Source organism: Durio zibethinus, chromosome 22, assembly GCF_047325235.1.
Source record: "Durio zibethinus cultivar Kanyao isolate XHJ-2024 chromosome 22, ASM4732523v1, whole genome shotgun sequence".
Lineage (NCBI taxonomy): Eukaryota > Viridiplantae > Streptophyta > Magnoliopsida > Malvales > Malvaceae > Durio > Durio zibethinus.
In genome coordinates this window covers 3940128-4011354 of record NC_143183.1, presented here as the reverse complement: position 1 = coordinate 4011354, position 71227 = coordinate 3940128, and the positions used below count along the sequence as shown (strand labels likewise).

At 31.0% G+C, this 71227-nt stretch overlaps 5 protein-coding genes and 1 pseudogene across 18 annotated transcripts; 4 read left to right on the top strand and 2 right to left on the bottom strand.

The window, feature by feature from the left end:
- Positions 1-16084: 16084 nt before the first annotated feature.
- LOC111307796 (ATPase family AAA domain-containing protein At1g05910) lies at positions 16085-26215 on the top strand. Of its 3 annotated transcripts, XM_089751374.1 has the most exons (12): positions 16085-16169; positions 16829-17194; positions 17828-18110; positions 19310-19411; positions 19545-21365; positions 21452-21640; positions 21823-21965; positions 22450-22695; positions 23527-23713; positions 24425-24490; positions 24589-24817; positions 25670-26215. In XM_089751374.1, the coding sequence occupies exons 3-12, from the start codon at positions 17886-17888 to the stop codon at positions 26050-26052; spliced, it is 3591 nt and encodes a 1196-aa protein (XP_089607500.1). In that variant the 5' UTR covers positions 16085-16169; positions 16829-17194; positions 17828-17885; the 3' UTR covers positions 26053-26215. The 3 variants fall into 3 exon arrangements, with proteins under 3 accessions (XP_089607500.1, XP_022761770.2, XP_022761764.2); XM_022906035.2 differs by lacking the exon at positions 16829-17194; XM_022906029.2 differs by lacking the exon at positions 16829-17194 and having other exon boundaries at positions 25667-26215.
- A 445-nt stretch (positions 26216-26660) lies between these two features.
- Positions 26661-31013, top strand: LOC111307798 (ATP-dependent Clp protease adapter protein CLPS2, chloroplastic-like). The gene is made up of 4 exons (XM_022906038.2): positions 26661-27047; positions 28065-28163; positions 28398-28507; positions 30190-31013. Exons 1-4 carry the CDS (start codon positions 26804-26806, stop codon positions 30268-30270), a joined length of 534 nt encoding a protein of 177 aa, XP_022761773.2. The 5' UTR covers positions 26661-26803; the 3' UTR covers positions 30271-31013.
- LOC149512493 (NAC domain-containing protein 72-like) lies at positions 30674-33757 on the bottom strand (annotated as a pseudogene).
- A 7384-nt stretch (positions 33758-41141) lies between these two features.
- LOC149512492 (ATPase family AAA domain-containing protein At1g05910-like) lies at positions 41142-51461 on the top strand. Of its 11 annotated transcripts, XM_089751367.1 has the most exons (12): positions 41142-41344; positions 42364-42501; positions 42589-43277; positions 44416-44517; positions 44640-46463; positions 46549-46737; positions 46897-47039; positions 47536-47781; positions 48612-48798; positions 49525-49590; positions 49689-49935; positions 50949-51461. In XM_089751367.1, the coding sequence occupies exons 3-12, from the start codon at positions 43053-43055 to the stop codon at positions 51332-51334; spliced, it is 3615 nt and encodes a 1204-aa protein (XP_089607493.1). In that variant the 5' UTR covers positions 41142-41344; positions 42364-42501; positions 42589-43052; the 3' UTR covers positions 51335-51461. The 11 variants fall into 11 exon arrangements, with proteins under 11 accessions (XP_089607493.1, XP_089607499.1, XP_089607495.1 ...); XM_089751373.1 differs by lacking the exon at positions 42364-42501 and having other exon boundaries at positions 41142-41258; positions 43001-43277; positions 50952-51461; XM_089751369.1 differs by lacking the exon at positions 42364-42501 and having other exon boundaries at positions 41142-41258; positions 43001-43277.
- A 573-nt stretch (positions 51462-52034) lies between these two features.
- On the top strand, positions 52035-56207 carry LOC111307797 (ATP-dependent Clp protease adapter protein CLPS2, chloroplastic-like). 2 transcript variants are annotated; one of them, XM_089751375.1, is made up of 4 exons: positions 52035-52393; positions 53383-53481; positions 53751-53860; positions 55693-55763. In XM_089751375.1, exons 1-4 carry the CDS (start codon positions 52147-52149, stop codon positions 55732-55734), a joined length of 498 nt encoding a protein of 165 aa, XP_089607501.1. In that variant the 5' UTR covers positions 52035-52146; the 3' UTR covers positions 55735-55763. The 2 variants fall into 2 exon arrangements, with proteins under 2 accessions (XP_089607501.1, XP_022761772.2); XM_022906037.2 differs by lacking the exon at positions 55693-55763 and adding an exon at positions 55927-56207 and having other exon boundaries at positions 52044-52393.
- Positions 56208-57227: 1020 nt separating this feature from the next.
- Positions 57228-59599, bottom strand: LOC111307258 (NAC domain-containing protein 92-like). Its single transcript, XM_022905276.2, has 3 exons — positions 59078-59599; positions 58712-58965; positions 57228-57831 (listed from the first exon to the last, which is right to left on the bottom strand). The coding sequence occupies exons 1-3, from the start codon at positions 59223-59225 to the stop codon at positions 57424-57426; spliced, it is 810 nt and encodes a 269-aa protein (XP_022761011.1). The 5' UTR covers positions 59226-59599; the 3' UTR covers positions 57228-57423.
- Positions 59600-71227: the final 11628 nt, after the last annotated feature.

The window sequence follows — 71227 nt, the reverse complement described above, 5'->3', positions numbered from 1 at the left end:
TAGAGACATAGCTTTATTGTTTCAAGTGGATGTAGACAATAATATGATCAGAGCCATCCTTTAGTTTTGGGATTTTTTTTATAGGTGTTTCATCTTCAGTGAAGCAAATATGATAGAAGAGTACATGGTCCTACTCAGCTTTGATTTGCCAAACTAGACAAGATTTATTGTCCAAATAAGGTGAGTTATCGTAAGAAGCATGTGCAAATGCTTGAACTTAGCTTGCCTTAAGTTGATGCATGTGTTAAAACAAAAGGTGAAAGTAAGGTTATCCCATAGAGTTTTTTTTTAGACTTCATTTAGGGGCATTTGAATGATGATCAGGGGACGATGGCAATGGTTATAGCTCTATATAGATTGGTGATTTTCTCAAAAGTCATTGGACATGTTGATGTCACAATGATAGACTTTGTTAATCAATTAGCATACAAAGTCAATGCAGCACCAACCATTTTAGCAGAAACCATTTGTTCCTTAAATTTTTATCGCATAAATGGTTAAGGTCAATTTAATTGGTGCTTACAATTGCTTTATGTATGGATGAAGAGTCATATTAAGTGTGAAGAAAGCCAGTTTCGTAAACCATACCTTCACTCTAGTATTTCAATCAAGAAATTTTATTGTAGCACATGGCCTAAGGCATAGTCGAAAGAGGAATGGGTTCATATTTTCATACGCTGGATAGTTAAAGGATAATTTGGAGAGCATATTAGATACGTTATGATACAATGTTATATTATTGTGGGAATCAACCTCGGGTGTTCTTATTGGGCCTATGAGGTGCCGTTACTGATGCCGTAACTTTGATAAGAAGACAATCCAGTTAAGCAATTTATTCCATAAACCTATGGGCTTAACTAGTGAAAATTTTTTCACTGAAAAAGTGGCATATGAAATGATCGAAATGATAAAAAAGGCATGGAAACAAACTATCAAGGTTAGCCAAGAAAGGCTTACTTATGATGTCACTCTGAAATATATTATATGGCATATATGAAGGGGTAAAGATATTGTGCTTCCTCGAGAACAGATATTTGACCATTCTCTAAAACTGATTCCTCAAAATCCCTTGCTTAAAATGGAAATAACAAAAAAAAATGCCAAGATGAGAAGATGAGCTGAAGCAAGAAACTAAATGATTAAAGGTAGAAATGAGAGAAATGTTGAAGCTATAAGAATAAAAAGTCCAGACCCTCACCGAGTAAAAGATCAGTGGAAAGCCTTATTCCATTATTTAAACAAAACACATTCATCAGTTACACCAAGCTTGTCGAACTTTTTAAAAAAATGAATTATTGAAAACAAGGGTCGAAGAAGGATAAAAGGCTACTGCAAGGGCGTACAGACATAGCCAAATGCTATAAGAGATAGTGGATCAGTGCATAGCATAGGTAGAAGCCTTAACTAATGAACGTAAGAAACATGCTAAATAGAGTGAGCTATGAAAGGACATGTGCTTGGAAAAACAAAAACATCTAAAGCACCTATTCGATCGACTATGCACTATTACAGATAAGGCATCATAAATGAAAAAAAAAAGTGAAAGATTTGAAGGCCGTGGTGTAACTAGTATGAGCTCATGGGCGATGATTGCTTGACTTCCTAAATAAGGCACAAGATCATTACCAGCAAGCTAGGAAATTTATAAGGAGACATTATAGTAATGATGATGTTTAGGACTTTAGAATATTGCTTTGGCTTTATTAGGATGTAGTTTTGAAATTTTATTAAATAAAGTTTTGAATTGAGATTTCTTTTATCAATGATAGTTATGTGGCAAATATTAGTACATTCCATCCATTAACATATCAAACATGAAACATAGCATTTCTGATAATGTAATTGTGGTACTTAAAGTTCAAGGATAGCTCCACCAAACAAGAACCCAATTCATCGATACAATACAAGAGCTCGAGCTAGACAAATAGAATAAGAAAATTCCAATCATCTTGAGAGGATAGAGAAAGCTCAAGAGAAACTTGAATGAGAGTTGAGTAAGATTCTTGATGTTTTGAACAAGTTAAATACGAGGAAGGGGATAGAGAAAAATACTAGCTAACAGGACTATCCATCACAAGAGGTGATTGATCCTCTATATCTTATTGGTTTTGGCTTGTAGTAAGCCCAGTCCACTCAGGTTGCACTACCACAATAGTTCACATACCCTATAGGGTATACATACCCTAAAATGTCATTAGCTTTAAATCCACCACATTACCATAGCTATGTGAATCCTGTCTTTAATGAAAAGGTAATGGAACCAATCCAGGTCCCTGATTTCAATGATCCAAAAGAGAATGAGAAATTAAAACCAAAAGGGAACAAGTCACTAGGGGACTCAATAGCTGATAAAAAGATAAGTATGTTGGAGGAAATGGTTGTGAGCAATAGAGGAAGTTGGTTTTTATGGTTCCATAAATGCTGCTAGGTTCTATTTAGTCCCGAATGTTATTATTTCTTTGAAGTTCAAAGTACTGAAGTTTGAGAAGTATGATGGTACAAAGTGCCCAAAAACTCACATTACTATGTACTTTCGAAAGATGGCTACCTATGCTAATAATGAAAAGTTATTAATGCATGTGTTTTAAGATAGCTTTACTAGTTTTGCTGTTATGTGGTATGTCCAGTTGAATAGGACCTGCATTCATTTTTAGAGTGATATGGCCCATGATTTCATTAGCCAATATTGACATATTATATATTTAGCTCCCGATTATTTGTCTTTGCAAAATATGAAAAAAAAAAGTAAATGAACCATTCAAGAAGTATGCTTAGAGGTGAAGCAACATAGCCATTCAAGTGTAACCTCTACTAACTGAGAAAGAGACCGTAGTGTTATTTGTCAGTACTTTAAAATCTTCATATTATGAAAAAATGATAGAAAATGCAACAAAAAACTTTGATGACATGGTGATCTCAAGCGAAATTATTAAGAATGTCAATAAGAATGGCAAGTTAGAATGAGAGAAGGTTTCCACCAAGAAGGCAATAAAGAAAAAAAAGACTGAAGCACAAGCTGTGAGTTTTGATAGACAACAGTTCTAGGGTTATCAACCTTATTCGCCACAACCTTACTCCTTATATTATCCTGCAGTAAATAATACCTCACCCTACCCATATCAGCCTATCCCACAATCATTTTATCCACCAACATATCAGCCCACTTTCAAACCTTAAACTATCATTCGTCCTATTAGCCCAACAAGTAGTTTACGAGATCAATGAATTACTTGAGAAAAACTCATATTTGATTGAATTCCCATGACATATATGGAGTTATATCGAAAGCTCTACAATAACCACTTGATTGCTCCTAGCTAATTAGAGCTACTTAAGCCATCTTACCCCAAGTGGTATGATCCTATAGCTTATTATGACTATCACTTTGGAATTACTGGTCATTCCATTAAAAATTGTATTGCTCTAAAACATAAAGTGCAATAATTGATCAAAGATGGAATGATAAACTTTGACACAAGAGGGATAACAACACTTAATGTTAGTGTCAATCTATTGCCCAATCTCAATGTTAATGTTTGAGTAAAGATCAAAGGCAAGTTTGATCAGAAAAGGCTTGATGAGCTTTAAAGAATCAAGGGGTCAAATGATAATAAAAGCCCTTCTTTTGATCACATGGGGGGATAATTTTAAGAAGGATGTTAAGGCTAATTAAAAATGGCTTGTCATTTTAAGATTTTTTTTAGAGCAATATTAAGATTTCTTTTATATAATAGGATTTCATTTGTTATCATTTTAATAAAAGGTAAGTTGATGTATTTTATTACATTTTCTCTTTCATCCCAATCATTATTCCATACTTTGTTATTTTTCATATCTGTTCATTCTCATTCTCAAATTTCAGATGGTGAATATTCAAACAATGATAACAATACTTTTAGAATTTAATTTTGAAAACTCATTCACATTGATAAAGTTCAATATATGAAAACTATTTGAGCAAAAGAAGAAGCTGCTGACAGATATGAAATATATATATCTTGAAGATATATAGTCCTTTATAAAAACCCATGAGTTTTTTTTTTTTTGTTAAATAGATAATTTTCAAGGAAAGCATTCACATTTGAGATGAAAAATGACCACATTTCTTTTACCATTTGAAAAACCATCCAATGCTACCTTTTTTAAACCTATTATAATTTTTTTTTCTAAAGAACCCTAACCAAGGATCACTCTCCATACTAGAGGGTAAATTTTGAGAAAAACATGCCTGAAAATGGAAAGAGGTAAAAGATTACAAAAAATCTTGAAAATAGAATTTAGAAAAAAAGAAAAGAAAAACTTTTTTACAAAAAAAAAAAAAAGAAAGAATGCCATAGATGAGTTAGGGCAAAGTAATGAGACTCTCTTTGTGAGGAATAAGATGAGTAAAAAAAGAAAAGTAGCGAAAAGATATGAAATGGAGGCAAAATGCCAAGTTGTATCAAATGATGAGAAATGATGCTTTAGTTTTGAACCCTTTAAACATGTGTTTTGAGCCTATCTTATCCATTTTTTTCATGACTCTTTCACCATAGCCTATACTACAACCTTTAAAAGTTCATTTTGATCAAATATGAATGTTCATATTGAATGATCATATGTTGAGCTAAGGCATGCTTATGATGAAATAACATAATTATGCTACGTTGTTCTAAAGATTGATGTATGAGAGATATCAATAATAGATGAAAAAAATGAAAAAATAAAAAAATAAAAAATGAAAAAAGAGAGAAAAGAAATACTCAAATTGAAAACTCGAAAAAGCAATTTAGGAAGAAAAATATCTGAGCTAAAAATTACATAGACAATTCGAATATATAAAAGATCAAAGTATCTGAAGATCTTTCAAAGCTAGGGCAAAGTTCAATGCATTTAATATGATTTTAAAAGTCAATGGAATAAGTTTTTGAAAAAAAAAATTCTAGATTAATGTTAAGAATTATCTAAGTATGCATTGTTTAGACATTGTTGTACCATTCAATACCATCTCTAATGACATTTTTTTTTTCATTTATTTTTGTATCGGACTCGCTCTTCATTGATTATGTTTTTTCTAATTCATCTTATGCTCTCTTATTTTTGCATCCTAGAATAAATCAAAAAAATGTACGATTGCATTATATTTGTTAAGAATTGAAATGATAATAAATTAATGATAATGTTCATAAAAGATCATGTATTCCTTTGAAAAAAATCTAAGATAATAGAGGAAAAAATGAATGAAGAGATGGCAAAAACCTGAAAAGATAATTTGGAAGGACATATAATCTGACCAAGTAATGAATATGGTAATGGATTGGTCGATATAACTTATGGGTCGTGATCAAATTATGAAAATAATTTGGATTAATTGATGAAATTTGTTCTGAAATTGATAATGCTGAGAAGCATGTGAGTTATGAGTAAATAATGGAGATAATGTGGATCAGTGGATGAAATTTATTCTAAAATTGCTAGTGGTGACAAGGTTATGAGTTATGATCAAATGATGAAAATAATGTAGATCAATGAACGAAATTTATTTTGAAATTACTAGTGCTGAGAAGCTTGAGGGTTATAATCAAGTGATAAAAATAATGAGGATCAATTGATGAAAGTTGTTCTAAAATTGCTGGTGATGATAAGCTAAAAATGGGAAAATGGGAAATAATGGGATCTTAAGAACCATGTTACGACAATTAATTAGAATTTCATGACATTCATGTTAGTGTCATCTGTATTACATGTATGCAATTTGGTTTGACTATGCACTTATATCATGTAATGAACATTTGAGTCATGATTTAAAACATGACATTTGTAGTATTATGAAAATCTAAATTATTGCATTTGCATCATTATCATGATATTTTTTTCAAAATTTTAACTTTGATGAAAGATTGAGTATTTTTATAACAAGAGATTTTGAACTTTTGGAAGAAAGCTTGACATTTGCATAGCATGCATTACATTTCTAAATGTTTAGTGCATAGCATACATTCCTTGTGAGAATGTCCAGTGTATGAAGTAGGGATATTTCAAGATTCCCCATGGAGAAGATAAATATGAAAACTTTCCAATAAAAAAATTTTAACTTTTCATTTGAAAAAAAAAAGACCTCTAAGGTAAGATTCTGATCCTTGAAAAAGGATATTTCTTAATATTATGAATAATTTGTAAGACCTCTAGGCATAATCTCTTAAAATTTCTTCAGACACGATCTATGACTTCTCTGGACATGATTGTCAAAGATTTACTTATTTTTAAAAGTCATTCAGCCTTTGTTTAGATAAGCCTTATTTATTTTTCAAAGTTGTTGAGCCTTTGAAGAGCCTTATTTATTTTTACTTTATTTATTTTTTTCAAAATCGTTGAGTCTCTATTTAGATGAGCCTTATTTATTTTTCAAAGTTATTAAGCCTCTGTTTAAATGAGTCTTATTTAAAGGAGCCTTATTTATTTTTCAAAGTTATTGAGCCTCTATTTAAATGAACCTTATTTATTTTTTTCAAAGTTGTTAAGCCTTTGCTTAAAGAAGCCTTTTTTATTTCTTCAAAGTCATTGAGCCTCTGTTTAGAGGAGTCTTATTTATTTTTCAAAGTTGTTGAGCCTCTGTTTAGAGGAGCCTTATTTATTTTTCAAAAGTCGTTAAGTCTCTACTTATAGGAGCTTATTTACTTTTTCAAAGTCTTTGAACCTCTATTTAGAGGAACCTTGTTTATTTTTTAGAAGTTGTGGAGCCTCTGTTTAGAGGAGTTTTATGTTATTCAAGGAGTCTGAGTAAAAAAAACTAAAAAAAGAAACAAAAAATGTATCAAGTTGATTATGTTGTTTACGTATTTGCATAATTTCTATTTCACAAAAAATATGCAAAGAGGGGCAGCTGTAGATACCCCAATCTGTTTAGGGGTCTATTTATTTTTGTTAATTAAAAATAAATAAAAATAAAAAATAGGTGATTGAATTTGTGTTGGATTTAAGGTTAGAAGTAAGAATCTAAAGGGAATCACAATCTTTTTCGGATTAAGGATTTCTAGATTTTTAACCCTATAAATACAGATATTAATCAAGCCTTAGAAGACAACAAATTAGAGAGACAGAGATCACATAGAAAAACATAAAGCAGTTAAAAAAAATTTTTTAAAGATTTTTTAGGTTTTTAGAAAAAAAGAGATTTTTTTCTTTTCTAGAAAAATTTGGAAAATTTCCAAATTTCGGTAATTTTTTTCAGTTTCTAGTGAATTTTTTAGTAGGCTTTCCAAAATCTAGTTGAAGATTCTGACTAAGTTTGATTTTTTTTTTGTGAATTTTCAGTGAACCAACTTAGATTCCAACAAAATTTTTTAAAATTTGACGAAGATTCCACTAGAGTTCTTTGGGTTTAGAGAGAAAATGAGAGAAAAGGGAAAATGAATGAAAGATGGGAAGGAAATTTTGAGTAAAAAAAAAGAATTTAGCCTTTTATACTATTGTCAAACGACGTCGTTTTGGACATTTAAGAAACCTAGGATTTGTGCATTTTCACCCGGGCCAACCTTACCCGAGCATAACTCATTTTGCTGACCCGTTTCCTAACCAAACTCTTCATCTGAGCTGAGCTGAGCTGAGCCGAGCCTCCGAACCAAGTCTCCGAGCCACTTTCTGTACTTGAAGCTAAGTCCCGCTGAGCCACTCCAACCAAGCCATTTTTTTTATTATTATTTTTTTTATTTTTAAGGGTATTTTTACATGATTAAATTTTAGGAAAAATATAAAACAAAATAAAATATCTTTTTAAGAATAAATACTAATTATCCAATGATGAAATTTATAGAAATTTCAAATAATAAATTTCTATAAAATTTTTAAAAGAGAAATTTTTTCTAAATTTATCCCAAATGGTGGAATAATTTAGATAAAGTTTCAATAACAATAATTAATATTTATTTTCATACAAAAAAAGAAAAAAGAGAAAAAATAATAATAAGTTAAAATAAAAAATTTTGGTTGAAAATATTTAATAATTATCCAATGATAAGATTTTTAGAAATTTCAAATGATAAATTCCTAAGAAATCTCTATGTGAGAAATTTTTTTAAATTTATCCCAAATGATAGAAAATTTTAAATGAAATTTTAATAAAACATAATTGTCATATTATTTTCTTTCCAAAGATTAAAAAAAATTATAAATAGGCCCAAATGGTGAAAAAATTAGAAATTAAAAACAAAAAAAGAAAAATAGAAGATATTTCTAATTTGGCCCAAATGGTGAAATAATTAGATATATTTTCAACAAAAACCAAAATATAAAAAATATAAAAAAAATTTTGAAGATGAAGCCTTTTCAAAAAAACAAATAGAATTCTTAAATATTCTTAAGGTGAAGATATAATTTTTAAGAAATCTACTAGATTGAAGGAGAATCTTAAGAATCATTTTCAATATTCAACATTAAAAACTAAGACTATTAGAATCAATACATTATGATAATTTAAAATAAAATGGTACCATCCTTTAGATGGGTATGTAGGGGTGCTATAACCTTCCTCATATGTAACTAAACTCTCGAACTCAGTTTTGATTAGTAGATCTGAACCTATTTTTTTAGGGGCCCTTAATCAAACTTAGGAGCTCCTTAAAAAGATAGATTCCTTAGGTGGCTAATCACACCTAGCTAAAAAGATTAGTGGGGACTCCTTTTGTTAAGTCTAGCTATAGATTTATGGATCTATATGTTATGACAAATGAACAATTGATAGAAAACATGTGTAAATTAAGGTTTTCTATTCCTCTGTTTTCTTTTTGGCCTAGCTAGTATTCTTTTCTTGGTTAATTTTATGTACTACAACTGTCAGTGTAACTTTTTTTTTGTACCACCAAGTTTTAATTTACTTGATTTTGACTTTGTTACTTATATATTAACTATTGTGACTTGTGATTCTAGTAATTTTAAATTAATTGTTTTGCTATTTGCTAGATTTTATGATGCTCATAAACTATTCCAACCAGTAGACAAAACTTTAAAGACAATGGCAATTGAATTTACATAATGCCAGGTAAACTTCTAAAGTAATTTCTTTTTCTATTAGTTCACCATGATTCATATATAATTTAAAAATTCTGCCTATGTTTCTCAAGGCATTTAGGTGTTAGTACAAATAACTTATATGGGCAAATTTTTTGTGTTTCAACATGTTTTAGGTATGTATGGAAGTATTTATCTTACCCAGACTTGTTGAGGATTACCACAGCTTTAAAATCACTTGTTAGGAAAAAACATCTATCCAATCAAACCAATGAAAGCATAATCAAAAAATTAATCAATCACATAAGAGACAACAATTTAACGTGATTCAGTCTAACTGAACTATGTCCATGAATGAGAAACAAGATTTATTAATTATAGAGAATTACAATCATACAAATCATATCAACCTCACTCAACGATCAATACCCATAGGCCCTTTCAATCACCTCTAGTCTTATAAAATATTATTAACCTAAACAAATACATACCCTTATACACCCATGCATCATACCTATGTGGACCTTTTCAATCTTTTCTAGTCCACTCACAAGCATTCAAACATACATACTCATAAAACGTAAATTTTCAGTAGTCTTATAGGGTATTTATCCCATAAAACCTTTCAACTCTCTTATATCTTTTTCTCATACCTAACCCTATAGAGACTTTACCTATTTATAAGCATACAAACTTATCTATTAAAAATCAATTTTCTCTTAGAATTTTTTCTTTTGTAAATTAAACTTGCCTATTAATAATCTATTTTTTTTTTAGAATTCTTTTTCTGCAAGTCTTTTGTGCATTAAGTAATAGTTAACCAATCCTAAATAAATTTGTTATTAAATTTAAGTTACTGTTCCAAACAAAACTAGCGTAGATATTGCTTCCATCTCTGTCATCGTAGGAACTTCAGGAGGGCAATTATTGTTGAATGTCTGATTCTTATATTATGTTGTCTGGATAGTATGGTGCAAGCTATTGGCTCTTGTATTGGAGCTTGTGAGATCTTTTGTCTCTCAAATAAAAAATGTAAGATGTATTGGAAAAATTATTATAATCAAGAAAATCAGGACTGGGAAGTGTGATAATTAACTTTAATGTTGCTTGCTTTTCTTTTGAGTTTTTGGTTCCTTTTATATATGTACATCTATTTGTTTAGGTGATCCATTTCCCGTCCATTGAAAACTTTCAAGCATTTAGATAAATAATGATTTCATTTTAAGATGGAAAACTTCATTTGGTTTAGAAAAAGAGAATTTATCTGATTTTAAAGAGAAAGACTGAATTGACGGTGAAGAAAAAAAATTAAAAATGATAAAAATAACAATTTTGGATAAAAATATAATAAAATAAATCATAAAATAATTGTCATTTTTAAATTTTAATGACACTTTCAGTCCATCCTTAATCACATGTTATTTTTATGAAGTTTATAAAAAAAAAAGTGTAATCTTCATCATTTTATTCCAAACATTTCAAAATCAATGATTATCAACCAACTCAGTAAAATAAATCTCTCTTACAAAAGGCATAAAAAGAGAAAGAGTAAATTTCAACATTATCTAGTGAATTTTGACTAGAATCTCATTTTAGTCACTAAACTTTAATTTCTTTCAATAACATAATTAAACTTTATAAACTATATCGAATCTAATCATCATAACCGATTTCATTTAAAAATTGACCAAAAAAAAAAAGCAAGGTAGACACCTAAGGTGCCACATCATTTTTTTTTTTTGTGCATACCACATCATCATATCTCAAAAAAAAAAAAAAAACAAGTTTTTACCTAGTTTTAGATTATCAATATTCTTAAATACTTAGTTCTTATAATAAGTGAACGGAAAAATTGAAAAATAATGAGAAACTATATGTTCGATTTGAATTAATTTTTTTATTCGATTCAAATTAAATTTGATATTAAATGTTGTTGATAGATTCAAATTGAATTTCGAATCCAAAAATAAAAAAAAATCGAATATATTCGAATTGAATCCAATTATATATTTTTCTTAATTTTTATATATATTTTAAATTTTTATAAAATAAAACTAATTATTTTATATTTAAATATATTCAAAATTATATTAGAATAATATACAAATTTTCAAAAACGATGAACCGAATAGAATTAGTAAAATTCGGATGATTTCAAAGGAAGATAAGTTCAGATCCAAATAGAATTTTTAAAATCCATCATTTTTCTATTAATTTTTAGTTGAAATCTATAACAATATTTAATAACAATCCCCAATTGTCTATTAGGGGACATCTCAGCCATATAACTTAAGTTGATTGGGGGTGACATTTAGGAAAACATGGGGTTTTTTTTATAATTTCTATGAAATTAGGGTAGATCAAACACTAAAAGTTCTGGATTTTTCCAAACAAATGATAAAAAAGAAAAGAAAACAAAGAGGAAAGGGAAAGGGAAGGGAAGAATAGATAAAAGGAAAATGAGCAATTGAAGAGGAGAGAAAGGAAGAAAGGTTGTCAATAGACCAACCTTTCCACCACTATTGCCTCTTGATCTTTCTAAAGTCTTAATCTCCTCCTCTTCATCCTTCCTTAATTCCTTTTTTTTTGTTTTTTATTTTCCTATTTTGAAACTTTTCTCATTGTTCACTTTTGTCTTCAATTTTTCAATTTTTAAGGTCTTTTTGCTTGTTATTTAATTTGCTTGATCAAAGTTTTTTTTTCAATTTTTTATTATTCTTCTAACATTAGAGTTTTCATTATTAAGCCATTCAATTTTCAATCAAAATTGCTCTCAATTTTTTTCATTAAAAAATTAGGGTTTTTTTTAGCGGTGAAGAAACATATATAATATAAAAGAGATGATGAGTTTTAAAGGATTAAGTGGTCCGTCACCATATTTAGCCGCACCAATGATGCATGATAGTGTAACAAAGCCGATATGAATGATAAATCATGATTTGGAAAAGTTATATATTTGGAAATATTATATATATTTGGAAATATTATATATATTTTTAGTATTATTGATTTATTTATTTATTGAAAATTATTGACAGATTTTGGCAAAAGCTGGGCTTTATGAAAGAAAAGAAGAAGTTGTAAAGAGAGGGGAAGTTCTCTAACGAATGCAAGAGGCAATTGCATGTGGTATTTTTGGAAAAATTCATTTTTTTATGAAATGTTCAAACCTAAATATATGATTTGATACTCCATTCTATGAAAGTTTCACTAAGTTTTTAGCATGTTATTCTATGATTTGTTGTCTAACCATTTTTTACTAGAACTTAGAATTTCAAAAGAATGCATGTTCAGTTGGGAAATTTATGTAACTTGGCATTTTTTTTTTTTTGTGAGAATGGTTATTGGATATTAAGAATCTATTTAGAGCATAGTGATTAGAATTGAATCGGACATTAAATCGTTTAAGATTTTAGGTTACCGGGTTAATTGTTCAACCACTGAGAGTCAATTATTGGTTTAATAAAAAATATTATAAAAATATAAATATTTTTAAAATTCAAAATTCAAACTTTTAACTCAAGTTATAGTTTAATAATTCAACCATAAAACTATAAATTTTAATGTGTATCATAAACTACAAATTTTAAAATATAAAATTCATAGAACAATTAATTATTAGTTAGAAATAAAATTACTTAATATTTTATATTTAAATAGATAGAAATAATATTTATATTTTAATAAATATTATTAATAATTATAAATAATTATTATTATTATTTATATCTATTAAAATTAAATATTATTTATTAATATATAATAATTAATCTTTATGTAATAAAAAAGAAATATCTATATATAAAATTAATAAAAAATAAATGTTTATAGTTATACGAAAATTAGTAAAAAGGAAATTAAAATTATTTTTTATATTTTTTATATGAATGTAAATTTTTTTATTAATTTTACATATATACATTTTCTTTTATTAATTATTTTTTATCATGGTTAAATAATTTATCATTTTTATTAACATTTTATTTTTTATTAATTTTATATATTATTTTTTTAATTATTTTTAATTGTAGTATCAATTAATAAATTTTTTTGTTAGATCATCTTTTTTTGAAAAGTACTTATTTTTATACATGTGTAAGTTTTTTTGCATTATCTACATGTCTCAAAATATGTTAATATATTATTAATATAAGGATATAAGGGTTTTAATAGTAGAAAATAAGCGTTGAGGGATTTATTTAGATGAAATAGTAATATAAGGACTTAATTAGATTATTTTGAATACTTGAAGAGCTTTTTTCATATTTTACCTAACCTGATTAGTTGGTATTGAATTAATTCTATTTTAAAAAAATAGTTCGATTTACTGGTTTATTATATAAATCGCCAGTTCATAACAGTTTAAAGTAATTTAATTATGAAACTAATCTAATTACATAATTGAATCGGTTTTAACACTGATCTATTAGTTCTATTGATCGAACTAACGATCCAGTCCGATACTGATAACTATAATTTAAAGCTATGTTTTATTCCATACCCCATTATTCCTTTGAGAATTGTAAAAATAAATTACATTAATTAATAATTTTAAGGACAGCTCATGATTATACAAAAAAATTTGTAAGATATGAAACTGAAACTATGCTATTAGCAATATTGTGACCTTGTGGTTCCATTCATAGTGGAAGAACACCAAAATTGGTAAATTCTATTTACAGTTATCTTTTATATTGAGATGTAAATATCAAATTTATTCATTGAAAAGCTCAAAATATTAAATGAGGTTTTGATTAAAAAATTTGAAATAATTGTGGAACACATGTACGACTGCAATCATCACACAATCATTATGTTACCTTAATTAAGTTTTAACCACTAATGATCAATCAATCTTTCTTTGGCATCAGTGTATTAGCTATTCAATCTTCCATTCTAGGTAAGCAAGCCGCGGAAGCAATGCCCTCCTGTCTTTCCTTCCCAGAAAGTAGGTAACTTTTTTCCTCTTTTCAGATCTTGCTACTGGCATTTCATGATAGCTTTAATCTTAGCTCATCTTCCAAAATTATCTTTCGAATTATATCAAATACCAAAGCTAATTTGGTTTTAAATTGAAAGGTAGGGAAGATTGTAGATTAAACACTCTGATTTATATGTCAATATTAGATTTGCATACCATAAACTTTCTTTATTTGGCTCCTTCCTCTGGCTGTGCTAGTAGATGGGAGACAGAAAGAGGGATAGACAATATCCATACATCATGTTTTTATATGTTCTTAAAAGAAAAAAAAAAGAGTAAATGATAGAAATCAAAGTTATGAATTATAATTGACTGAAAAAATGAATGAATGCCTAGAATGTAATATAATTCTGGTATAATTATTCTATATGAAAGTAAAGTCATGCGTATTTTGCTTCAAAAGAATTAAACTATTGTTTGTTTTTGCATCCAAACATTTTGCCTTTTTCTTAAGAAACCAAAAGCAAGCAATAAAAGTAATAACAAAATGGTTTCTTAATGTTTTAGAGGGTCTTTCATTTCTTCATTAGATATTTTTAAGAAACCAATGAGTTGGGAATTTCGTTGTCTTTGCTAATGCACATGACAAAATTCATCAAATTTTGCAACTTGAAATTGCTGCTGCTTGCAAAATCATAGTCTTTTAAGTTATTTTCTGTTTTCCTTCTGAACTTGATTATCTAAATTCTAAATTTGTTGTTGTAGGTTTTATATAGAGCCCTTAAGATTTGGATTTGTAATGGTGTTGGTTGGATGCTGCCCTTTGTAATTGCTTATTGCCGTGTGATGAGTGTTCTTGAAATGTTCAAAAGTGCATCAAATGATGTAAATATTCAAGTAATACATCCGTTGTAAAATTCTTTGTACGTACTCATTTAGGATAGTACGTCAAGAAAGAGAAATCCAGCCGATTATGCATTATGGAAGACAAGTTTCATGAGATATGACATACGTATTTCATGCACGCATAATATACTATAATCACAAGTAGAAAATATGTTCTGAGTATCACTTGTTGTGCCTGATTCTTACTAAGACTAAGATTGTAGTTTCACTTTATTATTCGCAGTACTGCAACCAGGCATGCATCAATTGTTAACTTTCGACGATTGAGCCTCAGCTCCAGTCGTTAAAGAGTGAGACGGATCAAGCAGCACATTAATCTTCCTTTTCCAACAGAAGTGAATGGTTAGTCTTTTTTTTCTTCCTTATACAGGTTTGAAGAGAAGTGGGAAGAGTTGCAAGCTAATGTGGATGAATTACCTAAACCCCAACGTGAAGAAAGGCGATTTCTCTGAGGAAGAAGAAGACATTATAATTAGACATCATAAGCTTCTTGGAAACAAGTGGTCTTTGATTGCTAAAAGGGTGCTAAGACAAACTGATGATGCCATACCTCACTGATGTATGGAAGCTTAATTTCACGCCTGGTGCTGTCATTGTCAATATTTTGACGGGTCTGATGGCCATGCTGCTAGCTTGCATGTTATTTCTTGCTGATACAGTGATGGGCAAGTTTTGGATGCTCTTGATATCCAGCGTAGCTTGTAGTGCAGTAAGATTCTTCTCAACATAAATGTTTATATTTGGATATGAATACTTCCTTAATTTTATATCTTTTTCATTTTCCCTTCTACTTCAAATAATTTTTTAATTAAATAAAAATTTATATATTTCAAAATTTTAATTTATGCTAAATAAAAAAAACCTGTACATTAGTGAATATTAAAGTGATTATATTTTGTATAATTAACAAAATATAATGGCATAATTGGAATAAATTATAATTTTTTACTCAAATAAGATTTTAAATAAAATTTAATGACTAATGATGAATATTTTTTTTTACAATGAGTCCTATTGATGAAATTTAATTTAAAAAACTCATTTTGCTTAAGTGGTTAATATTGTTACAATTTCACAACTTTTTTATCCAATTGTCAACATGGACCCACTATTTAACGGGGCCTTTTAGAAAAAAGAGAAGATAAAACATACGTGTGAGTCGGGCAGTAGACTCAGTGAGTCAAGTAACTCAAGAGAGAACTCGTTCTTCTTTTGCTCTCTCTTTCTAGGTTTTTGGTTTATAAAACTTTTGAGCTCTCTTTCAAAGGCCTTGAGGTTTTAACCCCTCTCTTTTTCTCGCACTTTTTTTTCTCTCCTCTGTTCGAAGCTTTATCTCCTCAGCTAGATCTCTGCTTAGGTAAAAAAAAAAAAAAGGCAAAATCTCTGCCTTCAAATTATTTTTCTCTCCGTTGTTGAAAATTATAGTGTTTTTATGTTTCATTTCAAAGAAAAAAGTGTCAAATATATCGTTTTGTTTAGTAAATTTGGTGATTTTTTGTTGTATGTTATTTGATTTAGTTAAACTTCATTTTTTTAGGATTTTGCATTTACTTGCATTTTCTCTCTGTTTCCTGCTGCTCTGTTTTTTTTTTCTTTTTATTTGTGCAACTGTATGTGCATGTCTTGTTGGTTTGTTTGTCTGTGATTAATTTGTTAGATTTCACGGTTCAATGTGATTATTTTCCAAGGAGGAGCTTGAATAATTGGAATCACCTGGAATGTTTGCTTTGTTTTATTTAATCGTTTCTTCGTTGTGCCAAATTTTAATTTCAATTTGCAATTATTGAAGGATTTCTTTTTTTCTAGGTTTAGATTTTGACCTTTTCTCCCTCTGTATGCGCTAGGGAGAAGCGAACACTGAAGATATTATAGGCGAAGTTTTTAATTTAATTGACTGTGGAATAAGCATTGAATTGTTAATGATTTAATATATTGTAAATACCTTGTTGTTGATGAAAATGGTGGTGTATCTTTAAAAATTGGATTTACGTTAACTGGAGCGGTAAAATTTTTCAGAAAGATCTTGAAGGATGGAGACACTTTGTCTTCGTTCTACGATTGTGCCGGTTCTCATATTTGGTACGGAGGAAAAGTTGCATGGGTTTTAATGGAAGACATTTTCTATGTTTAGACTTGGAATCTATTTTGAAAGGATAGAGTTATTAAATGCTCTCAGCAAATATGATTAGACAGTAACAACAAGGCAGGTGATAGTTCTCTATCAATCTTTCGAGACCATCTCATTCCCCTCCCATGCACATTTTCCTGCTTTCTTCTAACCATTCCATTATGAAAGCCTGGTTCCTAGCACTGTCTGGGCACTGTTCCACTGTTCCTTCTTCTAATCTTTAGTTACTTGTTGAAGAATTTCTTTTGCAACCGGTAAGCATCATCAGTCCTCAAACACTACATACTTCAAAGGAAACGTGTTGCTACTAACGGGGAGTAATACAGGTTCTCAAAGAGACATTTTTACCATCCTGTGGTCTCTTTCATATACCTTTGGATTTTCTTTCTTAACATGGTAAAACAAATATATTGACTGGTAATATCAATGAATTTTTTAGTTGCTCTGTTGCTATAGCATCTAAAGAGTCTTTCTTAATCTGCAGCAACTATCTGGTGTCCTTATTATCAATATGCCTACTTGATAAACATGCCACTGATACTTAGAATGTTGTCCAGAAGTGGAAAGATAAGCTGGTCCATATAGTGCACTCTTTCTTGTATTTAGCTTAAAAGAGGGTATGATAGCTTTATTGTTTAGAATGTTCTATTCTTGTACTCTACTGTGTGACACAGGTTCTTGTTTCTATGTGGTTAGCGACTTCAAAATTGCTCATGTTTTATTGAGATTATTCTTGGAAAAGTAAATATTTGTTATAATTGTCCAGAATCATGTATCATTAACAATTGCGTTTATGTTAGATAATTGAAAAGTTATTCATGCAAGAAAGTTTAGGCAAAGCAATTTGGAATTTCTGTTTATTATTTTTATTACTTTTTATCTTTTAGGTGTAGCTGCACTTGAAAGTTTATGGAAGAATATAATCAGCAAAGCTAGTGTTTGCCTATGTATACAAAAAGATCTGGTCAAGGAGATGGGCCAGGTTCTAGGCCTGTGCGCACAAGTAATAGGCTTAGGAGAAGGCCGAAAGTGTATGGCCGCCCATATTTGTATTACACTCCAACCATCATTCGAACTAGGAAAAGTAAGACAAAGACAAGGACAGCAGCTTCTCGCATTGCCAAAATGTTGCGCTCAGGGGATCGGCCAGCGCGTACTTCAAACAACAATGTACGTTATGCATTCTTATCTTACCGTATATACCATGCTGATAGTCTTTAAGCAGTTTGAGAGAAAATTTTTAGCTCATCCAGTTTGGATGTGAAGTTGTTCTAGGCTGTAGATAACTTAAAATTATAACGGGATTTGATATTTTAATCTTTTTCTTCTATGTGACTATAGTAGGTTTTTAAATATATTGCATATATTAAGGCTCTGCTTAGTTTGTTGTTTTCGCTACTTGATTTTTGCTATTTGCATCATGAAAAGCTGCTGCAAAGCAAAAGTTAAAATGCAGAATCGTAATTGATTAAAAATGAACAAATAATTAAAATATAACACCAATATAACATAATTAGTCCATACCAAATAGAATCTTGCATTTTTTTATCTAAAGAAATTAAATGCTTTTCTAATTGTTCAAAATTGTTGTTTGCTTTTATATCCAAACATGCTTTTTGCTTCTGAAAGCAAGAAGCAACAGCCAAAACGAGTTTAAGTGATTTTCTGCAGCCATTATTGAAGAAAAAAAACTGATTAGCGGATGCTATTATTTAGCACTTGAAAATGGTTTATTTGTTTCCTAACAGATATGCAAGAGACTGTCAGCAATCACCTATTTGAAATGCTTATGAATTACAACATGTATTATTAAAGATTATTTAAAATTGAAAGGATTTATTTGTGCTTTGTGTCATATGTGTAACTTACTTCTTTCTCTTATTGTGTGTATAACCTTTTGACTGTCTTTGCTGTGTCTACATCTCTTGAACCTAGGATGGTTCTTACAGTATCAAGTTGAACTTGGACAGCATTTCAAACTGATTACTAGTGCTAAAATTATTCCTAACCTGGCATAAGATTTGTTTATGATTTTATTATGAATGTTTGCAGTCATTCTCTGTTGACACCTATTAATATACCTTTTATGATGACATTAATTTTGTACTGGGGCTTTATCATATTCATTTTCAGATACAAGTTCCTTGTTCTGCAGCTTTTTAGATCAAAATATAGATTCTTTTTTCTCAGTTATGTCAGGCATTCTTTTAGGAGGACATATGTCATGTAGGTTTTCTTTAATAAGTTGTCTATGCATGCTTTTCAAATCACTGCCTCTTTTCTTGAAGCTAATTGGATTAAGTGATTCATTTTGTCAATGATGTTATGTTTTAAGAATTTGATTAATTTTAATCATCCTTTTGCTGCAGTCAGGCACACCCAATCTTCGGCGTTCATCCAGGAAGAGGAGAGTTTCTGTGAATCTTACTGGTTACACTGAGAGTTCTGGTTCAGGGGATGAAGACATGATGGTACCCTCCAAGCATACAAAACTTTTGGAATTCAACTACTTTTCTTGGATTTGATGAAACATCAATTTTATCACATCACTGAAAGTGTATTCCATTTCAACTTCTTACTATTTTTTTTTTTTTTTTTTTGCAGAGACCTTCATATCGAACGTTGAGGAACCGGGTTGAAAACAGTGTAAGTCAAGATGAGTCTCCTCCCAAGCGCAAAAAGATCATGGAGACAAAAGAAGCTCCTCGGCGTGAAGGACTACGCCCTCGTCGTTCAAAAGCACTTGCAATTAAGCGGATGAATTTGGATTATGGTGATGAGCAAGACACTTCAGAGGAGAAAGTTGGCGAAGATGAAACTGAAAATGGGAATGATTTAGATGATGATGCTGCTGATGATGACCAAAATGATGCTGAAGATGAGGGTGATGGAGAGGCTGAGGGTGAAGATGAAGGAGAGGATGACGGTGATGATGAAGAGTGTGAAGAAGAGCAGGAAGGAAGGAGGCGATATGATCTTCGAAATCGTACTGATGTACGCAGGCTTTCTATGGATGAGAGCAAGCAAAGAGCTAGATCTCCCCGGAGGGTTTTACATCAAGGAATGGGGACTAAGGTCAGCAGGGATGTTAGGAAGGGTGGCTCAAGAGTCCATAAGCGTCATCGTCTAACAAGAGCTGAGGATTCTGATGATTCTCTTCTTGTGGATGAGCTGGATCAGGGTCCTGCTATTCCTTGGGGCCGAGGTGGGAGCAGATCTGGACCACCTTGGCTATTTGGGGGATTAGATATGCATGGGACAACAGCGTGGGGATTAAATCTTGCCGCATCCGGTTGGGGTCATCAAAGTGATGCTTTGGCTACGTTGACTTCTGGGATTCAGACTGCGGGACCAAGCTCTAAAGGAGGGGCAGATATTCAACCCTTACAGGTTGATGAAAGTGTAAGCTTTAATGAAATAGGTGGGCTTTCTGAATATATTGATGCTTTGAAGGAAATGGTTTTCTTTCCCTTGTTGTATCCAGATTTCTTTGCAACTTATCACATCACTCCACCTAGGGGTGTCTTGTTGTGTGGTCCCCCTGGCACTGGTAAGACATTGATTGCCAGAGCACTAGCATGTGCTGCTTCAAAGGCAGGTCAGAAAGTCAGTTTTTACATGCGAAAGGGTGCTGATGTGCTTAGCAAATGGGTTGGTGAGGCTGAAAGACAATTGAAACTTCTTTTTGAGGAAGCACAAAGGAATCAACCTTCCATCATTTTTTTTGATGAGATAGACGGTCTTGCTCCTGTGAGGTCTAGCAAACAAGAGCAGATTCACAACTCTATTGTGTCCACTTTGCTTGCCCTCATGGATGGTCTTGATTCCCGTGGACAAGTTGTTTTGATTGGAGCAACCAACAGGATTGATGCTATTGATGGAGCCTTAAGGCGCCCTGGGCGATTTGATCGTGAATTCAATTTTCCATTGCCTGGCTGTGAAGCACGTGCCGAAATATTAGATATTCACACGCGGAAGTGGAAGCAACCTCCTTCTAAGGAACTTAAAAAGGAACTTGCAGCTAGTTGTGTGGGATATTGTGGTGCAGATTTGAAGGCCCTATGCACTGAAGCTGCCATTCGTGCTTTTCGTGAGAAATACCCGCAAGTGTACACTAGTGATGACAAATTTCTGATAGATGTTGACTCAGTGAAGGTTGAAAAGTATCACTTTATAGAGGCCATGTCAACAATTACTCCTGCTGCTCACAGAGGTTCCATTGTTCACTCTAGACCATTGTCTTTGGTGGTTGCACCATGCCTGCAAAGACATTTGCTGGAAGCCATGAACTCTATATCTGACATATTTCCTCCCCTAACGGTATCATCTGAGTTGACCAAGCTTTCCATGCTCTCATATGGATCTGCAATTCCTCTTGTTTATAGGCCTCGGCTTCTATTGTGCGGTGGTGATGGTTCTGGCTTGGTAAATTTTTTTGTATCCTCTTGATTTTTAATAACTGTAAATGTTTGAGCCAAAAACTGAATATACTTACTGCTCTAGTTATCCAGGATCATCTTGGACCTGCAATTTTACATGAGCTAGAGAAATTTCCTGTACATTCGCTTGGTCTTCCATCTCTTCTTTCGGATCCTAGTGCAAAGACACCAGAGGAAGCAGTGGTGCATATATTTGGCGAAGCAAGAAGAACAACACCATCTATACTCTATATACCTCAGTTTAATCTATGGTGGGATAACGTGAGTGCTTCCTTTCATTTATTAATTTTTCAAAATTGATTCTAATTAAGTATTAGCTCAAATGAATGCACTTGCTTAAAAGTTTATATTTGTTTTCTGCGTGTGGATATTTCAGATCTAGTTTGTTAGCCTATTTCTGTCCTTTCTTTTGTTTACTGAGTTTGATTTATTTGGTGGTGCAGGCACATGAACAGCTAAGGGCTGTTCTGCTTACTCTTTTAGAAGAGTTGCCTTCAGACTTACCTATATTGTTACTTGGAACATCCTCAACTTCACTTGCCGAATTTGACGGGAACCCCTACTCAGTATTTCCTCTGCGTAGTGTGTATGTCTAACTAACCCTTAAAGTGACCTTTTATGCATTTCTACCATTCTTTTTTGTGATTATTTGGGTGTCATTTTTTACCATAGGCAATTATTGTTCATAATCTGAGCTGGTTATTGCTATCACCATTAAGTTTTGGTTTTCTGTAAATATACCCTTATTGGCCTTTCTTGCAAGCAACAGATCTTGTTGAGGCATCACATAACAAAATGCAGTCCAAGTGCATTCTCTTTTATGCTAATATGACATGTGGAATATCATAGATTCACATATTATTTTTATTATTATTATTATTATTGTTATTTGTTTTGGGAATTCCTTGTATGAACAGAATGATATTCCTGTATTGCTTTTTTTCTGTTTTGTCTTCTGTTTTGCTAATATTGATGAACAGGACTTTTTTACCCACTTCGTCCTAGGTATTTATTTTCTTGTCTTTTTAAAACTTAGTTCAATAGTCATGTATTTAACTTTTATTTGTCAGCTATCCAGTGGAAAAACCATCGACTGAAGACAGATCTTTGTTCTTTGGCCATTTAATTGAAGCTGCATTGTCAGTATTGTTGGAGGCTATGACCAAAAAGTCCCAAGAATCAGTATCTCTTCCTGAACTTCCCAAAGTTCCGAAAGTGGCAAGTGGACCAAAGGTCTCAGAATTGAAGGCCAAAGTTGAAGCTGAGCAACATGCTCTTCGCCGCTTACGGATGTGCCTTAGAGATGTTTGCAACCGGTAAAGTTACCATAGTTCAATCAGAAACTATTATGTTTTCTAATGTAATCTTTAACTCAGGTGTCCTTTCTTTTATTGTTCCCCTGGCCCTTTCATCCTGCCTCGCTATTTCTTTCTTTTGGAAATGAAATCACTGTGGAGCATAATTCAATTGATTTACTGAAATTTAGAACAAATAGTTGTGGGAACCGGAACTCATGTTTTAATGCTCAGTTAGAATTCTGCAAATCAAAAACCTTTAAATAATATTGGAAGAAGACCTAAAGTTTTCCAAAGAATTATCCAAGGCATATTAGGTGTTTTTCTGTAAATATGTTCAGTCAGGTGACCTTGAGAGAAATTGTTAAGGAAATAAAAACTTGTGAAAAAAAAATTATAACCATGGAAAAAGAAGAAAAGAGAAAATCAATCTTTAAACATGCTGTAAAGCTGAGGTCTTGTTTATCACTCCCCATTGCAGTGTGGTTTTTGGCTCTTTGAATTTTCATTGTTGAATCTTTCCAAAGTGGTTCATGGATTTGTTTTGGGTCGGATGATCTTCTTCTTTGCATGTGACTTTATTTAATTACATATATTTATTACCCTTTTTTAAGCCTGCTTTATCTCCAAAGTTGATATAGTGGAGAAAACCTCAGGATTTCAAAGAAGATGACTTCTAGGATGGGCTTGTAGGTTTTAATTTATTGTTGATTGTTGTTATCTTTATAAGCTTACGAAATCAAGAAATTTAGGCCTACTCATGACTAAAAAAGGATTTATTTGGCTTTGTAATTTTTGCATCTTTATTAAACTGTTATTAAGTTTTATAGACAATGGTTGATCATGTTGCAGGATATTTTATGATAAAAGATTTAGTGTCTTTCATTACCCAGTCACCGATGAGGACGCACCAAACTACCGCTCGATAATCCAGAACCCTATGGACATTGCTACTCTGTTGCAGCGGGTTGACTCTGGGCAATATCTTACCTCGTCAGCTTTTGTGCAAGATGTTGAACTGATTGTAACCAATGCAAAGGTGTGGATTTGTCAAATCCTAATTTTGATCTCTTCTGATTTCCATTTTTCCTTATTTTAAATTAGTTGAACATGTACCTTGCTACTCACGGATGATGGTGTTCTGAGCATTGTTTTTTCTTGGCCAAGTGTACTGAGCATTGTTTGGAGGAAAACATTTTCACGTGTATGAATGCTTCTAGGAAAAAGTGGGGGAAATCTGCTTGCTTAGGATTTGTGGTAGGCTAGATTCCCAGGGCAGAAAATTTTGGGATTTTAGAGTTTATTGTCATATTTAGAGGCTCAAATTGATTGGGATTTAAGGGCAAAAGAATGACTAGCAGCAAGGAAAGAGATTCCAAAGAATTTTTGTCAGCAGCAAGGTTGTGGTTTTGGAATTAACTATTCATTGGAAGGATAGAAAATTTACAAATGGTGTGCTGACAATTCGTGCATAAGCCATGTCTTTGTATTGCAGCTTTGGATTTTTAGCACAGTGGATGCTTTGTTCCTTTTTCCTTTTTCCATTGTACTCTTGTCATGTGACCAAGCACAAATTCACCAACCAACTTGATTATCTCAAAGGTTACTACTATATATTTCAGTTCTAGGTGCTAAGTCTGAAAATATATCAAAAGACTTTGTAATAAATATTGTCTTATTAACTTCTTTTTTGTCTTGTTCCCAGCTGTAAGATTTCCTGTGCCTGATTTGTTTGCTTCCTGAATTTCAGGCTTATAACGGAGATGATTATAATGGTGCTAGAATTGTTAGTAGAGCTTATGAACTACGGGATGCAGTACGTTCACTTGCCCTTTTCCTCCAGAGTTTTATTCTCATTTGTTGGCGCTCACCTTTTACTTTCTTTTTATAATATTTTAATTCCTTTTTTATCAGGTACATGGGATGCTGTCACAGATGGACCCTGCATTGGTTGCTTATTGTGACAAAATTGCTGCCCAAGGGGGTCCAGCTCATATGCCAGATGATCTAGGGCTGTCTACTATCCCCTCAATACCTGTTGTGCAGCTAGGAACTGTCACTCGAGCAAGTGCCCGACTTCGCAATCTTCAAAGCTATGAGGCTTTGAAAAGGCCAAAGAAGAATGCCGAAACTGCCCTTGCAGGTATTTTGATGTCTGTTATGTGTGTATGGTGTATACATGGATTAGCCGACTCTTGTTTGGTGTATGTTGAGGTGTATGTTGAGGTGGGTTTTAGGCTTTAGTTCATAACATATTTTGTTACCAAGAATTGGATTTAGTTTTCTCAATTGTCAACCAATACCAGGATAGGCATCTGTTTATATTTTGAAAGGGCTTTTCCCTTTTAAAATTTCCATTCAATCTTAAATCTCGATCATTAAGGTCACATCTTGGAATCAGTTAGAACCAGAACGTACTAGTCTACAGGCTCTGAAAGCAGCTCTTTCTGGGATATTATTAACATCTAGTATGCATATATACCATTTATAGGGATATTATTAACATCTAGTATGAAGTGATGAATATGTAATTCATCACTCTTCAAACTCCACCTACCAAAGGGTGGGTAGAGTGAATGAATTACAAACATAAAAGGGTAAGACCCATTTGTGAAAATCATCCTGTTTACTTGCAAAGGTTTTTGCATTAGCCAATCATGCTTGCAGACGGTCTACTTCAAATCCCACAGCTGCAGATGGTTTGAAAATGTTTTCATGTTGTTGAACTTAAAACAGGAGTTTGCATCTGTCTTTTACTTATTCCTAACATGAGATGAGAATCGATAATGGCATGAATCCCTGTCTACCCTCAGCCCACCATACCGTCTTTGTGATATTTTGTGTCTTGATAATTATCATCGTTTGGTAGTTTCTTTGATCATCCTAGAGTTTCTGCATCTTCTATAACGTTTATTCAACTGTTGGTCCTTCTTTTCTAACTTTGGTTAGAAGTTTTACGATGGAATGACTAGTTATCTGATCTGTGCTGCAGCAGAAGACAAGTCACAGATGGCAGATTCAGTACAAACAAAGTCATCTCAAACCCTAGAGGTAAACGAGATAGACTGTGAGAGGCCTGAATCTACTTCCGGTGGTGGCAATCTGCAAGAAACTTGTACAGAGGCTTCTAATCTGATTGATGTGAATGGATCCCAGGACGTTGGAATGTCAGATGGCGAGATTTCAAACCAAGTGAAATCCGCCACGCAACTGTTTGTGGAGCGGACTGAAAACTACGGTATTCCCGAGCTTGAAAGGCTGTACACACGTATTATCAAAGGCATTTTTGAAACGAGGGACAAAGGAGTTGGAGATGATCCTAAGCTTTCATTTTTTAAGTTTTTATTGAAATTTGCAGAGGACGAGGCAAATTTCTGATCTCCAATGCCTCACGGGAAAAAAAAAAAAAAAGAACAAAAAGAAAAAGAAACCATTTTAGGTAGTTGATGTAAAGTCGGGATTTTCTTTTTCCAATTCATATTATTGAGTGAAGGCAATCTCTCTCTCAAAAAGTAGGCGTTGCATAAATTATGAACAGCTTTTAGGATTATATTTTGATCATCCAAATTAAAATTTTAATATTTAATTATTAAAATTAAATATTCACAATACAATTATTTTTATGTCTAATAAATAATTACATGATTAATTAGATATTTATTAGTTTATCTTAAAATCGTCCAATCAATCAAAATATAACTGATGTAGCTATTTAGAACAAACTTATTTAAATCCGAGACAAGTGTAGAAACTGGGTATCCCCAAATTCAAAGTAGCATTAAAATCCGTGAATTTGCATTGTATTGTAAGCCTTATTTTTATTTGTTTCTTTCTTACCATAAATTAAACGAAAAAGAAAAATCTTTCTAAACCACAGACTCTAGAAACTTCAAGAAAAAAAAAACTTTACATCAGCAAATCGCATCCAGTCGTTTCCAATCAATCCGCGATTTGGCGCGACCGAACACATAATCAAATTAAAATAGTAAAAAATTAAGAAAAAAAATAACATATCATTATATAAAAACCCATTTTAGTGTTCATTTCATCGTCGAAGTAACTGCTGCAATTTGTTCAGAGCCTTATTTTGCAAAAGGAAAGGATTGTTGGAAACTGGCAAATTCTGGATATGGCAGTTGTTGCAGGGACAGCAACGACGGCTTCTTTGACTCTGGTGAAGCTTCAATGTCTCCCGTCAGCTCCTTCTTTGAGGAAATTCTGGGGTGGGAGCGAACACCCAGGAGGAAAATTGGGTGTGAAATTTATGGGTGTAAAAGCGAGGTTTGGCTCTTTCGAGAGTGGCGGTGCTGCTGTTTTGGAACGACCAAGTTTTGATCAGTCCCAGTTTGAACCTTCTACTCAAGTGCTCGAAGGTCAAATTCGATTTTTTTTTTTTTTGAGTTTTTCCTGCTAAAGTTTTCGTTTTTTTGTTAATAGAAGCTATAAAATGGGAATTCCTGATTTGGGTTTTTTTTTCTTTGATTTGTTATCCTTTTCTCTTCTTGGTGAGACTGTTTAATCGAAATCTTTGTTTTTTGTTTTTTTTTTTTTTTTTTTCTGAATCAAGGACTATGGTTTTTGTGTAATCGAGTAACTTTTAACATAATTGCTGGTTAGAAGGAAAAGACAGACAAGATTGGAAAGAAAAAGAAAAGAAAGACTCGGTGGAGTTCACTTTTTAGAAATCTTCCTAATTGAAGAAACTGAAATTAAAGAGCTGGGGATGTTTTCCTTTATGATGTACGGTTCCATTTCCGTATCATGCTTCAATGTTCTATCATTTTTCTTTTTAATGCAAAGTATGGATACGCAAAGTATGAATCTTTAATCTTTTTTTATTTGGTTTGATATTAGTGCGACACATATAACTTTCCTGCCTTGTTATCAGTGAATTGTGTTAGGCTGGCTTTGTTTCATTTTCAATGGAAATTATGTTGATTAAGATATTAGCACTTGAAAAGTAACTTTCTTTGAGCAAAATATGAACTATTATTACTTGGCTACAGCCTACAGCCATAGATTGATTCTTCACCAAGTTGGCTTAAGCTGAGCCCTTGAAAATTGGACTCATTTGCAGTCCCATGGGTGTATCTATATATGTGTGTTGGTGTGTTTTTATGTTTGTGTGGAGTTGGATCAAGTCAGTCTTCTTTGTGTTTGTTTAGTTGGGTATTTTTGTGTGTGGCTGTACGATCATGAAATGTTGATGTACTCTCACGTCATTATTGATCCAGCTCATCTAAAATTACCTAGATTAAGCGACAAAATTTGTAATTATCTTAGTCAAGAAATTGCAAAACTATTTAATGGAAAAAAGGGTTTCGTTTATGCTATGTGATGCCTGTGATGGAAACTCATTTGCTTACTATGTTTATTTCTTGTGATCACAGGTGGTGCTATTGGGCGCTTGAGGGATAAAAAAGGTACTGGCAGTGGAGACAGTTATAGAGTTTTGCTGGTTGATGATGCTGGTCATTCTGAAAAATTAGGTAATTTATTTGCTCAACATTAAGCATGTGTGAAAATATAAATAGGTGATGTCTAGAAGTTAATAATCTAAATTATATGGAAACCATGTGTCTCACCACTCTATTGAACAAACTAAGTAGTTAAAAGATTAGTCTTATTAGGCAATTGATCATGACATTGCCACCACTTTGTTTTTTATATTTACATTTTTATTGATAACTTTATCTTGTCTTGTGTTTGTTATTCTCTTGCAGTTGTGAAGGTTTTGCCCCAAGTTGTTCCATCTGTTACACCTGATAATGCAAGAAAACTGTTTCATGTATCACGAGAAAATGGAGTGGCAGTTGTAATTGTAACAGTTAAGGTATGTTTTTTCTTTGGCATCATGAAATTTATTTCTTTCATGCTGATATTCATTTAAGCCTACCACTTGTGTGTTTAAGTCTATTTGTCAAGGCCTATGTTCATTAATAAACTTGTATTTTTTTTTTTCTATTTGTCAAATGAACATACGGAGTTTGTGTTAAGAGTTGAGTATGCAAGCATCTAGTTTACTATTGCCTTTAAGTGGTCCTGAAATATTTTGCTCGTCTAAATTCAAACGAGGCCAAGTTGCACCCCTATCTATCCTTTGTTTATTTCACACGTGTTTGACTTCTGCTTTTAAACGCCTATTAGTCAGATAAAGCAGACGCTTCAGAGAATATGCTAGTTCCTTGTTTTAGGGAGATCCTACCATAAATATTCAATTTTAAAATGCAGTATGCTAGTAAGCTTCCATTTGCTCATGTGCACCTTCACACAAAGGCACCATGCTCACCCTTTCATTTCCTTGAACAAATGTTATTTATGCTTTTTGAATATGAATATTTCTTGGATATTTGGTCAACATCTTAGGGTGGTTTTGGTTGTTTGTTATTTTTTCTTGTCTCTTATGTCAGCTATAGTTGTACTTGTTGCATAAATGATTTGCAATAATTAAGCAGCTGTCTTGTTATTAACAAGTTTAAAAATTGCTTATCTCATTGTTTCTTATGCTAATAGTGAAAGATCAGCTCAATGAGTGATTGTCTTATAGACAGATGCAATCTCAGCGTCTAAGTGATTCACTAGCTAAAGGTTTCCTAAGATGCATTTATCATTTTTGTTTGCCATAGAGACACAGATCTTTTTATCAATCACCATGTTATTGGATGTACTGAATATTTAGCAAAATGACAATAATTTTCTCTATATAAGATTCATGTAACATGATAAATTACTCTCTTTGGATATGCAGAAAGCCCTGAAATGGGGTTTTGAAAATTTATGAATAAATACCTGAAATGGGGTTATGAAAATTTATGAATAATTACTAACTGGTTGATGTGTTTGCATTAGTACTTTGGCTGAACTTTCTGATTGATGTGCACATGAAATTAAATTGCATAATGTTAACACGCATGTATTTGAATCACTAACCCCCTTTGTTCTACATATGAGTAATTGCTATGTAAATTTAATAATTTCCATGTTAGCTCCCTCTCCCTGCAAGTCACTGTTAAAATGAGTAAACAAATTTATGGAACAGTCTTCTGAAGATTTCAATGGTAATTAAGTATGATGAGGAGTTAAAATGACTTAGATTTCTTAGTTTTCTTGGGAGCCTGATGGTAAAGTTTTGTCTTAAATATAGCACAATTTGTTTTGTTCATCCTTTAGTTGGATACTGATAAAACATAGTTCAAAAGGCCAAAAAACAATATAAAAGATTGTTACCTAAGATGTTTGAAGCAATTACGAAATCCTAATTTGTCTGTTGTAGTAACGTCCTAATTTTCCTTGTGATTCACATGGTTGGAACCTGTTCTTCCATTAGACCGTAAGTTGTGGGGTGAGACTCGGCATGCTTGAACTTTCAAAATACATTAACTGTAATGGCATCAATATTGTACTCACCAACTGTATATGTTGTTTTGCAAGCGTTGAATTCTAGTGATTAAGACCTGTTATGTCCGTGTATATCTTGAAATGAGTGATGATCTGTTTATTTACCTTAATTGACAGGAGCATGCTGAATTCTATTCGCAAATGATGGTGCATGGTGGATTACGATCAACTATCGAGCCAGATTCAAGTGTAATGTAAAGCTGACAACTTTATATGATATGAACTGCAGCAAGCAAGACTTAGCATTGACAATTTTGCAAATTCAAGACTCCATTATGAGAACTTCGATGACTCCAAGTTCAATACAACAGTTAAAAGAGTAAAGATTTTGTAGTCTGCGGTTTAGTTTTTGTTCCAATGATAGGAGTTGATCTCTCCCTGGAATGGATAGACTCATTGTTGATATAGTCATTGTATGAAGTGATATATTACAGCTAAACTAATAAATTATTGCCAAAGCATAGGATAAAATGTTAGGACGAGACGTTTCGTCTAGCATTTAGTTTGGGTTCTAAAAAGCAGTTCAAGTAATGCTATACATATTATAGGTTGATTTTCAAGTATTTTTTATTGTTAAAAGTGAGTCAATTGTAAAAGTTAATTAGAAGTAACAATGGCGGTAAGTATTTTTAGGAAATGGTTGCTCCTTGGGATCTGATTGGGTGTCTGGTTGGGCAAAGTGATCATGGTTATAGCTTGAGGTAAGTATTGGCATGGAAGAACTTGGATCAAGTGATGAGGATGGCTGCTCCAATTCCTGCTGCTGATCATCAAATATCATGCTTGAATTTGACCAAAATTCATTTTCATAATCATTGTTTACAGGTAATGGTTGCTGCTCCCCAAAAGCAAACTCCAACTGCATGGGATTTACGTTTGTGGAACGACTGCCACCTCCGGCTTCTAAACTCATCAATGGGGTACCATTGTTTCCGATATTCTCCATCGAAGTCATGTCTTGTTTAAGCTTTTCTTTTCCTTTATACTTAACTTTACATAGTCTCCACTCCTTCATATACGAGATCAAAAGAGTAAGATTCATATTGATTAAATTTAATAATTTTAATCATGATATAAAAAGAATATGAAAAAAAATAAAAACAATGTAATTTAAATTATTACTATATATAAATTTGATAAAAATAAAAAATATATTTTATATTTGATATATAAATGTAAATTGTGACATAAATTTATATTTTACATATATTAAATAAAAAATAAATAAATATAAATATACAAATAATCATATATAATCTTCACTCAAAATATTTCAAAATAAATGTAAAAAATAAACAAAGTCAAGCAAAAAATTAAGAAACGAATTCTAAAATGCGAATCAATGATTTGCAATCCGAAATGAAAACCCATAATCACGATTGCACTGATTTGTCCAAAAACCAAATCTTTTTTAGCCTATAAATCATTTAAATGTGCAAATAAAGCTAGATAGAGTATCTTCTCACTCATTAAAAAAAGCTAACCTTATCCGATATCATATCTTGCCTCGTTATTAATTTCCACAGTACATTAAAATTTCCAACCTCCAATTTTTATTTCCTTGACCTGCATGGGTAAGAGAAATTTTTATCATATCGTGAATGCGATTTTATGATTAAATTTTACTCATTTATCATATATACAATTAAACAAATTTCACATAAAATAAATGAAGTAAACTTATGTATATATAGTGGGTTTTGTATTTGGAATTTAATAATTTTGGACAAAATCTTTTTTTATCATTAAGATAAAATCTTATGAACCAAGTATAAGTGTATAAATTAAAAAAAAAAAAAAATTGCATATGAATATTTGATTCATTGATTAATACATGATTTCATATTCAACAAGCACAATTCTTATATAATTTTCTTATAGAAAAAAAAACTAGAAAAAAATTTTTAAGTGATCAAGTATAGACACAAAAAATGAGTTTTCCTAACATTTAATTTATTTACACTATAGAAATTGCTGCTAGAGAAAACTATACTGTAAAGGCTAGAATTTTTTGGATTTGTCTTTGCTATCAACATATATAAAGGGTTTGGTCAATTATACTCTCACAAATACTGGGAAATTTAAAAGAACCCAATATTTAATTATTAATTAGATTGAGTACATTTGACTCAATAATTGATATATTTTCTTTTACTAAAAAAATTAAGTTCGTATCTCTCATTCTTCAATATAAAATATATACATATATATATATATGAAAAAGGAAAATGGGTAAATGCATGGTTTGCGAATTCAAAAAATTTTATATACTAATAACCTGATGAAAATAAAATTTATATTTAATGTAAGATCAATATATAAATGTTATATACATATTGTAGAGAACTATAAAATAACATTTCATAAAAAATTAATTTTAAAATTTTAAAAATAAAATATATTTAATTAATCCTAAAAATATATTTAAAATTAATTTTTTATGAAATATTATTGTAGTTCAATGGCAGTGTATAATATTTATCCATTGATAGTTTTATATAAAAAAATTGTTGTGAAGAAAAAGTAAATTAAGATTAAAAAGGGCTGATAGGAAATAAGCCGTTAGAAAGATTTGAGGCCATATTCATGCATGATCCAGTCGGTCTTGATAGCATCTTTGCGTTTGGTTATCCTTAAACCTGTGAAAAGTTAGGGGTCTTTTGCAACCCAACACTTGTCCTTTAGCACAAATGGTCTTCACATGGCTTGTTGCCTTCCACCATCCTCGACCTGTCACATCTCTTGAGTCATTCTCCCTCTTACAATAGTAATACCTTTCATTCTTGTTTAAAGCCACATTTGAATCCCTACACGAGCCACGTAAATTTCACTATATAAGTCTCGTAATGGAGAAAAAAATAAATCTATTTTTTGATTTACAGAAAGAGAAATTCGAACACTACTCAAAGAGCATAGAATCATGAATTAACTACTTGCAAAAAAATAAATTTAATCATCAGAAAAACTTTCCATCTCCTTAGTTTTGTTATGAATTATAGTACTTCTAGGTAGAAGAACCACTTAGGATTCATTTAACGGCATAGTGGGAGAGATTTTTATCGCGTCATACTCATAGTAGAAGAACCACTTATGGTTCATTTAATGGAATGGTGGGAGAGATTTTCATCGCATCATCACATGATGCTCACAGTTGCGAAATATGACTTGAATTGAAATCCATGGCAAGGAAGTTAGTAAGTAGGGACTGGAATGATGAATGAAACATGGGAACTACATGATTGTTGGTCTGATATGATTAATGCATGCTCCATGAAACACGGGATTTTGTTCTCTTGCACATTCAGACATATGATCTTATATAGGATACCTAAACTGATAACTTTACGTATTAATATTATACACTCTTATGTGCCAAAAAGTGACTCAGACATGTAACTGATTAAGAAAACATAGATAAACCAGAATATAAGATACTCATGGTCTGCATTCATGCTATGATCAGAAAATTACTTTAGAAATTAATTTATCTGTGATAAAGAGGGAGAGGAAGAAGAAAGAGGAAAAATGTACTCAGACAATGAAGATCTTGCGGTTCTGAATCATAAATATTTCTTTCAACAATGAAACCGGAAGGCGCGATGGCAATATTCCCAGATACTTTCTGGTACAGGAATTCTATAAGCTCTTCATCTATGGGACTGAATCTAAAGCCAGTAGAAACCATCTTCTCTCCTTCAAAGTAAAACTGGAAACCTGTTTTTTCAGTCTAGAAAAAATAAATTATCAGTCGCTCATACCAATTAACCATAGAAATATATCTGATATTTATGAAATGGTGTAGATCAAGTTTAGATATTTTTGAGGAAATATTATTTGTTAATTGTAAGTATATATTACTTAGGTTGACTCTCAAGTCATTGAGATGCATGGAAACCAATTAGGATTATGATCTCAAATATGAGAAATCACCAATGGTGTGTTACAGGTTAAAAATTCAAAGCTACACTGATGAGGTTTATATGCACAATACTATCTATTTGTTATTTTGATGAATATAGACACTATACAAGTAATTCTTCGTGAAAATTGGGATACAAGTCAACGAAATTAGATTTGTTGTGGTCTTGTCTCTCTTATTTCGATTTTGAGTAAAATCTTTACTTAAGCATAAAAAGATTTGGAATCACATTTCGTACAATGGCAAATTATATATATATATATATATATATATTTTTTCATTGGTATATATTGAATTTATTGATTTGGATCATTCAAAGACTTAATATATCCTGTCTGGATTTTGCTACATATTTAACAGACAGCACGCGGAAGGATCAAGTCTCTCACCCCTTTGTTTTGGTCTTTAAGAAATAATTCTACTCTTGCTAATTCCCAAAAGGCCACCAACTTTCATTTTCTTCTCTTTGGATTCTTCTGATATGAATTTCATTTTTTTTCTCTATGTTTTTCTTCTTTCGGCATTCAAAAACTTTTACCCACCTGGTTTGAAGTCTACCTCTAATATTTTAAGAAAAAAAATAGTTTAATTATCAGCCTCTTAATTTAAATCTCAATTTATAGTTGCTACTTTCCTCAACTTTTGCATTGTTATTTCGAGGTTTTTTTTACGTGACACTCTAATTTTATACTAAGAAATTTTAAAAATATATTATAATATATAAGTGAATGTTTAAATTTAAACTTGCGAGATACTTTTTATGAAATAAAATTATAAGATTTTTAGATTAAAATGAATAATACCTCGTAACTAAGATATAAGTCTTAATAAATGATATCAAAGTGGTTATCAGTCAGATGAGACATAAGTGATATATCGTAAAAGTTACTTCTAGAATTTTGTAGAAGTTAATGCTGCACGATAAAAATCATTTATAAAATCTTAATATTTAGTATGATTTTGTGTGCAGTTTATTTTTTATATTAGATTTAACGAAAATGTCAAATTTTAATAAAAAAAAATTTATAATACCTTAATTTCATATCGAAAAATTTTTAAAATATATTATAATATATAAATAAAATTTTGAATCTTGTAAAATATCTTTTATAAAATAAAATCATAAGATCCTTGAATCTTACAAATCTTCACACTTGATGCATGTAATTTTGGAATACATAACCCGATGTAATCCCATTTCATGTCATAAATTTTAATTTATTTATAAGAGGTGAGCGTCATCCGGATGAACGATGCTAAGTTGGAAAGTAAATGACACATATCTTTGAACTCAAAAGATCCTTTTAACTGCTTAAAAAAGTGAAAGTTTTTCACTGCTTTATATAAGGGTAGATAAGGCACATTAAATAAAATTTAAGATTAATATTTGTTCAATTCATTTTTAATTAATATTTATTTTTATAATTAATTTAAAATAATTAAAATTTCAATAACAAATTTAATTATTGAAAGTGCACTATTCTCCTATTCAGATTAAGTAATAAAACTACACTTTAAGTAATAAAGATAATCTTTCCCCTAAATTTAAAATGTAGCAGTCCCTTTCTATAAAAAAAAATACTAACAATAGTATGACCCAAATATTAAAATAAATATAGATCCACTTACATTAGTATAAATATTTTTTATTATTAAATTAAAATTAAAATAATATTTTTTATTTTATCAATTTTAATTTAAAAATTAAAATATATAAAACGTACATCGTGGATACCTCATTTATTAAAATTATTTGAGTTGATAAAAAGTTTCTTCCGTAGTAAGATAGAGAGAGGAAGTTTCTCTAAAAATAGCAAATTACTTGCAACAATTTTGAAACTAAAGTCAAACTAAGCAAAAATGGGGACTACCTAAACAAAATGTTAGGCAATCCATGCGTGACAAGCTGACTTTTAAAGGATAAGATGTATCTCGAAGTTACATCAATGGAGATTTTCCATGTCTTTTGCCAGCTATTAGGTTTTATTCCTTAGCCATGCATCTTTCAAAAATTGCTAAATCTAAAATAGATTCTGATAAATCAATTACTATTATGCTAGGGTCCATGTTTGGACTACATTTTTCTTGTTTATATTATAAGGTCACGAAATTTTTTTCAAGTTCAAAATTTTTGATATTCTGATCATTAGTTTTTGATGATCTCAGAAAATAAAATTTTTTTTTAATTTAAATGTATCTCAAGTGACCAAAATTAAAAAATAAATAAACTAAATATCGAAGTATTTAGTTTTTTCATTTCAGATATTTCAAACTTCAACAACAGATAGCCGTTTATAGCTTATACATTCCATTGCTCTCACCTGTAGCATAATACTCTTGTAAGAAACAAAAAAAAGACCTATTACATAATAAATGGATACATCAAGAAATTCCACCCCACCTTCATTGCAGCCAATTCAACAGGACTATATGACAATCGTTGTCTTTTATTTAATGTTTCACTAACATTAGACTCCACACTTCAAGGATAAGCACCAAATAAATTTCTTACCATGATCTTATCACCAACACCTTATTTTGATCCAGTTCCATATAGAATAGAATCAGTCAAGTCACATAAATCAATTACAAATCCATGCAACCCTCTCCTTTTGTTCCTTCTAGACCTTAAGAATTTCTCTAAAGCGTGAATCTTATTTTCATGGACTTGTATAGCCCTAACAGTGAGTCTTTTTTGATTGCTCACTGTTTGAGCAACAAATTAGGGATAAGGACTTGCATAAGGACCTAACCGATGGATTAGTGACGAAGATAAGGATTCTGGAAAATGTTATTTATGGTAGGATAGTAAGGTTGTATATCGTATAAGAATTGTATAGGATAAAGCCTCCAACTTGTTTCCCTTCATAAATCATGGCTTGAGCATCTTCTCTTTCCCTTCTCGATATACCAACTTCCTTTACAATAAATGCATTATCATTTTTAAGCTTCTCATTTTTTACAACATTATTTATTATCTTTCTAGATATGATCATGTCAGTTAAACTTTTAGTTATATTTTTTGTCATCCTTTTATATTTTAGAGCTTTAAGAGTGTTGACAAACAAAACTGTAATTTCTTTTTCTATTAGAGGTAGTTGAATCGAAGCAACAATATCCTTGCACCATTAGGCATTTTCCTTGAAGCTCTTTTACATCTTTTTTCTCCCATGCTTTTATAAAAACAATTTATTTAAGGCAAACAAAAAAAAAAACTCCAAAATATATTTTTTCATTTCATGGGATGAGAAATCCACTTCGACTTTATGATGTGCTTATATTGAGTAACAAATGCCCTAATCAATTCTTTCTATGAAATGATACGAGTTTTTTTAATTAAATAATTTCTCAAAGCCAAACCAAGTTTGGACTAGGAAATTTTTGTGCAAAGTCCAACCTCAATTGAGTCATACTCATGAATAGGTGAAGTTATAATCGTAATAAGCTTAACAGGCATAGACCAAATGTTATAATTTACTTGTGAAAGTTAATCAATACAGAGTGATTAAGGAGTTTGATTTTTTTAAAATAAAGTCGTAATTTTAATTCTTGTGAATGAAAAAAATAAGTATTGAAAGAATTTATCTTTCATATAAAATTTGATTTGGTTTGATTTTGAATTAATTAAAATATAAAATAATTATCGAACATCAAAAATATTTTAGACAAAAAAAAAATTACGAAAGTTAAAATCAGATGGACTTGATTATAGTTTAATTTCCAAGGATTGCAAACCTGGCCCAATGTAGCAAGGCTTAGACAAAAGCCTTGGGCTCAAGGAGTAAGTCCAACAGAACCCCAAAGCAGAATATAAAGACCAAACTTATTTTCCCTTTTTTCCCTTGATTTTGGATTTTTTTCTGTATTTTTTTTTTTGGGGGCTGATTGGTGGGTTTATATTTGTTTGTTTTCTGCTTTAAACATGACGGCAATTTTCTTTTACTCAAAAAATTAAGTTCGTATCTCCCATTCTTCAATATAAAAAGTATATGAAAAAGGAAAATGGGTGAATGCATGATTTACAAATTCAATAAATTTTATGTACTAGTGACCCAATGAAAATAGAGTCCATATTTAATGTATTAATATATAAATGTTATATACATATTATCAGTGAATTATAAAAAAATAATTTTAAAAATAAAATACACTTAATTAATCTTAAAAATATATTTAAAATTAATTTTCTATGAAATATTATTATGTGAGTTATTAATAGTGTATAATATATATACATTGATAGTTCTGCATAAAAAAATGGTTTGAAGAAAATATAAAGAATAAAAAAAAGGTTTTTCGATAATAAAGTTACAATTTATCGATTTTATTGTAAGGTCATGATATCTCAATAAAAATTGAAAAAATTAAAAAAAAAATAAAAAAGCAATGAAAAATGATATAATAGGTTAATAGGTCAATTAAAAAATCTAAAAATAATTTTATTTATTTTATTTTTCTAAGAAAATAAAAAATTATAAATTACATACTTGTTTTCATTTATAAACAATAACATCACGACAAAAAATTCAACTATAGTTATGTCATATATTAATTTAATAAATAATATTTTGTTATTTCTTCATTATTAACAAATAACAATACTACAACATTAATTAATACAAATTTTGGTATGCATCTTAATACAATTTTATTTTTTTTAATTTTAAAATATCAATTATGTTATGTTGTCTTTTTAATCTTAGAATTATTTTTTTTAATTATTTCTATTATATGTTTTATGATTTTATTTGTATGATCTTTCTATCTAATTTTAAAAATTTATTAACATAAATTATAAAAGTGAAAGTTAGTATTATATCATTTTATTTATATGATTTTTTTCATAGATACTTTAATTGCAAATTTTGATGTCTTTTTATAAAATTTTAGAATATTTGAAATGCCACTTGATTATGATGTGAAACTTTTTACTATTATATAAATATTTTTACTATGTAGTAAAAAAATTACTGCATAAATATTTACAATAATAAAATTTTAAGGCAAAAAATGGTATTATGATAGCTTTCAAATATAAGAGAAATTTTACTATATTTGTTTATGTTAAAATTTTGTTTATTATTTATAATATATTTTTTATATATTTACAAAAATAATAATTAATTAAAATGTAATGTTACATTATTAATTAATTATTTATAATACAAAAAAAATTTTCTTATAATTCTTATTATCGCTCGTTACATTTGAAATTATCATAACTCTTTCTTATTGAGTTAAGACATTTTTTACACATTGTATGTTAAATATATGAATTTTATGTTTTCTTTCGTATGTTTAAGTTACCCAAAATTTTTATTATTATTTATTAGATTTTTTTATATATTTAAGTAAACAAATTTTAATTAAAATTTTATATTACTAACTTATATATTTATGTTATAATAATATTTGTGTCTGATTGATCTTATATTCCAATAAATTTAGAATATCATAACTTATTTTTAGTATGTTACGATACTTCTTACTCATTTTATGTTAAATAATATGAATTTTATGCTTTTTCTTACTAGTTTATATTACTTATTTGATTTTTTTTTTTAGCTATTTTTCTTAAATATTTACAAAACAATAATTAATTAAAAATTTACATTACTTAATTATTTTTATTATAATAATATATTTTTAGGTTGTTCTTACCTTTCATTGTGTTTAGAATTATTGTAACTCTTTCTTAATGTGTGTTATGACACTTTTTATTTATTTTACGTTAAATAATATGAATTTTATAAAATTTTCACTTATTTATGTTACCTATTTATTTTCTAAATTTTAGTTATTTTATTTATATATTTACAAAAATAATGATTAATTAAAAGTTTACGTTGCCTACTTAATTATTTATGTTACAATAATATCTTTTACGGTTGTCTTATTTTTCATTATTTTTAGAATTATTATAACTTTTTTATTGTGTGTAATAACACTTTTTACCCATTTTCTAGTAAATGATATAAATTTTACATTTTTCTCACTAGTTTACATTATCTATTTCTTTTTTAAATTTTAGCTACTTTTCTTATATATTTATAAAAGCAGTAATCAATTAAAAATTTAAGCTATCTACTTTATTATTTATGTTGTAATAATATTTTCTTAAGTTTATTTTTATCTTGTACTACGTTTATGATTGTTATAACTCTTTTTTATCAATTTACATCAAATAATATAAATTTTATGTTTTTCTTACTTATTTATGTTGCCTATTTTATTTTTTAATCATTAACTATTTTTGTTATATACTTAAAAAATAATAATAAATTACATTACAATAATATATTTTTAATGGTTATTTTTATTTTTTATTACATTTATAATTGTTATAACTTTTTTTTAATATGTCCAACACTTTTTATCTATTTTACTCCAAATGATACTATTTTTACATAATTTCTCACATGTTTATATTATCAAATTTTTTTCAATTTTAGTTATTATTTTATATATTTATAGGGATAATAATTAATTAAAACTTTACATTATTAATATAATTATTTACTTTACAATAACATATTTTTATGATTTTTATGATTTTTTATTATATTTAAAATTATCATAATATTTTTTAATGTATTAAGATATTTTTTACTTATGTCAAATGATAGTAATTTTATTTTTTTTTCATTGTTTACATTATCAATTTATTTTTTAATTTTTAATTATTTTTAAATATTTATAAAATAATAATTAATTAAAATTTTACATGACTAATATAATTATTTACATTATAATAATAGATTATTATAATTATTTTTAATTTTTATTACATTTATAATTATTATAACTTTTTTTTAGTTTATTATAATAATTCATTCCCTGATAAGTTATAAAATTAAGATAAAAGTAGCTAATTTCACTTAAAAAGAATTAAATTAAAGTCTAGAGAAAAAATAAAATGTACTTAGCCACCCCTAAAATTGAATGATTAACTATGAATTTTTTTGGACAAGGATTAATGATGAAATTTATTTCTAAAAGTAACTCGCTTTGCTTACGTGGCTAATGCTGATTGGTCTTTGACTTACAGTCTTAGATCGTTGCAATTTCACAACCTTTTTTATCCAAGTGTGAAATGGACCCACTTTTTAATGGGTCCATTTATAAAAGAGAGAAGATAAAACATACGTGTGAGTCGGGCATAGACTCAGTGAGTCAAATAACTCAAGAGAGAACTCGTTTTCCCTTTGCTCTTTCTTCCTAGGTTTTTGGTTTATTAAACTTTGAGCTCTCTTTCAAAGTCCTCGACGTTTTAACCCCTCTCTTTTTCTCTCCTGTTTTCTTTTCTCTGTTCGAAGCTTTACCTTAGCTCTCCTCAGCTAGATCTCTGATTAGGTATTAAAAAATGCAAAATCTCCGCCTTGAATTTACGTTTCTCTCCGTTGTAAAAAACTATAGTGTTTTATGTTTCATTTCAAAGAAAAAATGTCAAATATATCGTTTTGTTTAGTAAATTTGAAGATTTTTTGTTGTATGTTATTTGATTTAGTTAAACTTTATTTTTTTAGGATTTTGCATTTACTTGCATTTTCCCTCTGTTTTCTGCTGCTCTGTTTTTTTTTTTTTTTTTAATATGTGCGATTGAATGTGCATGTCTTGTTGCTTTGTTTGTTTGTGATTAATTTGTTAGATTTGGCGGTTCAATGTGATTATTTCCGAAGGAGGAGCTTGAATATTTGGAATTACGTGGAATCTTTGCTTTGTTTGATTTAATCGTTTCTTCGTCGTGCTAATTTTTTATTTCAATTTGAAATTATTGAAGGATTTCTGTTTTTCTAGGTTTAGGTTTTGACCTTTCCTCCCTCTGTATGCGCGAGGGAGAAGTGAACACTGAAAATTTTATTTAGGCGAAGTTTTTAATTTAATTGACTGTGGAATAAGCATTGAGTTGTTAAGGATTTAATATATTGTAAATACCTTTGTTGTTGATGAAAATGGTGGTGCCTCTTTAAAAATTGGATTTTACTATGTTAACTGGAGCGGAAAAATTTTTCAAAAAGATCTTGAAGAATGGAGACACTTTGTCTCCTTTCTACAATTGTGCTGGTTCTCATATTTGGTACGGAGAAAAAATTGCATGTTTTTTACTTGAATACATTTTATGTGTTTGGACTTGGAATGTATTTTGAAAGGATAAAGTTATTAAATGCTCTGGCAAATATGATTAGAAAGTAACAACAAGGCAGGTGATAGTTCTCTATCAATCTTTTGAGCCCAACTCATTCCCCTCCCACACACATTTTCCTGCTTTCTACCAACCACTCCCTTATGAAAGCCTGGTTCCTATCACTGTCTGCACATTGTTCCTTCTTCTAATCTTTAGTTCCTTGTTGAAGAAGTTCTTTTTCAACCAGGAAGCATCATTGGTCCTCAAACTCTACATACTTCGAAGGAAATGTGTACCTACTAACAGGGAGTAATTCAGGCTTCAAAGGGACATTTTTACCATGCTGTGGTCTGTCATATGCCTTTTGATTTTCTTTCTTAACAGGGTAAAACCAAGATATTGACCGGTAATATCATTGAATTTTTAGTTGCTCTGTTTTTATACCATCTAAAGAGTCTTTCTTAATCTGCAGCAACTATCAGGTGTCCTTATTATCAATATGTGAACTTGATAAACATGCCATTGAGAACTTAGAATGTTGTCCAGAAATGGAAAGATAAGTTGGTCCATATAGTGCACTCTTTCTTGTATTTTTAGCTTAAAAGAGGGTATGATAACTTTACTGTTTAGAATGTTCTATTCTTATACTCTACTGCATGACACAGGTTCTTGTTTCTATGTGGTTAGCAACTTCAAATTTGCTCTTGTTTTGTTGAGATTGTTCTTGGAAAGTATATTTTTTGCTATAATTGTCTGGAATCATCTATCATTAAGAATGGCATGTATGTTAGATAATTGAAAAGTTAATCACGCAACAAAGTTTAGGCAAAGCAATTTGGAATCTCTGTTTATTATTTTTACTACTTTTTATTTTTAAGGTGTAGTTACGCTTGAAAGTTTATGGAAGAATATAATCAGCAAAGCTAGTGTTTGCCTATGTATACAAAAAGATCTGGTCAAGAAGATGGGCCAGTTTCTAGGCCTGTGCGCACAAGTAATAGGCTTAGGAGAAGGCCAAAAGTATATGGCCGTCCATATTTGTATTACACTCCAACCATCATTCGAACTAGGAAAAGCAAGACAAAGACAAGGACGGCAGCTTCTCGCATTGCCAAAATGTTGCGCTCAGGGGATCGGCCAGCGCGTACTTCAAGCAACAATGTAAGTTACGCACTCTTTTCTTACTGTATGTACCATGCTGATAGTCTTTAAGCAGTTTGAGAGAAAATTTTTAGCGCATCCAGTTTGGATGTGAAGTTGTTCTAGGCTGTAGATAACTTAAAATCATAATGGGATTTGATGCTTTAATCTTCTTCTCCTATGTGACTATAGTGGTTTTTTAAATATATTGCATATATTAAGGCTCTGCTTAGATTGTTGCTTTTGCTACTTGATATTTGCTATTTGCTTCATGAAAAGCTGCTGCAAAGTAAAAGTTAAAAAGCAGAATCATAATTGATAAAAAATGAACAAATAATTAAAATATAACACCAATATAACATAATTAGTCCATAACAAATACAATCTTTCATTTGTTATCTAAAGAACTTAAATACTTAATTATATCCAAACATGCTTTTTGCTTCTGAAAGCCAGAAGCAACAGCCAAAAGGAGTTTAAGTGATGTTCTGTAGCCATTATTAGAGAAAAGAAATTAATTAGCAGATGCTATTATTTAGCATTTGAAAATGGTTCATTTGTTTCCTAACAGATACGCAAGAGACGGTCAGCAATCACCTATTTGGAATGCTTGTGAATTACAACATGTATTATTAAAGATTATGTTATATGTATAACCTACTTCTTTTTCTTGTTGTGTCTATAACCTTCTGGCCGTCTTTTCTGTGTCTACATCTGTTGAACCTAGGATGGTTCTTACCATGTTGAGATGAACTTGGACAGCATTTCAAACTGATTACTAGTGCTAAAATTATTCCCAACCTGGCATAGGATTTGTTTATGATGTTATTATGAATGTATGCATTCATTCTTTGTTGACACCTATTAATATACCTTTTATGATGACATTAATTTTGTACTGCAGCTCTATCATATTCATTTTCAGATACAAGTTCCTTGTTCTGCATCTTTTTAGACCAAAATATAGATTCCTTTTTCTCAGTTATGTCAGGCATTCTTTAGGAGGACATGTTTCATGTAGGTTTTCTTTAATAAGTTGTCTTTGGATGCTTTTCAAATCACTGCCTCTTTTCTTGAAGCTAATTGGATTAAATGATTCATTTTGTCAATGATGTTATTATTAAGAATTTGATTAATTTTAGTCATCCTTTTATTGCAGTCAGGCACTCCCAATCTTCGGCGTTCATCCAGGAAGAGGAGAGTTTCTGTGAATCTTACTGGTTACACTGAGAGTTCCGGTTCAGGGGATGAAGACATGATGGTACCCTCCAAACAAACAAAACTTTTGGGATTCAATTACTTTTCTTGGATTTGATGAAACATCAATATTATCACATCACTGAAAGTGTATTCCATTTCAAATTATTACTATTTTTTTTCCAGAGACCTTCATATCGACAGTTGAGGAATGGGGTTGATAACAGTGTAAGTCAAGATGAGTCTCCTTCTCCCAAGCGCAAAAAGATCAGAGAGACTAAAGAAACTCCTCGGCGTGAAGGACTACGCCCTCGTCATTCAAAAGCAGTTGCAATTAAGCGAATGACTTTGGATTATGGTGATGAGCAAGACACTTCAGAGGAGAAAGTTGGCGAAGATGAAACTGAAAATGGGAATGATTTAGATGATGATGCCGTAGATGATGACCAAAATGATGCTGAAGATGAGGGTGATGGAGAGGCTGAGGGTGAAGATGAAGGAGAGGATGGCGGTGATGATGAAGAGGGTGAAGAAGAGCAGGAAGGAAGGAGGCGATATGATCTTCGAAATCGTGCTGATGTACGAAGGCTTTCTATGGATGAGAGCAAGCAAGGAGCTAGATCTCCACGGAGGGTTTTACATCAAGGAATGGGGACTAAGGTCAGCAGGGATGTTAGGAGGGGTGGTTCAAGAGTCCATAAGCGTAATCGTCTAACAAGAGCTGAGGATTCTGATGATTCTCTTCTTGTGGATGAGCTGGATCAGGGTCCTGCTATTCCTTGGGGCCGAGGTGGGAGCAGATCTGGACCACCTTGGCTATTTGGGGGATTAGACATGCATGGGACAACAGCATGGGGATTAAATGTTGCTGCATCTGGTTGGGGTCATCAAAGTGATGCTTTTGCTACGTTGACTTCTGGGATTCAGACTGCTGGACCAAGCTCTAAAGGAGGGGCAGATATTCAACCCTTACAGGTTGATGAAAGTGTAAGCTTTGATGAAATAGGCGGGCTTTCTGAATATATTGATGCTTTGAAGGAAATGGTTTTCTTTCCCTTGTTGTATCCAGATTTCTTTGCAAGTTATCACATCACTCCACCTAGGGGTGTCTTGTTGTGTGGTCCCCCTGGCACTGGTAAGACATTGATTGCCAGAGCATTAGCATGTGCTGCTTCAAAGGCGGGTCAGAAAGTCAGTTTTTACATGAGAAAGGGTGCCGATGTGCTTAGCAAGTGGGTCGGTGAGGCTGAAAGACAATTGAAACTTCTTTTTGAGGAGGCACAAAGGAATCAACCTTCCATCATTTTTTTTGACGAGATAGACGGTCTTGCTCCTGTGAGGTCTAGCAAACAAGAGCAGATTCACAATTCTATTGTGTCCACTTTGCTTGCCCTCATGGATGGCCTTGATTCCCGTGGACAAGTTGTTTTGATTGGAGCAACCAATAGGATTGATGCTATTGATGGAGCCTTAAGGCGCCCTGGGCGATTTGATCGTGAATTCAATTTTCCATTGCCTGGCTGTGAAGCACGTGCTGAAATATTAGATATTCACACTCGGAAGTGGAAGCAACCTCCTTCTGAAGAACTTAAAAAGGAACTTGCTGCTAGTTGTGTGGGATATTGTGGTGCAGATTTGAAGGCCCTATGCACTGAAGCCGCTATTCGTGCTTTTCGGGAGAAATATCCACAAGTGTACACTAGTGATGACAAATTTCTGATAGATGTTGACTCAGTGAAGGTTGAAAAGTATCACTTTATAGAGGCCATGTCAACAATTACTCCTGCTGCTCACAGAGGTTCCATTGTTCACTCTAGACCATTGTCTTTGGTGGTTGCACCATGCCTGCAAAGACATCTGCAAGAAGCCATGAACAATATATTTGACATATTTCCTCCCCTAAAAGTGTCATCCGAGTTGACCAAGCTTTCTATGCTCTCATATGGATCTGCAATTCCTCTTGTTTATAGGCCTCGGCTTCTACTGTGTGGTGGTGATGGTTCTGGCTTGGTAAATATTTTGTATCCTCTTAATTTTTAGTAACTGTAAATGTTGGAGCCAAAAACTGAATATACTTACTGATCTAGTTATACAGGATCATCTTGGACCTGCAATTTTACATGAGCTAGAGAAATTTCCTGTACATTCGCTTGGTCTTCCATCTCTTCTTTCGGATCCCAGTGCAAAGACACCAGAGGAAGCAGTGGTGCATATATTTGGCGAAGCAAGAAGAACAACACCATCTGTACTCTATATACCTCAGTTTAATCTATGGTGGGATAATGTGAGTGCTTCCTTTCATTGAGTAATTTTTCAAATCTGATGCTAATTAACTTGCTTAAAGGTTTATATTTTTTTTAGTGTGTGGATATTTCAGATCTAGTTTGTTAGTCTATTTCTGTCCTTTTTTTTTTTTCTGAGTTTGATTGATTTGGTGTTGCAGGCACATGAACAGCTAAGAGCTGTTCTGCTTACTCTTTTAGAAGAGTTGCCTTCAGACTTACCTATATTGTTACTCGGAACATCGTCAACTTCACTTGCCGAATTTGACGGGAATCCCTACTCAGTATTTCCTCAGCGTAATGTGTATGTCTAACTAACCCTTAAAGTTACCTTTTATGCATTTCTACGTTCCTTTTTGTGATTTTTTGGGTGTCATTTTTACCATAGTCTATTATTGTTCATAATCTGAGCTGGTTATTGCTGTCACCATGAAGTTTTGGTTTGCAGTAAGTAAACCCTTATTGGTCTTTCTTGCAATAAACAGATCTTGTTGAGGCATCACATGGCAAAATGCCATCCTAGTGCATTCTCTTTTATGCTGACATGTGGAACATCATAGATTCACACACACACACACACACACACACACAAACGCATATATATATATATATATATATAGATTTGTTTTGAGAATTCATGTATGAATGGAATAATATTCCTGTATTGCATTTTTTCTGTTTTATCTTCTATTCTGTTGATGTTGACGAACAGGACTTTTTTACCCACTTCGTCCTAGGTATTTATTCTTATCTTTTTAAAACTTGGTTCAGTAGTCATGTATTTAATTTTTATTTGTCAGCTATCAAGTGGACAAACCATCAACTGAAGACAGATCTTTGTTCTTTGGCTGTTTAATTAAAGCTGCATTGTCAGTGTTGTTGGAGGCTATGACCAAAAAGTCCCAGGAATCATTATCTCTTTCTGAACTTCCCAAAGTGCCAAAAGTGGCAAGTGGACCAAAGGTCTCAGAATTGAAAGCCAAAGTAGAAGCTGAGCAACATGCTCTCCGCCGCTTACGGATGTGCCTTAGAGATGTTTGCAACCGGTAAAGTTACCATAGTCCTATCAGAATGTATTACGTTTTATAGTGAAATCTTTAACTTAGGCGTCCTTCCTTTTATTGTTCCTCTGCGCCTTTCAACCTGCTTTGCTTTTTCTTTCTCTTGGAAATGGAAGCTCTGTGGAGCATATTTCAATTGATTCACTGAAATTTAGGACAAATAGTTGCAGGAGTCGGAATATATGTTTTAATGCTCAGTTAGAATTCTGCAAATTGAAAAACTATAACTAATATTGGAAGAAGACCTAAGTTTTCCAAAGAATTATCTAAGGCATGTTAGTGTTTTTCTGTAGAACTGTTCAGTCAGGTGACCTTGAGAGAAATTCTTTAGTTAAGAAAATAAAAACGTGAAAAAAATTGTAACCATGAGAAAAGAAGAAAAGAGAGAATCAATCTTTAGATGTGCTGTAAAGCTGTTGTCTTCTATATCATTCCCCATTGCAGTATGGTTTTTGGCTCCTTGAATTATCATTGTTGGATCTTTGCAAAATGGTTCATGGATTTGTTTTGGGTTGGAAGATCTTCTTCTTTGCATGTGATTTTGTTTAATAACATATATTTGTTACCCTTTTTTAAACCTTTTTTATCTCCAAAGTTGATATAGTTGAGAAAACCTCAGGATTTCGAAGAAGATGACTTCTAGGATGGGCTTGTAGGTTTTAATTTATTGTTGATTGTTGTTATCTTTATAAGCTTATGAAATCTAGATATTTAGGCCTGTTCATGACTGAAAAGGGATTTATTGGGCTTTTTTATATTTGCTTCTTTATTAAACTGTTAATAACCTTTATAGACAATGGTTGATCATGTTGCAGGATATTTTATGATAAAAGATTTAGTGTCTTTCATTACCCAGTCACTGATGAGGATGCGCCAAACTACCGCTCGATAATCCAGAACCCTATGGACATTGCTACTCTATTGCAGCGGGTCGACTCTGGGCAATATCTTACCTCGTCAGCTTTTGTGCAAGATGTTGACCTGATTGTAACCAATGCAAAGGTGTGGATTTGTCAAATCCTAAATGCAGTCTCTTCTGATTTCCATTTTTTCTTATTTTAAATTAGTTGAACATTTACTTTGCTACTCATGGATGATGGTGTACCGAGTGATGGTTTTTTTTTTGGCCAAGTTTACCGAGCATTGTTTGGAGGGAAACATTTTCACATGTATGAATGTTTGTAGGAAAGAGTAGGGGAAATCTGCTTGCTTAGGGTTTGTGGTAGGCTAGACCCAAGGCTGAAAATTTTGGGATTTTAGAGTTTATTGTTATATTTAGAGGCTCGAATTGATTGGAACTTAAGGGCAAAAGAATGGCTGGCAGCAAGGAAAGAGATTCCAAAGAATTTTTGGCAGCAGAAAGGTTGTGGTTTTGGAAATGAACTCGTCATTGGGAGGATAGGTAATTTACAAATGATGTACTGACAAAATTTAAAGGTGACTTGCTGACAATTATGCATAAGCCATGTCTTTGTATTGCATGCTTTGGATTTTTAGCACTGGGGATGTGTTTTTCCTTTTTCCATTGTACTCTTGTCATGTGACCAGGCACAAATTCACCAACCAACTTGATTATCTAAAAGGCTACTATATTTTTCAGTTCTAGGTGCTAAGTCTGAAAGTATATCAAAAGACTTTGTAATAAATATTGTCTTATTAACTTCTTTTTTGTCTTGTTCGTAGCTGTAAGATTTCCTGTGCCTGATTTGTTTGCTTCCTGAATTTCAGGCTTATAATGGAGATGATTATAATGGTGCTAGAATTGTTAGTAGAGCTTATGAACTACGGGATGCAGTACGTTCACTTGCCCTTTTCCTCCAGAGTTTTATTCTCATTTGTTGGCGCTCACCTTTTTCTTTCTTTTCATAATATTTTAATTTCTTTTTTATCAGGTACATGGGATGCTGTCACAGATGGACCCTGCATTGGTTGCTTATTGTGACAAAATTGCTGCCCAAGGGGGTCCAGCTCATATGCCAGATGATCTAGGGCTGTCTACTATCCCCTCAATACCTGTTGTGCAGCTAGGAACTGTCACTCGAGCAAGTGCCCGACTTCGCAATGTCCAGCCAGAGGTCAATCTTCAAGGCTATGAGGCTTTGAAAAGGCCAAAGAAGAATGCCGATACTGCCCTTACAGGTATTTTGATGTCTGTTATGTGTGTATGGTGTATACATGGATTAGCCGACTCTTGTTTGGTGTATGTTGAGGTGGGTTTTAGGCTTTGGTTCATAACATATTTTGTTACCAAGAATTGGATTTAGTTTTCTCAATTCTCAACCAATACCAGGATAGGCATGTGTTTATATTTTGAAAGGGCTTTTCCCTTTTAAAATTTCCATTCAATCTCAAATCTCGTTCATTAAGGTCACATCTTGGAATCAGTTAGAACCAGAACATACTAGTCTACGGGCTCTGAAAGCAGCTCTTTCTGGGATATTATTAACATCTAGTATGCATATATACCATTTATAGGGAAAAAGAATTTGGTGCATAGATTTTGGTTGATGATTTCTTTCTTGTATCTTTTGTCGGCTCTTTAATATTTGAGTATCTTAAAAAGTAGAAGATTTTCACTTTCTGATTTTGATCACCATGGATATCAATTTAGGTATCTCACTTCAATGCATGGTTTTGAATTTTGTTCCCTATCCTAATTGTATGAAGTGATGAATATGTAATTCATCACTCTTCAAACTCCACCTACCAAAAGGTGGGTAGAGTGCATGAATTACGAACATAAAAGGGTAAGACCCATTTGTGAAAATCATCCTGTTTACTTGCAAAGGTTTTTGCATTAGCCAATCATGCTTGCAGATGGTCTACTTCAAATCCCACAGCTGCAGAAGGTTTGAAAATGTTTTCATGTTGTTGAACTTAAAACAGGAGTTTGTATCTGTCTTTTACTTATTCCTAACATGAGATGAGAATCGATAATGGCATGAATCCCTGTCTACCCTCAGCCCACCATACCGTCTTTGTGATATTTTGTGTCTTGATAATTATCATCGTTTGGTAGTTTCTTTGATCACCCTAGAGTTTCTGCATCTTCTATAACGTTTATTCAACTGTCGATCCTTCTTTTCTAACTTTGGTTAGAAGTTTTACGAAGTTTTACGATGGAATGACTAGTTATCTGATCTGTGCTGCAGCAGAAGACAAGTCACAGATGGCAGATTCAGTACAAACAAAGTCATCTCAAACCCTAGAGGTAAACGAGATAGACTGTGAGAGGCCTGAATCTACTTCCGGTGGTGGCAATCGGCAAGAAACTTGTACAGAGGCTTCTAATCTGATTGATGGGAATGGATCCCAGGACGTTGGAATGTCAGATGGCGAGATTTCAAACCAAGTGAAATCCGCCACGCAACTGTTTGTGGAGCGGACTGAAAACTACGGTATTCCCGAGCTTGAAAGGCTGTACACACGTATTATCAAAGGCATTTTTGAAACGAGGGACAAAGGAGTTGGAGATGATCCTAAGCTTTCATTTTTGAAGTTTTTATTGAAATTTGCAGAGGATGAGGCAAAATTCTAATCTCCAATGCCTCTTCTCACGGAAAAAAAAAGAAAAAAAAAGAACAAAAAGAAAAAGAAACCATTTTAGGTAGTTGATGTAAAGTCGGGATTTTCTTTTTCCAATTCATATTATTGAGTGAAGGCAATCTCTCTCTCTCATAAAGTAAGTCTTACTTAAACTATGAACGTCCTATGCCATATTTTGACTTTGGTCTTTTCTTTTTAATTGCAGTTAGGATTAAATTTTGATCATCCAAATAAGAATTTTAATATTTAATGATCAATATTAAATATTCCCTATTTATTAACAGGTTGTCCAATTATTTTTAGACGTAATAAATAATAACTTCATTAATTATTAACAGGGTATCATTTATATTAAAAGTACGTTACAATCGATCAAAGCATTCTGATGTAGCTATTAAAACAAACTTGTTCACATCTGATATACGTGTAACAATTCAGTATCCACAAACTCAAAGTAGGCTAAATAGCTGCATTAAAATCAATGATTTTGGGTTGTATTGTAAGCCTGGCTTTTGTTTTTTCTTTTGTCACCATAAATAAGACGAAAAAGAAAAACTCTGGAAACTTCCAGAAAACATCAAACTTTACATCAGCAAATCACATCCACTCGTTTCCAATCACTCCGCGATCTGGTGGGACCCAACAATAATCATATTAAAATAGTAAAAATTTAAGAAAAAAAAAATATATCATTATATACAGACCCATTTTCGGTTCATTTCATCGTCGAAGTAACTGCTGCAATTTGTTCGGAGCCTTATTTTGCAAAAGGAAGGGGGTGTTGGAAACAGGCAAATTCTGGATATGGCGGTTGTTGCAGGGACGGTAACGACGTCTTCTTTGACTCTGGTGAAGTCTCAACGTCTCCCGTCAGCTCCTTGTTTGAGGAAATTCTGTGGTGGGAACGAAAGCCACCCAAGAGGGAAAATGGTTATGAAATTTATGGGTATGAAAGCGAGGTTTGGCTCTTTCACGAGTGGTGGTGCTGGTGTTTTAGAACGACCCGGTTTCGATCAGTCCCAGTTTGAACCTTCTACTAAAGTTCTTGAAGGTCAAATTCGATTTTTTTTTTCTGAGTTTTTCGTGCTGAAGTTTTCGTTTTTTTTTTTTTGTTAATAGAAGCTATAAAATGGTAAATCCTGATCCGGGTTTTTATTCTCTGATCTTCTTGGTAAGACCGTTGAATGGGAATCTTTGTTTTTTTTTTTTCTGAATCAAAGACTATGGTTTTTGCGTAATCAGGTAACTTTTAACATAATTGCTAGTTAGAGGGAACAGACTGACAAGATTGGAAAGAAAAGGAAAACAAAGATTGGGTGGAGTTCACTTTTTAGAAATCTTCCTAATTGAAGAAACTGAAATGAAAGAGTTGGGGATGTTTTCCTTTATGATGTACGGTTCCATTTCGTATCTTGCTTCAATTTTCCATCATTTTTCTTTTTAATGCAAAGTATGAATACGCAAAGTATGAATCTTTAATCTTTTTTTATTTGGTTTTGATATTAGTGTGACACATATAACTTTCCTGCCTTGTTATCAGTGAATTGTGTTAGGGTGAGTTTGTTTCAAATTTCAATGGAAATTATGTTAATTAAGATATTAGCGCTTGAAAAGTAACTGTCTTTGAGCAAAATATGAACTATTATTACTTGGCTACAGCCTACTGCCATAGATTGATTCCTCATCAAGTTGGCTTAAGCTGAGCCCTATAAAATTGGACTCATTTGAGTGTGTCTATATGTGTGTCTTGGTGTTTTTTTATGTTTGTATGAGTTGGATCAAGTCAGTCTTCTTTGTGTTTGTCTAGGTGGGTATTTCTATGTGTGGCTGTACGATCATGAAATGCTGATGTACTCTCATGTCATTAATGATCTAACTCACCTGAAATTACCTAGATTAATCGACAAAATGTATAATTATCTTAGTCAAGAAATTGTAAAATTAGTTAATGGAAAAAAGAAAGATTCCTTTTATGCTAGTGATGCCTGTGATGGATAGATAACTCATTTGCTTACAATGTTTATTTCTTTATGATCAAAGGTGGTGATATTGGGCGCTTGAGGAATAAGAAAGGTATTGGCAGTGGAGGCAGTTATAGAGTTTTGCTGGTTGATGATGCTGGTCATTCTGAAAAATTAGGTAATTTATTTGCTCAACATTAAGCATGTGTGAAAATATAAATAGTTGATGTCTAGAAGCTAATAGTCTAAATTTCGTTGGTAAGCAGCTTTTAGTGCTCCAGTTATGTGGAAACCACATGTCTCACCACTCTATTGAACAAACTAAGTAGTTAAAAGATTGGTCTTATTTGGCAATTGATCGTGACATTGCCATCAATTTGTGTTTTATTTTTTTCATTTTTTTGTTGATAATTTGATCTTGTACTTGTGTTTGTTATTCTCTTGCAGTTGCGAAGGTTTTGCCCCAAGTTGTTCCATCCGTTACACCTGATGATGCAAGAAAACTGTTTCATGTATCACGAGAAAATGGAGTGGCAGTTGTAATTGTCACAGTTAAGGTATGTTTATTCTTTGTCATCATGAGATTAATTTCTGTCATGCTGATATTCATTTAAGCCTGCTACTTGTGTGTTTAAGTCTATTTGTCAAGGCATAGTTCATTAATAAACTTTTTTTTTTTTTTCTAATTGTCCAATGAATACACGGAGTTTGTGATTAGGAGCTGAGTATGCAAGTATCTAGTTTACTATTGTCTTTAAACGGTACTGAAATATTTTGCTAGTCTAAATTCAAATGAGTCCAAGTTGTACCCCTATCCTATCCTTTGCTTTCTTCACATTTGTTTGACTTTTCTTTTAATAGCATGTTAGTCAGATATATTTGACCACTCTTCAGAGCATATGCAAGTTCCTTGTTTTAGGGAGATCCTACCATAAATATTCAATTTTAAAAAGCACTATGATAGTAAGCTTCCATCTGATCATGTGCACCTTCACACAAAGACATCTACATGCTCACCCTTTCATTTCCTTGAACAAATGTTTTATGCTTTTTGAATATGAATATTTCTTGGATATTTGGTGAACATCTTAGGGTGATTTTGGTTGCTAGTTATTTTTTTCTTGTCTCTTATGTCAGCTATAGTTGTACTTGTTGCATAAATGATTTGCAATAATTAAGCAGCTTTCTTGTTATTAACAAGTTTAAAAATTGCTTATCTCATAATTTCTTATGCCAATAGTGAAAGATCAGCTCAATGAGTGATTGTCTTATAGACAGATGCAATCTCAGGGTCTAAGTGATTCACTAGCTAAAGGTTTCCTAAGATGCATTTATCATTTTTGCTTGCCATAGAGACACAGATCTTTTTATCAATCACCATTTTATTGGAATGTACTGAATATTTACAAAAATGATAATAATTTTTTCTATATAAGATTCATGTAACATGATAAATTACTCTCTTTAGATATGCAGAAGGCCCTGAAATGGGTTTTGAAAATTTATGAGTAAGTACCTGAAATGGCGTTTCGAAAATTTATGAATAATTACTAACTGGTTGATGTGTTTGCATTAGTGCTTTGGCTGAACTTTCTGATCGATGTTCCCATGAAAGCAAATTGCATAATGTTAATATGCATGTATATGAATCAATAACCCCCTTTGTTCTACATATGAGTAATTATTATGTAAATTTAATAATTTCCATGTGAGCACCCTTTTCCCTGCAAGTCACTGTTAAAATGATAAACTTATTTATGGAACAGTCTTCTGAAGATTTCAATGGTAATAAGTATGTTGTGGAGCTATGGTGACTTAGATTTCTTAGTTTTCTTGGGAGCATGATGGTAAAGTTTTGTTTTGGTTGATAGTCAATCTCTTAAATAGAGCATGATCTGTTTTGTTCTTTTTTTGTTGGATACTGATAAAACACAGTTAAAAAGGCCAAAAAACAATATAAAAGATTGTTATCTAAGATGTTTAGGTTATGTTTAGATGCGATGCAATGATAATCATTTTGTATTATGTTTGGTTTAAATTTAAAGAAATGGATAGGATTATAAAGAGGATTAATCATCCTTTTGGTATAAGATGATTCAATTTTTTTAAATTGGAGAGGGTTATTTTTAATCCATAGGATTCAACTTAAATGTCTTTATTTACTCTTAAAATTACATTAATAATTTAAATTATATAAATTTTGTGAAAGGATAATTTTGATCAATAAATAAATTATATTATTTTATTTTTTGCATATATCAAACATACGATAGTATAATATTATTTAATTTATTGCTAATCATAATATCATCTTATCCTATCTAATAATAATCTTATGCATCAATCGCATTCATAAAGCAATACCAAAATCCTAATTTGTCTATTGTAGTTATGCTGTAATTTTCCATGTGGTGATTTCCATATGCCCTAATTAGACCGGAAGTTGTGAGGTGAGACTCGACATGCTTAAACTTTCAAAATACATTAACTGCATCGGCATCAATATTGTGCTCACCAACTCTATATGTTGTTTTGCGAGTGTTGAATTCTAGTGATTAAGACCTGTTATGTCCGTTTATATATTGAAGTGGGTGATGATCTGTTTATTTACCTTAACTGACAGGAGCATGCTGAATTCTATTCACAAATGATGATACGTGGCGGATTACAATCAACTATCGAGCCGGATTCAAGTTTAATGTAAAGCAGTCAGACTTTATATCATATGAACTGCAGCAAGCAAGACATGGCAGTGACAATTTTGCAAATTCAAGATTCAATTGTAAACGCAGATATTAAAGGGAAAATTAGATGAAATGCAGAGAGAATGCATATGGCACCTAAACTTCCATTATGAGAACTTCAATGACTCCAAGTTCAATACAACAGTTAACAGATTTTGTAGTCTGCTTTGTAGTTTTTGTTCCTGATAGAAGCTGATCTTTCCCGTATGTTGAAAAAAATCCCCGGAACGGATGGACTCATAGTTGACATAGCCATTGGATGAATTTAAATCTATCGCTTAACGGATAAGTGAACAAATTCATAAAAAAAAACTGATATATTACGGCTAAAATAATAATTTATTGCCACATCATAGGATATAATGTTTGGACGAGAGTAGACTTGATAATTTTACACGGGGCACGATATGGATTTATTGTAATTGTATTTTGTGTTTTAATGGTATTAATATGGTTAAGGCCTTATATTATTTATGTCGTGTTTATATCAAATTATAATGATATATTTATGATATGATATTATTTATAACTTAAAAAAATTTAAAAATTATTTTAATATATTTAAAAAAGAAATTAATAATTATATTTATTATATTATTTTGATATTTAATTAGATTATAAATATATAATTTTAAATAATTTTTTATTTAAATATTAATTTAAATAAAAATTTTTAAATAAATAAATTAATCATGTTAATCGTATTATATTGTGTCTTATTATTTGAGAAATTAATTATATTTAATTATATTATTCGTATATAATTATATTGTATCGTGTTATATTAGTTGAAAATAAATTAATTTTAAATATATTAATTATATCGTATTGCATGTAATACGTATAATAAATGTGTGATATTCATGTTTAAGTTATTTGTGTTATTTATGTAATTGTATTATATTCATGTTAAAATTATTTGTATTGTGTCTGAAATCGTGTCTAATATAAAACGTAATTCGATAATACAAAATTATCAAATTTAGATGAGATTTTATCTATCATTGCTTTTGAGTTTTAAAAAGTAGCTTTTGAACACAAAATAATGTTAAATATATTGTAGTTTGAATTAAAAGCAATTTTTTACTGTCAAAAATCATTAAATCGTAAAAACTAATTGAGTTATTTATAATTACGGTTTAAAATTTATGGTTTAAAGAAATATTTAAAGATAAAATATCCATTTTATTATTTATTTTGGACAAAACTAATTTATTTTTTCTTTCTAACATTTTAATTTTTCATAATAAAATTTTACAATAATATTAAACATTCAAAAATCTTAAATCCTAATCCTAAAAATGGCTTAGTATTTGCCAAACTTAAAACCCCTTGGAAAAGCTACATGCGCTGCTTTATGGTATAAACAGGTGAATTTAATTCCAATTCTCCCAGGACCATAGGTCTGGAAATGGTTGCTCCCTGGGTTCTGATTGGGTGTCTAGTTGGGGAAAGTGATCATGATCATAGCTTGGGGTAAGTATTGGCATGGAAGAACTTGGATCAAGTGATGAAAATGGCTGCTCCAATTCCTGCTGCTGATCATCAAATATCATTCTTGAGTTTGACCAAAATTCATTTTCATAATCATTGTTTACAGGTAATGGCTGCTGCTCCTCAAAAGCAAACTCCAACTGCATGGGATTTATGTTTGTAGAACCACCGCAACCTCCAGCTTCTAAACTCATCAATGGAGTAGCATTGTTTCTGATATTGTCCATCGATGTCATGTCTTTTTTAAGCTTTTCTTTTCCTTTGTACTTAATCTTACATAATCTCCACTCCTTCACAAACGAGATTAAAAGAAAAGTAAGATTCACAGTAATTAAATATGATAATTTTAAATATAATAAAAAAATAACATAAAAAATATAAAAATGATATAATTAAAAATTTTAATATAAATAATATATAAATTTAACACAAATTTAAAAAAAAAATTTGATATTTGACATACTAACATAAATTATAACATATAATTTTTATATTTTATATGTTTTCAATATGAAATAAATAAATATAAATATATGAATAATAAGATATAATCTTTACTCAAAATGTATTAAAAAAAAGTTAAGAAATAAACAAAGTCAAGCTAGTAATTAATATACGAATTCTAAAATGCGAGTCAATGATTTGCAATCTAAAATGAAAACCCATAATCACGATTGCACTCATGACTTCTCCAAAAACCAATTCTTTTTTAGCCTGTAAAGATTTTACATTTGCAAATAAAGCAAGACAAAGTATCTCCTCATTCATTGAAAAATGCTAACCGTATCCGATTCATGTCTTGTCACCTTATATTAATTTCCACAGTACATTAAATTTTCCAACGGAAAATTTTTAATTCCTTTAACTTGCTTGCGTGCGAGAAAATTTTACCATATGGTGAATGTGATTTTATGATTAAATTTTACTCATTTATCATAAATTCAAACAACTAATCAAGTAGGTATTATAAAAATATTAATTTTAAAATTTGAAAATTCTAAAAATTAAACTACACTTAATTAATCTTAAAAATATGTTTAAAATTAATTTTTTATAAAATATTATTGTGTAATTTACTGATAGTATATAATATGTATATATAGACAATTTTGTATAAAAAAATGTTGTGAAGAAAAAGTAAAGAATAAAAAAGGCAGATAGGAAATAAACCGTTGGAATGGATTTGAGGCCATATTCATGCATGATCCAGTCAGTCTTGATAGCATCTTTGCGGTTTCTTTGGTTATTCTTAAATTTGTGAAAAGTTAGGGGTCTTTTGTAACCCAACACTTGTCCTTTAGCACAAATCGTCTTCACATGGCTTGTTGCCTTCCACCATCCACGACCTGTCACTTCTCTTGAGCCACTTTCCCTCTTACAATAGTAATACCTTTCATTCTTGTTTAAAGCCACATTTTGAGTCCCTGCACAAACCACATAAATTTCACTGCATTCATACTATGATCAGAAAATTACATTAGAAATTAATTTATTTATCATAAAGAGGGAGAAGAAGAAGAGGGGAAAACGTCAGACAATGAAGATCTAGCGGCTCTGACTCATAAATATTTGTTTCAACAATGAAACCGAAAGGCGCCATGGCAATATTCCCAGATACTTTCTGGTACAGGATTTCGATAAGCTCTTCATCTATGGGACTGAATCTAAAGCCAGTAGGAACCATCTTCTCTTCTTCAAAGTAAAAATAGAAAACCTGTTTTCTCAGTCTAGAAAAGAAAAATTATCATTCGCTCATACCAATTAACCAGAGAAATATATCTGACATTCTTGAAATGGTGTAGGCTAAAGATGCTCCTTTATATAGAGAAAGGAAATAGAAAAGAAAATGCAAATAAGACAAATCAAGATCAAGTTTAGAGATAACTAAAACATTTGGATTTTTCATTTTTGAGGAAATATTATTTGTAAATTGTAAGTACATATTACTTGGGTTGACTCTCAAGTCATCGAGATGCAAGGAAACCAATTAGGATTATGATCTCAAATATGTGAAGTCATCAATGATGTGATACAGGTTAAAAACGTGAAAAATGATTATGCTTTTTGAAGTATGTCTGAGCGGTGAGAATGCAGCTTGGTGGAGGTTGAATTGGTGACTCTATAGGAATTAAGATTTTGAGATACGCTTTTACCATCGAATCAATTAAGTATCTGAGAGAAATAAAGAAAGTGGACGAAGAAAGAAAATAATGGAGTATGAGAGTCTATTAATACATTTTTATCGACTCTCTTATATTTTATGAATTATGACGTAATTATTTAATTAAAATTATTTGTAAATATTGATAAAATTATCAGTAATGTACACATAACGATATTAATTAAGAATGGATTATTCATATGTTTTATCATGAAATTTTGTAGGGTATTTCTTTCTTGGGGCAATTTTATTTTTATTCTAACATTTGTTTCTAAAGTTACCCTAAATAAGGATAATATAAAATTCTTGACAAACAATTTGTTTAGATATAGAAACAGCACAATTAAGTACCCATGCATATATTATTAAATCTCTTTCATAGTACTCTAATTATAGTTAAACATGACCCCCAAAAAGGACCATTTAAATAAAAAGGCAACGATGTAAACTATAATTAATATGGCAGCCAAATTATGGGGATTCCTAGTTTGGTATGCAAAACCCACCTTCGTGATCATGCATCTTCTAAACAAATAATACTATAATATAATTTCCCTTAATTCCTTACTTGTCTCCTGTGCCATGCTGAAGAGATCATTTGTTTTTGCTTCTTCAATTACCAGAGTTTCGATCTTAGTTGGGCAGTATCAAACTTCAAAATAAATTTCAAAGCTACATTGATGAGGTTTGTATGGACAGTTTCTATTTGTTATTTTGATGAATATCAACATTACTGTACTATTAATTATTTTTTGAAAATTGGATTCAAGTCAACGAAATTAGATTTGATGTAGTTTTGTCTCTCTTATTTGGATTTTGAGTAAAATCTTTACTTAATCATAAAAAGATTTGGAATCACATTTCGTACAACGGCAAATTACATCTTTGATTTTTTTTCATTGGTATATGTTGAATTTATTGATTTGAATCATTCAAAAGACTTAATAAAAGTACTTAGATCACTATCTTGAAAGGTGTTCTAATTTCAATTAACAAGATGAAAAATTAATAATAATCAATATTATTCATTTAATATATGAATTAAAACTTATTTTTTTCTTAAAATTATAATTATTTTATATTATAATTTTTTATATTTTCAAATTAATGTTCATAACAAGTTTAAAAATAATGTTTTTTTTTTATTTTTTTATTTTTTATATATAATGTAATCTTTTTGTTTTTTATTATGGTTTTAATATAATATTTTTATTTTCTAATTCAAATATTTTTTACATAATTTATATTATAAAAATTAGTTTACTTAATAAATAATTTTAATAATTTAATCATACTCTATTATAAAATAAACAAAATATTATTATATTTTACAAATTATTATTTTTAAACAACATTAAAATCATTAAAATGTATAACTATTACACTATAAATGATTATTTTCATATTTTTAAATAAAAAATATTTGATTTTTAGTAATATCAAAAATAGTTATGTTTAATTTCTATTAATTAATAATTATTAATCAAACGAAATGATTCTAATTCATGAATGATAAGATTACTTCAATAATAAGTTCATCTCAATGATTATATTATCATGATAATCTTAAAAATGATACTAAATTAATTTCAATTTATAGTTGCTAATTTCTTATAGTTATGTATCTTTTTTTTGAAATATTTCTTGATACAAGTAATTTTGGACTAACTTAATGAGATAAAATCCCATTTCATCTCATACAATTTATCTTATTTATTAGGGGTGAGCTTCGCATGGGCGGTTCTAAAATTAAAAGGTGAAAATTTTTATTATTTTATATAAGGGTAGATATTCAATAAAATTTAGGATTAATATTTGTTCAATTTATTTTTAATTAATATTTATTTATCTTCATAATCAATTTAAAATAGTTAAAATTTTAAAATAAAAAAGAACATTAATTACAATAATTTTGAAACTAAAGTCAAAGCAAGCAAAAATGGGGACAACCTGAACAAAATGTTGGGCAATGCATTAATTGACAAAACTGACGTTTAAAGGATAAGGTGTATCTCAAAGTTACATCAATGGAGATTTTCCATGTCTTTTGCCAGCTGTTAGGGTTTCATTCCTCAGCCATGCATCTATCAAAAATGACTAAATCTAAAATGGATTCTGATAAATCAATTAGTATCTTCGGTACATCAAAATAATTTTTCCATTGGAGGTAATGATGCAAGGGTCCATGTTTGTACTACATTTTTCTTGTTTATATTATAAGGTCAAGCAATTTTTTTCAAGTTCAAAGATTTTGGTATTCTGAACATTTGATTTTGATGATCTCTGACAAAATCTTTTTTTTTTTTTTTTGTTCTATGAATTTAAATAAAGCAACTACTCTGATTTGATTTGGACTTTATGTTAAATTCATATGCTATGTTTGAATGATCAATAAAAAAAAAGATTTAATCGCATTGTTTCCTCGTTTTGTGAATTCCATTACAATGAATCTTTAAAAGAGAAAAAGTAAAGGATGTGATCATAGGAAATTCGATAAAACAAAGATTTTTGTTCACTTTTTAAAGCATTCTTTGAATGTGACAAAGTTGGATTCTTACAAAATTTAATGAAGTTGTTGCAATCAAAATATCTTTGACTTTGAAATTTAATGAAGTTTCATGACGTTTTCATTTTCAAATAATTTTTAATAATAAAACCATAATATGTTTAACGAGCATGGACCAAATACTATAGTTTAATCGTGATAGTTGTGTACGTTTAATTTTGTTTGGTACTGTGAGATTTCTCTTATTTGGGCTCATTTTAAAAGCTCAGTTGAACTTCATTTTAATTTTTGTGGGTTTGTGATCCGAATCCATTTTAAAGTGCATAATTCATGTTAACCAATCTCTGTTAGTTGGGTTGTTTATGTTTTTGAGCCAAATTTTAGCCAGAACCCATGTGAGAGCCTAAGCCTCTTTTTAAGATTTATAAATATTGTAATTAAAAAAAAAAAAAAAGAGTAGTTAAGGTCAACGGCACCTAAGGGGCTAGCTGACCTCCACTTTCCTGCAAATCCCATCCCCCCAGGTGAAGCTCATCCCATGACTGCTCTTTCAGCCATGGCGGACCCTCACATCATTTCTAGAGACTTGGCTTAAGCTAAAATTGGAAAAGCTAAAATTGGAAAAAGCTATGATCTGTGTCACAAGCTAGCACTGAAACGGTAGCCCTTGCAGCATAGACGTCGCTGGTGGCACCTTGAAACCTCCCCAAATCCCAGAAAACCCGGGACTCAAGATCCCATCTGGCTAATGAGCCTAGAAGATAACCGAAAAAAACAAAGACAAAGGAGGAAAACCTCTGCCAAAAATACCCCAAAAAAAACAAAACCTTTTCCAAATAAAAACAAAACAGAACACTCGGAGAAATAAAAAATCTCATTCCTGGGAACGGGGAACTGCAACGTTAAGAACAAACACAACCAAAAAATAAAAACCCACAAATAAAAAAAGTTTCGAACGAGACTTTGAAGGTCGATATGGGATCGTGGGGGTCATTTTTGGAAAGGGAGGCCGAAAGGAGTGTTCTGGTGCTTTTTGGGCATTTACAGTGACCGACGACTGCGACGTTGATGACGGGCGGAGCTTGGGTTTCTTCGTCAGCAGGGTAGAGTTTTTTCAAAGGAAATTGGATTTTTTTTTTCTGCACAGGGAGAAATAAATTTAAAACAATTGTTTCTTTTATAGCAAAAATAAAAAATAAAACGCTGTGTTTTGGGAAAGATAGTCTGCACGACTAGAGTTGACATCGAGGCGGGGCAGGGCGGTTTTTTGCTTTCTTCGCCTCCAATCCGATGCTTCAATGTTTTATCCAATACTTATTCGTTCCCGTTCGAAGGTTGTTATTGAAAAATAAATCATTTCATCATCATTAAACTTCATATCATCATTCTCTTCTAATCACACTAGTCTTATAAAATAAAATAATAAGATGAATAAATAAACTCATAAAATAATATATTTAAAAATAATAATATAAAAAATGAATTAATTAAAAAAGATAATATTATTTACCAAACTAATTATCTTTTTCTCAATCTCACTCTCATCAACATCTTCGTAAAAATACTTTTCTTCTAATGAAATTGACTCTACAAATAAAAAAATAAACTATTAACAAATAATATATAACAACAAAATATAATAACTAACAATATGTTAAAATAAAAAATAAAATTGCATAATATACATTATTGTACCTTCTTCTTCTTTAGCCCATAACCAATTTTGACAACATGTTAAAGCTTCTATAGTTGATGGATGAAGTCTATTACGTTGCGCACTCACCAATCTCCCTCTAGTATTAAAAGTAGACTCTGAAGCAACAGTAAAAATCGGTATGGCATAAATATCTCTAACAATAAGTTGTAAGGTCGAAAATTGAGGTTTAGTTAGTTTCCATCAATTCAATATATCAAAATCTCTTTTTCTTGGTATGACTTCTTCATCTAAATAGCGATCTAACTCTGATTTTATTTTGATTTTTTCTTTTTTTTTTTCCTTGAAACAAAATCATCATAGTCTCCCAAATTTCCCAATTCAGTAGCATCAACACCATCTAAGAATGAAAAGCTTGAACTAGAAGGTCCTTCTTCCTTTTTCAAAGCCAATTTCTCCTCATACTCCTTAAGCAAATCCCGACATATTTGTACAATCCTTTCAATTTCAAATTCAGCATTTTCTCCATAAATCTTTTCAAAGTAATACTCCAACAACTCTGTTTTGTATCTTGGATCTAAAATTATGGCAACACCCATTATACCATGCACATCATTCCAATATTTTTCAAATTTGCCTAACATGCTCACAGCCATACATGAAATAATTCTATTGGTATGCATAATCCATTCATTCAATGTCAATATGATTTTGCAAACATTAGGAAAATAAAGATTTGCAGTAGCATATTTTGTGCCAGAAAAACCTTCAGTGATATCATAAAATAATTTTAACTTCTCACAAATCTCAATTGCAATGATCCAATCATTTTCAGTTGACAAATATTTGTACAAAAGATCACTTGCACACAACAAGGAAAAACATCTTTATAAAATAAAGCTGTTCGAAGCATTAAGTAAGTAGAGTTTCATCGTGTTTTGACATCAACACACAACTTTTTTAAAGTTGGAATGCGTAATTGACGCGTGCCTTATCAAAATTTTCTCATCTCTTTGGTGTAGCACTCCAAAAGAGGACACTATCACGAATTCTATCAATTCCATCTCCAATCATACTCAATCCATCTTTCACAATCAAATGCAAGATGTGTGCACAACAACGCATATGAAAAAAAGTCCCACTAAGCAAAAGTGCATCACAACCAATTCTATCAATTAACAACTTAATAACACCATCATTCACACTACAATTATCCACTGTAATAGATGAAAATTTTCTATCAATATTTCAATCTAAGAAACATTTCATCAAACTTAAAGTAATGACCTCTTTCGTATATGGAGTTGGCACATATTCAAACCTAATTAAACAATCAATTATTTACACTAATTTAATAATTAATTCAATAATAATAATTACTTAATAAAAAATGAATAATATCAAAATAAGACAAATTAATAAAATATACCTGATGATGCGTTTTTGTAAGTTCCATTGATTATCGATGTAATGAGTAGTGACAGCCATGTATCCTCTTTTTTGGTGATCAGCAGTCCACATATCAGTTGTGATAGCAATTCTCCCTTCATTAGCTTCCAACTTAGATATTGTCTTTGCCTTTTCCTCTTTAAAAATCTTTAAAATATCACTCTTTATAGTATTTCAAGAAGGCATAGCAAACAAAGGTTGGAGACTGTAAGAATACTTTCTGAATTGCACATGATCAACCATTGATAAGAGGTATTCATGCATGATTATTATCTTGGTAAGCTCCCTCCTTGTGACATTTTGGTCAAAGGAAAAGTTTTTTAATGTTACTTTTCCAGTTGCCTTCCTTTGATTTACTAGCAACACTTGTTGACGAATATCCATTTGAAATCGTTTGCTGCACCTCTTTGAATGATCACGCAAATGACTTGTCCCATTCTTAGAAGCACCACCAAGTTTTTTCTTACAATAATTGCATATTGCATTCCATTCATTATTGATCTTCTCTTTTCTAAAATGTTTCCATACTTCTGATTTTAACTTACTTGAGTTATACCCACTATTATCAACTTCAGCACCCTCGTTAGTCACACTTAATGATGAAGTTGTATTTTTGTCAGATGTTGAAATGAGAGTTTGCTGAATTGGTGACTGATGTGAGATAGAAGTAGGAGGTGTTGGGGAACATGAATTATCTCCCAAATTAGACATTTCACCTTCATTCATAAAAAAGAAAAATTAGAGTTATTATTTTTGATATTAACAAATAAAGTAACTAAATAAATTAACTGTTACTAAAAGCATAAGGACAACTATTCTTTTTCACGTTTCTCAGCATCCATTTCTCAATACTTTAATACTGTACTTAAGTTTCCTTAAATTTCTTTAAAACCAAACTGGAATTCCAACTTGCCATTGGAGATTTTAGGCCTATCATACATTAGAGAGCATGATTATTTTTACTCATTTTTTCTTGCAAAAAGAAAATAACAATAAAAGTCTAGTGTAATAATTCTTTCTTTTGATAGTTCATATCATCTAATTCAAACAATTAATCTAGCATTGACTCCAAGCAACATAAGCATTTAATCACAAACTTGAAGATAATGATTTTATACAGACTCTTCTAGGTTGAGACCACAAGTAAAATAATATTACACATTCTCCTCTTGTCACAACTAGAAGCCTCAAAAGTAATACTATAAACCTAAAACAATGACACTGGTAACATTCAATTCAACCATATTATATTGGGGTCTAGACATAGATTCACAAAGACATCATTCAAAAAATTTGAAAGGAAATTTAGGCACGTAGAGAAAATGAGAGAGAGAGAGATTATAATTTATGTCATGGAATCCTCACATAAGAAGAAGATCAGTGAGTAGCAGAGTTTGACAGGCAGGATTTTGTCAATCCAAGTTAGAAGTGTAGTAACAAGAAAATGACAAGGATTAACTTGAAAATTTGAACAATACTATAGAAAGAAGTAAATACCATAAGTCAAGCCTATAAAAGATTCAGCCAAAGCTAAAAAGAAATGGTTAAAAATCCTAAAGGCTCACAACAAAGTAATGCACGAATGGTCAACCAAATCTAAAAACATGCCAATAATTTTACTTAATAACAGATAATTCACAGGTCCAATTTTAATTACAGAGCATGTCCAAGTATCAATACCTTCATAAGGGTAACGTTATATGTAGAGACACCTGTTATATGTGTTGAACTTTCATTTAGCTTTTAGTAAGTAGACATATTTTATTAGCATTTTCTATTGACAAAAATTTAATTTATTTGTATTATTAGCCTAGTATAATAATTTACTGGATGATATAATGCACATTTTTGCCATCCACGTGTTGTTCTTAAGAGTTGAATAACAGAGATGAAGATAGTTAATGGTAGTAGACCATCTAAAAACAACTAAATTTAATCTAAACATTGACTAATCAAAGGAATTGCTACTTGTGCCTTGTCAATGAAATCCTGGTTACTTCTTCTGACAAGTTGTCAATGCCTAAAAGTGGGAATCTTTGTAACTCTAAGATAGTTTTCATCCTACATGTGTTTTGATGTAATTAAGGTTTATAGCGTGTTTGAATTGTTAATGCTTTTGCAAGTTTTATTTACGTACTGTAATATTACAAGTTTTCTTTTTTCTCTGTGGTAGCTGCACTTGTTTGTGTTGCTGATTTTGTTCTTTTATAGCAAGACAATATACACATTTTATGCATAATCTGTCCTGAACTATAACATCATGGTTTTGCATTCTGTGTTTTACATTCACATTTTACCCATTTTGTTCCTGGTTTTACTTTATGATTGTTTCAAAATTCAAAGTAAGCCATATAACACTAACATCGTATCTGCAGGTAATCCAGTATTCGCATTCTGCTTTGAATATCTTTGGTAGTTGTCCATCTTGGCTCACCTACCTCAAGTCTGATATTTTTCTTTCTAACTGAAATTCTATATCGACTCAAACAATATTGTATCTGACTTAACCCTCAATTTCTCTAAAAAACTACCAGTCTTTTCATATTGGTAGCTGGTTGACTTGTGGTACTTAAATTTTGCTATCTATATATTATTCCACTCAAAACAGAAACACTTCTGAGTATTCAATTCAAGAACCAAGCCATTAAGGCCTCAGTATGTTCAATCTTTTTGTCTTGTCTTTAAGCTATTAGCAAGCATTTAAGAAAAATAGATAATAAAAAATATTGATACTTGTAAATAAGATATGTAAAGGAGATGGCTTTGGCTTACCTCATAATTGCTGGTACTAATGGAGATTACTCAAATGAAGGCTTAGTTGTTGCAGACTTGTAGTTTCTGTTTCTCAAAAGGGGAAACGACCGTCGTTGACTTCTTCTTGTTAGCTTAAAGGTTTTCTTTGCTGAAATAAAAGAAAGATTCGAAGGAAATGGTAATGGATGAAAGCTAAATGGAGGAAGAAAGGTTAGAGGTCAGAGGTTGTATTAGCTTGAGTGTTCTATTAACAAAGTTAATGACAAGAGTGCAGCGTGCTAGGTAAAAAGACTTTATCATCACCCTTGCTTCAGCGTATGAAGGCTATCGCTTCTATCTTCCTGCCTTTATGGACTATAACCCTGACGAAATAGATGTTGGGCAGTCATTTCAAAATTCATTGAGAATGTGGACCCTGATTAGCAGCTTCCTATACTGTAGACATCGGTTTTGTCCGGGTCTACTATTTTAATTTTAATAATAATAATATTTTTAATAAAAAATAAAATAAAATAATTATTAATAAAAAAAAGAAACAAAAAATGACAGAAAGCAGGGTGACTGATGCTTGGCACCAGCCACCTTGCAGTCACCACTAGTAGCCTCGACCAGCCACCCTACAGCCCACCTCCTGTCACTCCCTATAGCCACCCCTACAACATCATCTGCCTCTTAAAAACTCCTTACTTCTTCTTCACGAAGCTAAAAAAAAATCCTCTTCAACAACTCTCGAACCTTCTTTTTCGAAAGCCCTCGGAACCCCTTTCGAAAACTTTCAGACGAACTACACCCCCTCAAAATACTTTCAACAACCCCAAACACCACACCAAACCCATACCCAAACAAAAATGCAAAAAAAAGATCTACACAAAACACGAAAAAAACAAATACAATCCTCTCCGTAGGAAAGAACCTCAGCGCCAAGCTTCTTGCAAGAACAAAAAAAAGAATCAGATCAGCCTTGGTTTTACAAAAAAAAAAAGGAAAACAGTAAACTCAAAAAAGTTCAAGCCCTTATCCACGTCGATCGGGGCTTGTTCTCCCTAAAAGGACCTCGGATCTGAACTCAAGAGGCCGAGAAGAGCATCGCGGTGAATTTTGGTAATTTTTTGACCACCGATGACCACCACCGACGGTCGGTACAGTGCTCTGACGACCGAACGGCGGACGACCAAACCTTTCCCTCAGAACTCTCTATCCCTCTCTCCTTTTTTTTTTTTTGAAACAGAAACCAAATGAACAAAAAAAAATCTTCAGCTATATATAGGAAAGCAAAACTCAAAACGACGTCGTTTAGGGAAAGACCCAAAACGACGCCGTTTCAACCAAGGAGGATCCGCGCGTAGACCCAGACCCGACCCGAGATCAGCGTAAATCGACCCGTCAACCCGCTTCAACCAACCTTGAACCGATTCAGATGAACCGCCAGTAAACCGGTCTGAACCGTCGGATCGTCGAACCGTTGATTGAACTGTCGAACCGGTTAGACTGGTTCAGACCAATGTTGACCGAACCGTTGACCGATCCGGTTCTGGTAAAAATTTTTTTTTTTTTGAATTTTCTAATTTTTTTATATTATTATTTTTGTTATTTTAAGTATATTTTTATATTTATGCATGATAAATTTTAAATTTGTTAGAATAAATGTTTCATTGTTTTAATAATAATAAAATTAAAAACAAGTAATAACTAAAACTATGTATTAAAAATACTCGAAGAAGTGATAATAATTTTTATTATTTTTCCTGCCTAGATGTTGGAGGGAATAAAAAAATTTTTTTTAAAAAATAATTTCGCCTAGATGTTGGGGAATTATTATTAATAATTTTTCATAAAAAAAAAACATAAGAAATTTTTAATTAGTTTTCAAAAATTATAAAAAATTGAACCTACTCCGAAAGTCCGCTTAGATGATGAGAATTTTTAGAGATGTTCGCGTTTTACCTAAACCTTAAACACTAATTTTTAATTTCAAAATCCTAAGTTTTTTAAAACCCCTAAAAATCCAAAACCCCTAAAAATTCAAAACCCCCCAAAATCCAAAATCCCAAACTTTTAAACTCTTAAACCTAAACCCCCTAAATCCAAAATCTCTAAAATCCAAACCCTTAAATCAAAACCCCAAACCTCAAAATCCAAACCATAAAATCTCTAAACTCTAAAACCAAAACCCTAAACCTTCCATATCCTAAAATTTAAGCTTTAAAACCTCTAAACCTTATAACCAAACTTTCAAAACCTCTACTCAAATCCTTTAAAATCCAAAATCCTAAAAATCCTAAGGATATGTGTGAAAATTCTATTTGAAGCAATTTATTCCTGAATGTCGCTTAGATGGTGGCGTATTTAGGAAATTTTACTTCGTTAAGTCTTTTCACACGATTTCTTAATTTGCTTTAATAATAAGATTAATAAATAAAAAGTATAATAAAAAATTGAGATCTTAAATATAAATAGTCACACATAAGCTCTGCCTGGATGTTGGAGAGTTGGAGTGGTCTCATTATACTTAAGAATCCAACTCTTAAATTGTATTTCATTTTATATGAAATTCATTAGCATACATACGTTAGCATGTTATCATCGATAATTGACTGCATTATTCTCTCTTTAATTTACTGTTCAATGATAAAATATTTTATAATAAAAAAAATACTTAAAAAAAAACTTTTTGTGATATTATAAAATAAAATAAAAATAACATTCCGAAAAAAATAATTCTTGGCACTCTGCCTAGATTTGAAGAGTCACCAACAATTTTCTATAAGGAGTGCTATTTCATTTTAAGGATTGTTGTGTTAAATCTTAAGCGAAAAGAGTTATTTTAAATTTTACCTAGACGATGGAGAATTTTAAGATAATTCTTTAACTTAAAGATTTTCTTAATAGTTCTAAATAAATATTTTAGGAAAATTTTATTTTTTTAAGTGAAGGAAATTAGTGTTAAATTTCAAATTAAAATTATTTTTATCCAACACCAAAAATAGCGCGTAATTAAATGGTACCAATTTATGAGCGTTGTGGGGGTGCTAATCCTTCCCCACGCGTAACCGACTCCCAGACCCAACCTGGTTTTTCGTAGATCGAAATTATCTTTTTGATAAACTTTAAATTCATTTTTATAGTTTTATTAAAAAGATAAACTTTTGGGTGGTCAATCAC

What these genes read in the sequence shown, in the direction of transcription:
- LOC111307796 (XM_022906029.2), top strand. Translation starts at nt 17,886, where the DNA reads ATGTATACAAAAAGATCTGGTCAAGGAGATGGGCCAGGTTCTAGGCCT. An exon ending in GTGGTGATGGTTCTGGCTTG is followed by an intron (nt 21,366 to 21,451) that starts GTAAATTTTTTT and finishes CTAGTTATCCAG; the next exon opens with GATCATCTTGGACCTGCAAT. An exon ending in GTATTTCCTCTGCGTAGTGT is followed by an intron (nt 21,966 to 22,449) that starts GTATGTCTAACT and finishes TTTATTTGTCAG; the next exon opens with CTATCCAGTGGAAAAACCAT.
- LOC111307798 (XM_022906038.2), top strand. Translation starts at nt 26,804, where the DNA reads ATGGCAGTTGTTGCAGGGACAGCAACGACGGCTTCTTTGACTCTGGTG. An exon ending in TTCTACTCAAGTGCTCGAAG is followed by an intron (nt 27,048 to 28,064) that starts GTCAAATTCGAT and finishes TTGTGATCACAG; the next exon opens with GTGGTGCTATTGGGCGCTTG. An exon ending in TTGTAATTGTAACAGTTAAG is followed by an intron (nt 28,508 to 30,189) that starts GTATGTTTTTTC and finishes CTTAATTGACAG; the next exon opens with GAGCATGCTGAATTCTATTC.
- LOC149512492 (XM_089751369.1), top strand. Translation starts at nt 43,053, where the DNA reads ATGTATACAAAAAGATCTGGTCAAGAAGATGGGCCAGTTTCTAGGCCT. An exon ending in TTAATCTATGGTGGGATAAT is followed by an intron (nt 46,738 to 46,896) that starts GTGAGTGCTTCC and finishes TTGGTGTTGCAG; the next exon opens with GCACATGAACAGCTAAGAGC. An exon ending in GTATTTCCTCAGCGTAATGT is followed by an intron (nt 47,040 to 47,535) that starts GTATGTCTAACT and finishes TTTATTTGTCAG; the next exon opens with CTATCAAGTGGACAAACCAT.
- LOC111307797 (XM_022906037.2), top strand. Translation starts at nt 52,147, where the DNA reads ATGGCGGTTGTTGCAGGGACGGTAACGACGTCTTCTTTGACTCTGGTG. An exon ending in TGGTCATTCTGAAAAATTAG is followed by an intron (nt 53,482 to 53,750) that starts GTAATTTATTTG and finishes ATTCTCTTGCAG; the next exon opens with TTGCGAAGGTTTTGCCCCAA. An exon ending in TTGTAATTGTCACAGTTAAG is followed by an intron (nt 53,861 to 55,926) that starts GTATGTTTATTC and finishes CTTAACTGACAG; the next exon opens with GAGCATGCTGAATTCTATTC.
- LOC111307258 (XM_022905276.2), bottom strand. Translation starts at nt 59,225, where the DNA reads ATGGTTCCTACTGGCTTTAGATTCAGTCCCATAGATGAAGAGCTTATC. An exon ending in AGAGCCGCTAGATCTTCATT is followed by an intron (nt 58,966 to 59,077) that starts GTCTGACGTTTT and finishes TGGTTTGTGCAG; the next exon opens with GGACTCAAAATGTGGCTTTA. An exon ending in GCCTCAAATCCATTCCAACG is followed by an intron (nt 57,832 to 58,711) that starts GTTTATTTCCTA and finishes TCGTTTGTGAAG; the next exon opens with GAGTGGAGATTATGTAAGAT.